The 72,089-nt window shown below is 36.6% G+C and overlaps 1 long non-coding RNA gene across 3 annotated transcripts; it reads right to left on the reverse strand.

The window, feature by feature from the left end:
- Positions 1 to 8,781: 8,781 nt before the first annotated feature.
- On the reverse strand, positions 8,782 to 54,432 carry LOC114144081 (uncharacterized). 3 transcript variants are annotated; one of them, XR_003595402.1, is made up of 5 exons: positions 54,337 to 54,432; positions 53,935 to 54,048; positions 47,191 to 47,336; positions 13,234 to 13,267; positions 8,782 to 9,167 (listed from the first exon to the last, which is right to left on the reverse strand). It is a non-coding gene; the product is annotated as an uncharacterized LOC114144081 (long non-coding RNA). The 3 variants fall into 3 exon arrangements; XR_003595401.1 differs by lacking the exon at positions 13,234 to 13,267; XR_003595403.1 differs by lacking the exons at positions 13,234 to 13,267; positions 47,191 to 47,336.
- Between the last annotated feature and the right edge of the window lie 17,657 nt (positions 54,433 to 72,089).

A 72,089-nucleotide genomic window follows, 5' to 3' on the forward strand; every position in this document is an offset into this window, starting at 1 on the left:
TTTAATAGGTAAAGACATGAGGAATTTTTTTTTATAAATGGTAAAGAAAAACATCATCCAAGTAGCTTGGACACCTCACAGACATCCTCACTTGGATGACCCAGGCAAGGATTATCAGAACACTGGTTGTGTGCAAACAGCATATTATACTTTTTTATTCCCCTTGGGATTCACAACTGCCTTTATTGCTCTGATATCAATGAGCCTCAGTGTGCTGTGCAGAGACTACCCTAGAAAAACCCCCGGAGGCACCCCAGTGAGTTCACAGTGAGCCCTTGTCCCATTCCTTCAGTAAACCTCAATAGGCTGTAGGTATTGCACCTTTCTTCACTTATCAGCCTCCACCTCATTTCAGTCTTTCCAGAGGACTGAATTCCAAAAGCAATGCTTGCTTTGACAAATTTGATGTTAAAACCAAGTCCAGAATGTTGTGACAATGTGCTCAGGCAACATCGGCCGTCTGCCCAGATTCACATTCTGCTCACAGGCTGCCTCAACAGTCCTACTGTGGCTACTGTGATGGAGTTCAGTTTGTCTTGGGGCTTCTCTCCTTTCTGGACCTCTATGGAGCTGGTATTTGCTAATGTTTTCAAGACTAGTATCATGCATACTTGCCCTCTCACAGGACTTTGGTGCAGTATCTTAACATATTATCCAGAGAACCTCTTGTCTAAGATTTCCTAAAAAGGCAGGGATGCTCGAGTTTCTGTAAGCCCCTGGTTGAGTAAGTTGGAAAGGCATAGCAAGACATCATACGCAGACAGGCATCTAATTCATCTAGATTATCTTCAATGGCAGTGACTAGCATTGAAGTTTGTCCAAACTCCCTGCTGATGCATGACCACAAACCTTCTGAAGCACTTATTCACCACCTCTAAACCCTTTCTTCTTGAATTAGATGCATTGTCTTTCTGCCAAAGTGTGACACTCTAATTTTCCCTAAATCTCTGTAAGGTAGCAACACACTGGCTCTGATGGCCTTAAACTACTTTATTAACAGAGTTGGACAGATTTCCTAAAATTTTTACCAGTTACAGCTATAAGTTAATCCATTTAAATTTATTTGTAATGTAATTACTTAAAGGAACGCAAGTAATCACAATTGGCTGTATTTGAATTATCTTTTAACACATTTGTATCTATAATAGGTGGCTGATACTGTAAAGTTCAAGTTGCTATGTGATGAAACACTCATTGAAGGGAGTTACTGTATATCTACTGAATATGGTCCCTTCAAAAAGTCACTCAAAAGAGAAACCCATTTTCAGCATTTTGTCCTTTTGACTGTAAGGCCTTGTCCACACATGACCGGATATCTGATAAAGCGTTTTTTATGCAATTTAGCCTTTCATCCACACGTAACCTATGTTTAAAAGTACTAAAAATGATTAACAATGAAAACTCCGGCCAAAGTGAAGATTTGCGCATTCTCCTTCTTTTGTATTTGTGTGTGGATAACGGAAACCAGAGATATAGAGATAAATGCATGACAGACTGCAACAAATAATGTGGTGCTGACGTCACTGCCCACAGTTGGGGCGTGCTGTGGTGGCGCAGGGGGTTAGCCCCACATTTGGAGGCCTTAGACCCACGGATGTCGCGGGTTCGACTCCCGGTCCTGACGACCTTTGCCGCATGTCCTCCTTCAAAAAATGGCGCTGGCTGCCTGCAGACGCAGCTCCTGTCGTGTGTGTGTTAATCTGTGTATAAAAAATTCTTGCTGTAACTGCGAAATAATTTCCCTGCTGGGATGAATAAAGTGATTCTTCTTCGTCTTACTGTTTGTAACTGTTTGTACAAATAAGCACCTCTCTGATTTGTACTGATTCACAGAGGTGCTGGATTTGTATGTTTGTTCAGGCACTTTTTTACTTGTTTTTTATAGGACAAACTTTCTCCAATATGTTAAGATTCAAAGGAGAAGGAGCGCTTGGAGGTCAGCTGTTTTACAATCGAGGCACAATGCAGTTCAACTCCCACATGCATCCACATACTTGCTTTAACATAATTCCGAGTCAACATTGTCTTGTGTTTCATTAACTTTATATTATAACATGGAATTTAAACGCAGTTCGACCTCTCTGTCTGCTCACACAAATGAATCTCATGGTACCATGTTTAATTCCTAACAGGAAGTCGTGGTTACTTTGAGGGATTGCAAAACCTTGTAAGGCAAAGGTTTTAGCTTTGCCCCCTATGGGTTTGGCTTGTTTAAAACAGCATTCTGTGGTATAAATCAATGAGTTTGTGTGGACGAACACTTTTCTTAAACCATTCACTTGTGGGCGAGATTACGTTATAGAAATTAATATCTCGTATAAAACACACGGCTAACTGTGGACTAGGCCTAAATTAATAACTTTGTATGTCATACTCTCCATTTTACTAAAAGTGTTTCTGCCATGTGGTTCTATAGGTGTTACCCATCTCTTCTGTCTTAAATAGGATTTTTTTCAGGCTCTAGTTGCCTTTATTGTAAAATAAATGACCAGGAAATAGGGACAAGAAAGAGGGTGAATCTTGTAGAAAATGGTTCAAGACTGGCAATCAAACCAAGGATGCTGAGGACTACAGCCTCCCCACATGGTGTTCATGCTCCACCAACTGAGCCACCCAGCAATCTGTTAACCATCATTTAATATGGATCTTACATTTTTATTGTTACTAATATTCTCACACATACATGCAGAAATGGATGATGTCCTTTCTTCTTCTACATTACATGAGTTGGTTTTGCATCTTCTCAAAGACGAAATCCTTCTTTGAAGAAGCGCTGTTAAATTAATGTTTTCAGTTGTTCGCTAAATACAATGTAGTTATTTCTAATATGCATCCTTATGGAGAAAGATACAACTGAAAAGGATGAAAACAAGAAAAAAGAGTAGATCATAAAACCTTAAAAGAATTGAGAGCAATAGATGCAGCGGTTAACCAATAGGGGAAAAGATATAAAGGAACAAGTAATAAATGTCTTCAAATGAAGTAAAAATGTGACAAGATCTATAATTAATCTCGCAAGCCATACCAGTTCTTCCTGAATAGCTTTTCAAGCTTGCAAATATGTTTTTCTTTTAACTGTTATTAAGTGGAAGAGATGAAGCTGAGGAAACCGATCAGGTGGCGGAGCTACAATAATAACTTGGAAGGCAGAAAGGGACAACATATTAGAGCTGCATATTAGAGAATATAGGACCCTCTTCCCGCCGCCCTGGCATCTCCACCACCACTCCCAAGTGGTTAAATCTCAACAATATGAAGCATGTAAAGGGAGAATTCCCCATTCAATTTTAAGAAGTGAATTTCAGGCTCCGATGTACAATTCCAAGAGTAACTATAATTTAACCATATACTTTTCTCAGTTACAAGTGTTTTGACTTCAGTTTTTATAAAGACATTTCTTACTTGAGGGAGTAAGAAATATTTCTGTGAATCTGAATAGCTTCATAAGTGAGATATTTTTAGACACCACAAAAAAAAAAAAAAAACAGTATTTTTTTTTTCTCTATAACAAAGCTTCCCTAACTACATGTTATTACAAATACTTAAATTCACTCAGGTATCAATGAGTAAGGTTGAGTAAACCTTCTGAATACTTTATCTGCCACTACTTCTGAGGCAGACTCTGGGTCAATTGGTTTAGTCTACGATGAAGTCAATTTAGATGTTTCAGGCCTTTCAATAAACCAGCTGAGAATTAAGCCCTCTAACTCTGAGTCCCACAGCAGACAATCAAATACAAGGTCAGCAGGGTGTATTCATACTTGACACTATAAGTACTTGTCAATAGCCCTTCATTTGTACATAAAAACATAGATTTGCTATTAAATGCTACTTTCAGGTCACACATTTCACTTGACAGGTTAAGATAGCACGTCTTCCACCTCCCTTGCTTCATTATTGCATCATGTTTCTCTGTGTTAAGTGTCTGTTTTATGTTTGAAACATTGTTCTTTCTTTCCTCTGGCCCTCCTGTTCTCATCTCTGGTTTGCACAAAGGGACAGTTTTGCTCTCACAGTAGCGGGTAGACTTTGATGTGGGCTGACAATGTGACTTATGCCTCTGCTAAATTTAATCATATTAGCTAGTTAACCATGCTGCCACCATGTGACCCACTGACAAAAACCAAGCTCCCTTTGCACTCTCTTCAGTGCATGTACCCCCACCCCTTTCTGTTTCTAAGATAATCTAGCCTTGGGATTGAGGGGGAGCAGCAAACAGAATGCTCCTGGGAGATACAGTTCATGCTAATATGTGTAAATATGAGAGTTTTTTTATGACACAGAGGACCAGAGTTATTAAAGACTGGTTGTATCTGCAGGTTTTTAAAAATACATAGCTTGTCTACATCACCTAATATTCTTTCAAAATATTTCTTCTAATAGTGCTTTAAACTGTTTTTTATGTTCTAAACAACAGTGTTTTACTACTATAGTTCTTGTTTTTCTTCCATTAATCAATGCAAAAATGGGAAAAAAGCTTATTGTTAGCATTTATCTGTGAATTTGACAAAATTGGAAATGCACTGGAAACATGTAAATACCACTTCTTTCAGCATGGTCCCAGATCCTTCAATTACCATGGTTAATTGTTCCTGTATCAAGTAATCCCAACCTTTTAAAAAGTTATGTTTTCAAAATCCTCTTCTCCCCCCAAATTTATCTCACATGGATCCTATTTCATGTAGGAGCGACCAAAGCTTTTTCTTGGACTATTTTGACAATAATGTAACACAGGGCTGCTTTTCCCCTTTATGTCTCTGCGCACACTAGCTAAAAGAAAGCTAATATATATTTCCCCCTGCAGACAATTGTGTCAGGATGTCTATAAAGCAATGGACAGCAGGCTGGCTATTTAAGTTTAAGGCCAACTAGCATCATCTGATAACACAGTGTTAATCAGAATGGTAAAAGTTACAATTGTATGTGCAATAAGCACTTAAAAGAAGTATTGAATTGAAGTTGTTGTTGATAATATTGCTTAAGTCTATAATTTCATCCATAATTTTGTTTAAGATCAAAATAACAGTCAATAAATGATGCATATTACATTATTACAGCTGAAATACACTGTATGGTACATTATTATAGCAACACTTAGAATAATCATTGCTTTTCCTTTAAGCAAAAATGCAATATATTTATTGTTTTAATCTTTTTTTTCCAAACATCTTCAAATTATGACATCTTTCCTCAGGGTTAGCATGCTGCGAGAATCTCATTCTGACAGTCTCTAGTAGAAACAGAACATATGCCAAAAGAACTTCTCCTAGAGGGGACTAGAGGGACTGTAAAGAGGACTATTGACTAAGACTTATAAATGTGATGTCAAGTAAAGAAGAATTAAACATTCTTTTTACTAAATTATGTCACTAAAGCTTAATGTTTTTGAGATAAGGCTTTTTCTAAAGAGCTTTTTTCTTTTCTAATTATTTTCTTGTCATTGCTGGATTGACCCTCTATACATAATTAATGCATCTGAGTGCTTGATCCTCCACTGCTTCTGAGGAACATCATGTGTCAGTGGGTCCACTCTTCTACAAAGGAAATTTAGAATTTAATCTGCCACAATAACTTTAAGACTTTTTGGGATTTTGCAAAGGCAGCTGCTCGGTATTTTTAAATAAGCAATAAATATTTTGCTAGCTATCGCTTTCCTACCCGTATGTCGGCATGCTTGTTAAGCTAATTATTACTCACCATAACACCTTGACAGAGAATTCACTGAACTCTGACTTCAATGATAAAATGTAATTGATAAAATGCCTACTCATGTAAATGAGTATAAATCACTATATAAATTAATAGAAACTGATTATAGACCAGACTGAAGACAGAATATAGATGCTTTGGCATAAGGAATTAAATGTGCAGCTAAGTTTATTTCCATTTTCATCGTTTTTAGTTTTAGTTTTTAATTGTGTTGAGCTTTTGCTGGCCCCAATAATGGACGGGACAAAAATGACTGAACTATAAGCAGAGTATAAAAGAAGCTAGCAAAAATTAAAAATCCCAGAATACACAGCATTAACCCATTTTTATGCACAGCCAGGAGTCACACCGAGAATCTCAGTGATGTCATAGAGCAGGGGGCCTCAAATCTAGGCCTCGAGTGCCGGTGTCCTGCCATTTTTAGTTGTGTCCCTGGATCAACATGTCTCAATCAAATGGCTGAGTTACCTTCTCAGTGCAGTCAAGTTCTTTATAGTCTTGGTAATGATCTGATTATTTTGACCCAGGTGTGTTAAAGCAGAGACATCTACAGTACATCGTGTTCCAAATTATTATGCAAGTGATATTTACTCTGATTTTCTTAAATGGTCAATGCAAATGATGGTCAGTATAATTTTATATTATACTTTCTTCAGTATAAGATTTACTGAACAAAGCTCCCCATGAGAACAGTATTTTTTTCAAAAATAAAAAATTCAAAATGCACTGTTCCAAATTATTATGCACAGCAGATTTTCTAAGCATTTTTTGGATTATAAAGAACTGCAAACGGTCATTCTTTGAATGTGTAGCGTTAAGTGGTCACATGTACTAAAATCAAAAGCAATTTCAATCAAAAACATCTTAACAGACCGAGTTACATGTTAACATAGGACCTTCTTTGATATCACAGCACAATTCTTGCATCCATTTTACTTGTGAGTTTGTGGAAAGTTTCTGCTTGAATTTCTTTGCAGGATGTCAGAAAACCTTCCCAGAGCTGCTGTTTTGATATGAACTGCATTCCACCCTCAAATTTTCTGCTTGACAAAACTCCAAAGGTTCTCAATACGGTTGAGGTCAGAGGAGGATGGTGACCACACCATGAGTTTCTCCCCTTTTATGCCCATAGCAGCCAATGACACAGTGGTATTCCTTGCAGCATGAGATGGTGCATTGTCATGCATGAAGATGATTTTGCTACTGAAGGTACGGCTCTTCTTTTTGAACCATGAAAGAAAGTGATCTATCCAGAAAGTCCACAGCAGTTGTCAGGGAACAGGTTTGAAAATTAATCTTCATGTACGGCTGGGCCCACTGCAACCGTTTCTGCTCGTGAGCACTAGTTACAGTGCTCACAAGCACTGTGAGTGTGCTTGTGAGCACACGCACACTCACACTGAGCCCAATAGTAGGTTCATGCACCGCCATGCACCGCAAGCCTCTGGATCCTCCACCTTGAGGTTCCAGAGGCACCAGCAGCTTCAAATAACTGTTTGCTGTTTTTTAAGGGCATTTTAACAGCTGTTCTCTTAATCCGATGAATTTGTCTAACAGAAACCTTCCTCATTATGCCTTTATCTCTACAAACCCATCTTTGCTCTGAATCAGCCATAAATCTTGTCACACTACGATAACGTTTCAGTTTTCGTTAAATATCTAATGCTTTCATATCTTGTCATACGGCACTACACTATCTGATGATTTTTGTCAGCAGAGAGATCCTTTCTCTTTCCCATATTGCTTGAAACCTGTGGCCTGCTTAATAATGTGGAACATCCTTCTTAAGTAGATTTCCTTTAATTGAGCTCATCAGACAAACTAATTAGCCCAGCTCTCTGAAATTAATTATAGCGATTCAAAGAGCCCTGACACACAATGCTATCTATAAATTTAATAGCACAACAAACATGTAATCTTTATGACACTTAAGTCCAATTTGCATAATAATTTGGAACACGGTGTAAAACCTGCAGGATACCGGCCCTCGAGGCCTGGATATGAGGATCGTTGTCATAGAGCAGCAAAACTTGGCGAGCAACAGACTTGTTTCTCCTTGCTTGCAACTCTCCACAGGTTGCATTGGGGAGGACATGCACGTGAATGTCTTCAAGGCTAAGTAAAGACTGCATTTTGGAAGAAACCTTGGATTCATACTATTGTACAATCTTCTATGTGTGTACCCAATGTACTGTACTCAGTCGAAAATAAGACTAGCCATCTGAGCTTTAGCATAAAATAATCTTATTAAAAGCTTTTCCAGGAACAGATGGGTTGTGACTAATTATGTTGATGAACTTTTTTTTTTGCCACTACCTGAAGAAGACTGCATTGAAACTACAGCTCCACACAACTGATGCTGGCAGCAGTCCAAGCAGACACTTTATCCTTAGTTTGAATATTTCCCTCTTTTAAATCTAAGATTCCACTTTGTCTCACCATCAATAATAACAGTGAGCCTGGTTTAGATGGGTTAGAAGAGATCCAGCCTCTTCACTTGTGGTTAATCCCACTGAACTCGCCCACATTTCTTGCATAGGTTGTCTTTGTTACAAAAGTAATCACCTTATTCATTTTTGTACTGCAAATGAGTGGCCACTTGTTTATTCCATATACTCTGATTGAAATGATCTTTTTCCCTTAAAAATAATTTGTTTGTTCTGTTGTTAGAGCCACAGGGACAGGCTTCAAGGAAGGGTGGTAAGATTTGCCGAGTCTTTGTCCATATGGAAGTTTTGAGTGTCATTACAAAGGCTTTATTATGTTAGAAAAATCTAAAACTTACTTGTCCTTTAAACTGATAAGGATGGTTTATTAGGTTGTCCATTGAGAACATTTGATCACCATGCAGTTATCAGTATAAGCAGGTATGATCTTTGGAAGAGACAAACAAGTCCTAGGGAGTTGCAACTGATAGCACAGAGTAATTTGGCACAGAGTGTCCCTGCCTAAAAGTCCATGAGGGAGAGAAAAGACCTGCATGAAAGGTTGACACCGCTGTTATGAGCGTGTGTGCCTTGTACTTTGTGTGTATATGTCAGAGTAAATGTAGGAGAAAGGATGAGATTGGTCTTGATTACAGCTGATAGGTTTATTTGAGGAAGGTCAGGAAGATTTGGGAGAAGACCAAGACACCAATAGCTGATGGGGATGATAGAAGTTAATAAAACGCACATTTCTGTGTGACCAAAGCAAATGGTACTGAGCACTAAAAAAATCTGTTTTATCCGAATCCACAATGCAAATTATGAAACAGTAACTAAAAAAAAGTGAAGACAGTGTTTCAGCATCAATTCTCTTCTGCACTGGTGTTCTCCTTTCACGGGTCTTTGAGACTGAACATACCCACAAGTGTCGAGTTGTCACAAAGAGTCTGTTTGACAGCAGCGTAAGCCCCCCACGGCTCATCAGAAGTGTCAATCCAGAGATGCTGTATGCCATGGCAGTGAATGATAGATCTGAAGGTCAAAAAATAGACAAATGAATGACAGTTTAGTGGAGAGATATGCAGATTTAAGAATTATAACTGGGCGTCAGCCATGGTTGGTTACAAATAAAGATCCTTTCAGGATGTAATTGGCAGATATCTTATTATTCGCTTCTTTTTGTTGCCGTTTCTTGTCAGAAAGTTATACTGCATCTTAAGTCTTTGCAGTCAAAAAGCACCCTGAGCAGGGGTGTGCCGTGGTGGCGTAGGGGATAGCGCGACCCATGTTTGGAGGCCTTGAGTCCTCGACCTGGCCGTCGCGACTCCCGGACCCGACGATATTTGCCGCATGTCTTCCCCCTTTCCTGTCAGCCTACTTTCATATAAGGGACACTAGAGCCCACAAAAAGTCCCCCTGGAGGGGTAAAAAACAAAAAGCACCCTGAGCATCTCCCAACATGTGGTTCTCTTGTGTCCCTGCTTCTCTCCACCAGCTCCTGAGTGGAAGAATCTCTTCATCCTCATCATATTATTATCCCTCCATAGCCTGATGAACAAGCACCAATGACAGTGTGTATTTGATTATTGCTGCTGTTGCCCTCCAGGCACTCTGTGTTTGATTACACCTGCCTTGGAGGTTGCTCTTTTTCTGATTACACTTGCTGTTATTTCCCCCTTGTAATCACACCCATGAATAAAGCTCTTGTGTTTTTTTTGGCTGGGATTTGAAATGAGGGCTTTATCTACGTGCAAACATCTCTGGTTTTGGTGTTGTTTTGTTCAGTGAGTAAAAGGTGATTACTGATAGCTCTGAGGCTTGTTTGGGTATGATTGCTTTTGCCTGGCAGGCTAGCATTTAGAATAATTTGTGCCCTCAACAACCAGTGTTTATTTTTGTCAACATTCCAATTACATCAGACCAATCAGTGTGGTCACAGCCCAGTCGTCTCATCCCCACATATCAGCTGTGTCAACATCCTCTGTCATCTCGGGTTGTCACAGCGATTGTAACTCTATCACTCAATCTTTTTATTTGCTAATTGCATTTGCACTTCAGGAAACAACAAACACGGCCCTTGTCCCCGCTTCATTTTTTGCAACAGATATATTCAGTGAATATTGTCTAAATCCCATAATCCGTATGACAAATTGGGTAAAAAGTCCATGAACCATGTATTTTGAGGGAGTCTGTCACCATGGTGAGATAATCAACAACTTTAGAACAGCACCTCAAAGCCAATTCATTTTTGTCATTCTTTCTAGTAAGTAATAAAGTGCTTTCTTCTTTGATTGGAAGAGACAAATCTTATTTGATGTATTTTTTTAACTTGGGAATAAACGAGGAAATTTCTTAAGTTTAGTCTAACTTAAGAAAGCTAAAATTATACTTAGGCATGTTACATCAAGTGCATGTGAAAGCATCATATCTCCTCTTTTTGAAAGGATATTTGCCGTCATTATACCTAAACATTTAGTTTGGTGTACCCCTCATTATTAAAGCTTTTGATTGTTGCAGTGTTATTGCTTGAGAAGGATTTAGAGCTGTAAACAATTTTTGCATGAAATATTGTGTTGACTTTGATTTAAGATTTAAGTTGACTTACAGACCTTTAGAGATCCTATGGCTAAGGCTCACCAGTGGAAAAATAACACCGCCTTTTTGAATTCTTATTGAAAAATTGATCCAAGATTAGAGTTTGATATAAAGTGAAATTTAATGTCAGGGGAATTGATGCAGTGTAGCTTCCATCCTCCACATCACAATTTGTTTCGCCAGCTTCCCATCTCCAAATGAGCACATGAATGGGATAGAGTTTGCAAAAAAGAATGTGTATTCTCCCGTTAAGTTTGGTTTTTTATAGATTACAACCTCTGAGTAGAAAGGGCCAATTTCAAGCCCTGTTTGTGCGGATGCCATGTTTATAAATGAGAACCCAGGTTTAGCCGCCCAACCAAGTTTACCTATAAGATGCTAAAGTCTCCAAAGGTCATAAAAGATGGTCCCATAAATGTCATTATGGGACCATCATTCCATTACATCATGACTTGCTGCTAGGCTTTTAAAACTCTAGATGACCTATCAAATGAAAATATTGGATTCATTAAAAGTACTCCCACTTTCCAATCTGAACTTATCGATTTTCAAATTATAGCACTTTTCAGAGAAAGAAGCAAAAGGTTGAATTTCGGGATTAAAAAGGCTTGACATAATCCTGCCAAAGCAGGGATAAGGCCAAAACACAGGTTAACCATTAAAAAGCAGGGATGAGAAGGCTAGGAAAAAATGCTGCAAACATAGAGAGAAAGCAAATAAAATATAGCATCTCTTAACATAAGAAGCAATAGATTAGTGTAGAACAACAGAGAAAATGCTAGGTATTGTTTTAATCCTGTCTGTGGGAGTCCTCTAATCCCTTGTTGTGAGCATCACAGAAACACGTTGGTGTTTTTGTCGTTTGTTCCATGAGGGTAATCCCTGGCCTGCCTGCCCTCCAGTCTGGGGTGGTATGTCTATGCAACAGTAATGCAGCCTAAAGATATAACACAGTCAATAGGACACATACCACCTTCCAAGCAAGCCACTCTTTATAAAACTAAGTATTACTAATGGCACCATATACATTTTATTTTTATCTGAGTTTTGGTGCCCATCTCCAGCAGTCATTGGGCAAGAAATGGGGTACAACACACACACTGGACAAACAATCATGCACACATACACTCATACCTAAGAACAATTTAGAGAGACCATTTAACCTAACAGTCATATTTTTGGACTGTTGGAGGTAATGGAAGAACTCACGTATGCAGAATATGGAACATGGAAACGCCAAGAAAGTACCCTGACTGGAAATTGAATCCAGCACCTTCCTGCTGCAAGTTAACGGTGCTGCCAACCGTTTCACTGTGCAGCCTGTAAAACCACTTAGCAAAAAAAAAAAAAGTAACTGTGAATTTTGATTTGTTTTGTCTTTTATTCTATTGGTTGGGTTCAAAGTTTCCAGGACAATGCTTACTTTAGAAATGCAGTTCTGACAGAAAAGCATGTAGTGGGAAGAGCTTTTCACAGATCAATTTCATTGGATATGAGGTTTTGAGTGAAAGTCCAGTCACCCAGATGCCATTAACATATTTCCTCAAGGTAGATGACGCAGGTAGAAATGGGGTCAAAGCGCTGAAGAGCAGATTTTCCTCTTTACTCCTAGACAAAACACCCACATATCAGTATTTGTGAATGTTGGTCAATTTATCCCTTCGTCATTTCACACATTGGCAGTTTTAGTTGCTTTGTGTCACCTTTTTTGACCATGCATCAGTTTTAATGATCTTCCCGCAGCCTGCTATAAGGAAATCTAGTGACGTGAGGTCAATAAATAATAGATATTAGCAGTTCGTTCACACCTATTTTGATCTGATATCTGTCATATTTTATAAAAGTCACCTGACTCAGTGATTGGTATCACCAATAATGGAAATGGGTAATATTTCAAAAATTGTATGCAGTTAATGTGTGTGTTGTGCGCTTGCAGCCGTAAAGGACTAAATAGAGATACATATCTAAAATATTACTTTGTTATCTTTTGAAAAATCAATCTTTTCAAGTCTAATGTGGACATGGACATTTGGGCTCAAACTGGTCTTTGCTTTTGGAATGAGTTATTTTCTTTGTCTCAGATTTTCTAATTCACACAAAGAGCTCAGGAGGATTGCATTGATCTTTGACAGAAAACTCATCCCAAAATGCATTTGAACTAAAATAAAGGCACATTATATGCTACTTTTTACTCCAGGAAAGGGTATGTGCTACAAATGTTTTAAGGTGTAGCTCTGGCTTTTGTCTCGACTGAAAAAAACAAAAAACAAAAACAAAACGGACAGAAAAGGATATCAAACAATCAAAGTAAGATCTCATATGTAAAGGTTTTTGGGGTTTTTTGCCTTTTGCAAATGTTCTTTTTTTCCTATCCAACTAATTTACCATATTAAAACCAAGTCTGAAAGTGTTAAATTAATTTGTCACAAAGTTCTATTTCAAAAGAAAGCGATGGATGCAAGTCTTCTTTTGCTAAAAAGCCTCTCAGCCAGGATTTTCAAACCTGAAAAGATGAACTGCTCCAAGCCCGGTACGACCTTGAAAAAGCAGAAGAAATTGAATGGATGAGCAGTTTGTTGTGATTTCAAAATATTTTTTTTATTTCTACAAAATAACAGCTTGGTTTTATCTGTAACAATAATCAGCACTTTCAGTACATTCTGTAGGTTTTATCCTTAGAGTATTTTACAAATTACACCACAATATGCCAAATTTGTTTCCTATTGGGGGAAGGGAAAACACTAAGAAAATACCAATATGCCACCTCAGTGTCAGATGTTTGTGTCACAGCACAACTGAGTAGAAAGTGCATCTATTTTACCTCGCCTGAAATGCAGTGTGTTGCCTGGTGGCTTAAAGTGATGATGTCAGTGGGCCATAGTGGTTTATGAGATTAAGTCCCAAGAGGAAGTCATAGGCTTTTTAAACCTAGGACAAACAGCCTCTTAATTTAATTGAGGGTGCAATTGGGCACAAAAGTAATGATTGCCTTGATCATAAAAGGCAAAAAGGCATTGTGTACCTCAGTGTTGTTAATAGCAACAGGAAGAGCCAGAGTAGTTATGAGTAGATCCAATCAAACTGTGAGATAAGAGTGGGCAATGACACTCACTAAAGATAGCTCCATTTTTGCATTTTTCAAATCATGAATGGTTATGTTTAAAAGTTAGACAAATCAATATTTAAGACACTTGTCACTGGAAAACTTCAAAAAACCTCTCCTGACAGCTATTTGTGGCTTCTTCTCTGTGCCTCAGCATGAAAGAACAGTGGTTCTAGCATAAAGTGCAACCTTCCAACATGGAATCAGTCTATAGTGACATGGACACCCACACACTTTACAGATCTGTCTATAAACTCCCCAAGCAGCTCAAATCAATTGAAGCCTTAAAGGGGAATGGTACTGTGAATATTTCTGCCTTGACAGAGCAGAGCTTCAAAGACTTTCCAAAAGAACTTTGGGGCTTGACTGAAGAACATTCCATCACAAAAATCCATAATCATCAATTGGTACATTCACTTTCTGAAATCAAAGTTCTTTTTTTTTTTTTCCGATGCCATATCGGATGTTTCAGGAAAAAAAAAAATCCTCTATGGATAAAACAGTTTAATAAAAACTAATATAAAAATGCATTTTTGGATAAAGCTTCTGACTGTTCTTAGGGTGAGATTAACATAATTTCACAGCAGGATTTCCACAGGCTAAGACTTCAAATCTGTTCTAAAATCCCAGATCCCAGAAGAGAAGCATTATGCATTATGTTTGTCTCTTGCTCTCTTATTTTCTTCAGTATTTTGTTTTTTAAATTTATCAAATTGCTGTTTTGACAATATAAAACGTACAAGAGAACATTCATAATATTCATGTGTGGTGAAAGAGGGATCAATATGTTGTCGATCTGGGTTTTGACATCTTTGTTTTCCTCTTAGAAACCGGAAGAACTGGAGTCTGTGAAATGGCATTCGACAATGACATTTTTAATTTCAAGGTTATATGTGCAATGGTACCAGGGAGTACAGGATAGTGTCATGACTAAGTCATGACATTAATTAAATAGTTTGTCTCACAATACTGATTCAATACCAAATTTAAGGGATGTTGGCACTATGGTTTGACAACACTAAGGTTTAGCTGTTTTCATACGTGGCACACTAATTTGAAGTCTCTTTCAGAGGAGCTACCTGAACAATAGATAGAAAAAGCTGTCTTCAGATAGAAACCCACTTTATTTTTTTTTTTTTGCAGAGTTCTTCTAAAAAAAGTCACTACCAAGTTAATAACTGAACAGAAACATTTTGAGCTTTTAACTGTACAGATGTATGGATGACATTATTCAATAAAAAGAGGTAAATTGGCAAATGTAGTAAGCTACTAATGGTTGCCTGTCCTACAGTGCCCTACAGCCATTTACTGATACCAATGAAAGGTATGAAAAAATGTATGTACTACCAAAGAAACATTTACAACTCTGTGCTCTGCTCAGTAAGGATGCAAATGTCATGACTCATCCATTTCCTGTCTCCTGCCATGTCTCATGCTGCTCTCCTCCTAACAACCCCTCCCATTCCTGTTAATTACTCATTGCTCTCACCTGTGCTTCTGCCTATTTAAACACCTGCTCACTCAGTATGAGATTATCTGTTGCAGTTATGTTTTTACAAATAAAAGCTGAAAAAGTGTGGCATGCATTTTTGTTCAGCCCTTTGTGTGGATCCACGGTTTTCAGAATGATTAAAATCAACTATTTTGAGCTTTATATAATGTCATAATGTTCATGCATGTTTGAGAAATCCTTTAGTGTCCCATAGCAGCCATTCGGGGGTGCCTAAGTGCCTGTCCTCATCAAGCTCTGCCTCCTCAGAGGTGCAGTCTCCAAGCTGAGCCGAATGTGGTACTGAGTGACGTAAAGCGTGACAAAAAGCCATACCGTTATGAGGATTCAACTGCTTAGGAACCATTAGGCATAAGGATACCAGCACTAAAACTATTTTAGGCAAAAGAATGCAGAACTAAAAAACTGAGAATGTCAAAATTCACACAGAGAAAATTATAGAACCCTTAGTAACCTATTTAAACAATTTATTGGCAAAACAATAATAATAATTTGGGGCTAGTATGGGCCTCTTATCTGTATCTCTGATTACTTAGGCTATTCTAAATTTTATTGTGTCAAATTGTATTTATTTGTATTAGAGTGAAGGGGGCTGAACAAAAATGCACACCACACTTTTCCAGATTTTATTTGCAAAAGCATTTTGAAAACCATGTCTTTTCTTCTTCCCACTTCACAATTATGCACTGCTTTGTGTTATATTATCACATATCTCATTAGACAGCTGAGTGTTTCAATTTTAAATGTTGTTCTCACCAATCAATGTGACAAAACAACTGTGATTTCAGTGATCTATTGCCATACTCATTTCCCCTTCCTCCGCCTCACTCCGACCCCCTCTTTTGTCCCTCACACACACTTAAAATAAACTACTTTACTGCACCACTACCTCTGAATTTCCTCCAATACTTTATGAAACACCATTGTTTGCATAGTCTACAGAAGCTGTTTGACCACAACACAATTTAAACCTTGGGGATTTTGACCACGCTTCTTAATGCGCATGATTTATTTAACCATCTGATCATACACAGTATAACTAGCTCCTGGTCCAATAATAAGTTGAACCCTTGTACACTCACCATCTGCCTTTGTATCTGTAACAATATAGCACTGCATGCTGTTTTGTTTCTTATCAAGGCTAAGGCTGATGTACTGTACAGCTACTGTATACATGTCTATCCAGTGGTAAATGATATACATCAGTGGTCCCCAACCTCTGGGCAGCGGACCGGTACCGGTCCGTGGACCAATTGGTACCGGGCCGCGCAAGAAATAGTTAAATATTTCCGTGTTATGTATTGAGTCTGGAGGACTCTGTCGGTTGCGCAACATTGAGCCCACAAACAGCATAGGTTTCGGTTTCCTCCCTATGCGCGCACCCCCCCCCATCCTCCCTGTCCTCCCGACGCGCGCACCCCCACAACCCCTGGTTTTCTTTTCCAGATGCACCAGAGGAACCTCAAAAATCTCAAACAACTATTAAATATATAGTATAACTTTTTTCTTAAATAAATGAAATCGTCTTTTCAAATCTGTTTTGTGTATTTTTTTGTATTTATTCAAGTTATGTTTGTATAGTAAGTAACAATCTTAAACACTGGGGTGTGACAAAAACACCAGAAGAAATCTAACAGTCGGACAGAACAATTTTTCATTGCTCTGTATAAATTGTCATGGTTGATTCAGAGTCCCAGAAAATAAATAAATAAATATATAAATAAAACAATAGACTTATAGGACATTTTGGTACATCTTCACAAAGAAATATTGCTGTGGCTTCTTGATATTTACTGGGATTTTTAAATAGATTCCTAAGAGAGACCAGTAAACTATACATTTGATTGTTGTTGTAACATTTATGAAATGTATAATTTGAACTTTAGATAATTTTTAATTGCACATAGACACAAAAGGAAAATTCCTTAAGATTTAATTTACCACATGTAAAAGAGAGCTACCTTTCTAATGTCTTCATAATTTCCATTTCTTAAACATATTCTTGCTAGCCCATGACATCCACACTGCTTCTTTTTCTTGAAATTATACACAAAAGGTATATCAACTGAATCTATGCTCATCAAAATGTTATCTCACTTAAAAGTTTCTTTGTGCTCTGTGTAATGCAAATTTGCAGATTTCAAATAGGAAAATGAGGGCATTGCGTGTGCACAACACTCCATGAGTCACATTTTGGACTGTCATCTGTTTGATCAGAGACGCCCTCAGATTTCCTACATTTTTAAATGTGATCTTCAGTAGATGAATTTATCTGCAAAGGTCGGGGTTATACGTGTGTGGCTGTCTGAAGCCCACTCAGGTTTCCCAATGTGGACTGCGAAGGTCTTTCTTGTTTTCCCCGGTGATGTTGATTGGGAAACAGCTCCAGGCAACCTTCAGGCTGTGACTCTAACTCTAGGCTCCGACTCTGGCTCTTTTATCTTGTTTTAATATTTGAAAGTAAAAGCACATGGAGCATCCAAATGTTTATGCATGCATCTTTGTTTATACATGTGACTGCGTATGTTCTGGTCACTGACTGCACTACAAAGGTGGACATATAGACCCCAGATATGAAAACCAAAGCCAGTGCAGACATACCTTATGCCTCACAGCAGGGCACAGCTTCATTGTTTACAAAACAGAATTCAGAATATAAAGCAGTCTGGGAGAGCACTCTCCTTCATAGCAGAAATGTTACCATATAAAACATTTCCCTCATTAGTTTATAGTCTAGGTCTGTAGTTTAAGAGCTTTGGTTTTACTTTGTGTTTAACAGTCATGTAAAAACACCAATTGCCAAATATGTGATAACTTTATTTAATTAGATGCATGCAGTCATATTCAATAAATTAGAAAATTGCATAGTTAATGTATTTCAGGGACTTAATTTATTTTGTGAAATACATCAAGATTAATAACACACAGGCTGATGTTTAACATTTTGGTTTTTGCTGATTATGATTTTCCACTTAAACCTAGTGGAAACAAAATATTTAAGATTAGAATATTGCATAAGACCAATAAAAAATGATTATGTTCAACACCTTCTCAAAAGGTACAATCAATGTGACAAATAAGCCACATTGAAATGCATATTCTAGTTTATTTAAAGGGGCAGTATTATGTAAAATTGACTTTTGAGCTTTACATCATGTCATAATGTCATTTCCTCATCAAAAGCATACCTGGAGTGTTGCAGTGAGTCTTTCATGCATGTTTGAACAATTCTTTAAAAGGGGCAGGCCTCCATTTCAGCTAGTAACCTGGTGCTGAAAGATGTGAATTACTGTCGCTTTATTACATAAACTTAAATGTTTACTTTTGGCCGCAACTGAGCCTATACAAGAACAAAACGGCTCAAACTCAGGCTGCACACACACTTCAGTAGCTGCACCAACCTCTCCAACAACCAGCTTAGCTATCACTCCTCTCACAAGTGGCTCTAGTTAACTTTGTAAGAGCTGCAGGAATCCACATTTATACCAGAACAATCAGTTGACAGAACAAATATTTATCATCCGGTTTATAAAAGTTTATAAAAATTGTTTATTGAAAACCACAAGAAATCCTGTTTGAGGTTTTCCACAAGGCATGTAGGGAACACAACAGACACATTGAAGAGGATGCTCTGCTCATATGAAACCAAAATCAAACTTTTTTGCTTGAATACTGCATACAGAAGATTGCACGCTGCCCTGTTAGTATAACATCCATCTTCTTTCTGATGCAATTTTTATGCTATGGGGATAATTTTCTTCATCACGGATATGGAAGCTGATAAGCTTTGACAGAAAGATTGATAGACCTAAATATAAGGCAATACTGTAAGAAAATTTGTTAGATGGTGCAGAAAACTTGATACTAGGGCAGAGATTTGCCTTCCAGCACTAAACAAAGAACCAGAGCTACGACTGAAAGTTTTAGATCAAAGCATGTAGCTTTCTATATAACACAAATTAACATTTACCTCCAGCCTTTTAGCTGAAAGTTTGCTAAACCCAGTACGGTGCTTTTAAACACAACTGTCCTTCATAGTCATCTTCTCTTTTTTTTATTCTATACATGCTCAAAAAAGTAGGCTTGTACTATACAGGTGTTTATAATTGTTATATCGGCACATCAAAGTTTAGGACCTAGGTCTAGCCTGTCATTTTATTTTTGGGAGCTCAAAATGTACAGAGTCTTGTTAAAGTTGCAGTAGGTAACTTTTGAAAAAAATATGTTTTTGTTAAAACTGTTAATGTGCCCTGACAGTATAATATGAAACAGATAATTGGTAAAAAAAAAATAAAATAAAATAAAAATCTAGCTTGTCTGCCTCTTCCCTGTAGTCCTACTTCCATATGCAGAAATACATCACTCTTTGGTCAGAAAAACCAATCATAGCGAGGAGGAGAGTCTCAGTAGCACTCAGTAGCAAAAGATGAACTACTGTGTTTTCATTCTGTGTACACAAAAGCTTTTTTAAAGCAGAGTGTCTATATTTTGGTCTGTAGTAACTGGGTCAAACACCAGTGCCATTTTGTGACGTAATCAGGGCAAGTCAACCCCCCAAAAAACTAAGGCTGAGTACACAGAAGCGGAGAAAGTTGTGAGTGATTTCACTGAAGATTTGAGTGATTTATCTGCAGTTTTGGAGGAAGAAGTTATGAAGTGATGAGGAAGAGGAAGGTGGTCCTACTGAAAGAATGCAACCCTATTTATTGAGTCATATTGTTCAGGAAGCAATGATGATTCCTAACATTTCTGGGAAGGAAAGGTCCAATGGTGAAGGGTTAAAGCTGGACATCTGTTGCCTGCAAATCACTGAGTGGTAAGATACACATCTATGAACATAAAAGTCATTCTTTTTTTAATTCCAATTATTTAAATAATTGTAATTTTTTAAAGCCAATGCTTGGCTTTTTCAGAAAAACATTGGCTCCACAAGACTACAAAGCCAACCTGAAAGGAGATAATATGCCAAAAAGAGCTCCAGTTTCTAATTCAAGCTCTTTCTGGTAAGTATTGCGATGAAAACATTTTCGCAAATAAATTAGAGTTGTGTCTTACAAACATCCATTCATAATTTTCTAATTAGTTTGGATTTCACATTAGCTCCAGTTAATGGTATTAGCGTTTGCTAACATACTAAACAATAGATCACAAGCCAATCATCTTTTTGTTTTAACAGATATCTTGAGTTTCATGGTAAAAGAAAACATTTAGGCAATTTAGACATTTTGAGGCCTACATAGAGGCCTTCGTGGGCCTCTATGTAGGCCTCTAGGCTCCAGATCCTCCACAAGACTAAACAAAATAGAAAGAAAAAATGTCGGAATGAATGAATCTTTGAACAGACAAACGCTAAAAGACAAACAATAATGAATCTACCAGGTTGGTGGAGATGGAAAGGAAATGTGGTCAGATAGTAAAAATAAAGGGAGGAAGAAGGAGGATATAGCCCTTGGGTTAGTGTGGAGGAGGACTAAATCAGAACGCAAGAGTCACTGCCAGGTGTTTGAACTTTAAAAAAGGTAGCATTTGAAGATGAAGCATAAAGGATAAAGGTTTGTTGGAGCCAATGGGGATTTTACGTCTCTGTCTCTCTATCTCACTCAGCTTGATTGAGCTTCTACCTGCAACTATAGTCACACACAAGGTGCAAAGCAGGATGAGATACCTTTACTTGGAGGTGTACAGATTGATTTTGAAGTATACTAAGCCTGTTAAGATTTTTACTCAAATAATGTCTGCTGAAATAATGATACAGCAATTGAGTCACTACCATCAAAACAAATTAGTTTCAAATTTGTTTCTTGTTAAATAAATTCTGAGCAAAGTGGTTTTAAGTGTACTGCTGGGTGTTGTAAATCATTGTATAATAGGTTAATCTGAGGAATATTAAAAAAAAATCCCTATTGGAGTCATTTAGTTATTTATAGCTATAATCAGTTTTAAAGTGCATTGTGTGTTCTTTGCTGAACGTACAATAGTCAGTATATCAGTACATTTATTTATTGGTTCATTCTGTTCTCTATACATTTATGGAGGACTTTCAGACCTTCCCTGACACTGATGAAATTGTAAAAATGAGAAAAAATGTAATACTGAATCAATTTTAAAATTCTATACTTTTTTTCCCCACTCTGTGTTTACCTTTGATGAGACGTCACAGCATCTTAGTGTGCAGGCTTCAATTAGGTAGGAAGAGCTGTGGGAGTTTCGGGAAGTGCAAGAACGGTGTGAATACAGAGCGTGGCATAACAAGAGCACGTCTCAAACAATATTATTTATCTTTCAGAGAGCTTTCCATACACTCTGCGTGCACACACACACACACATATGCACGCATACTCGCACAGAAATCTCAGGAGGGATGTAGCAAAAGCATTAGTGAGCTGTCTCTATTCACTTTCATCTCTTATCTCTTTTTAATACATCCTCCTTTCTGGAGTTTTTTTTTTCTTTTCATGATACTCTCACTTTCTCAGCTGTTATGTTACTAGTTCCAAGTGTTTTTGAAGAGGACTCGCAATCAATCAGTGAATGGCCGTGTGTAAAGCTATAAAGACCTTACAACCTCGGGTTACCATCAAGATGTGAAAGGACAGTGTATGCAGCTTTACCATGTGAATGTACACACTAGTTCATGTCAAACCTTTGCTCTTGCATTATCTTTCCACCGCTCTTGTCCTGACTAACACAGCCAGCTGCCTCATATCCATTAAGAGGTTCTCTGCAGCTTCATTCCGTCACAAGTTGTCAGAGTGCACTGAGTATGTGTGTGTGCTTACTTCTGACCATGTGGGTCTCTTTCCTCAGCTTGAGAATGAATGTGTGTTTAACTGTGTTTAAGTGTGGGTGTGTGTCCTTCACACTGCTTATGCTTCATTTGTCTGCTGAATGAGACCAGAATCTTTCGCTATTCACTTGAGGATCCTGACGAATTCTCTCTCTGCCAGTGCACTGCTTCAGTAAGCACTTTTAATGGTAAGCCGATATTGTGTGTGGCATGTGTGCACTGAATTTGCGCAGGCATATGGGTATGTTAAAGTAAATTTGTTCTGAAACTTTGGTGCTGCTTTTCTTTCTGCTTGTGTGTGTGTGTGGGGGGGTGGGCGCGCGTGTGGGCGTGTGTTAACATGCAAGGACTTTTTGACTTACTTTGGTTGGTAGAAGTACATCAAAGAGTTTAAGGTCAAAAGGGCCCGAGAGAGAAAGATGAGAAGGCCAAGCTAGAAATATTGAGAGAAAGTAAACTAATTCACCTTTTGCTCCCTTTATTTTTTTTTCTTTCACTACTCTCCCTGCATGTTTCACACACTCTAATTTTCCTCCTTCATCTTGCCCTTCTCATTACCCCTGAAACTCATTTTCCCACTTTCTTTTTGACATACATGCACACATAGCCTACTCACATTCCCTTATATAAGTTGTAAAGATCACACCTATAAATGAATAGGATCTTCTCTGGGGAAAAGCAAAGAGAGAGAGTCGGCTCCTCTTATCCTCGCCTTGATTTTCTAAACATCCACTTTTATGGCTCTTCCTTTCTTGTATTGCCGCTGCTGTCGCTGACTCTGGCTATGATGCTGTTGTAGTTGTGTTATTATGCCTAAATAGGATCCTTGCTGGGAAAATTGGCCCGAGTTCACCACCAGGATAAATGACCAAAAAGGCCTTATAATAGGCAGACATAATGGCCCGTGAATGTGTGTTTCCTTGACTGTTTGTATTTGAGAATATGTGTTCACCCTGTGCTTTGTATGTGTTCACTCATCTGTGTGTCTGTGTGCACTTGATAATGATATCCATGAATTATGCATGCAGTGTGATGCTTTTCATTCAATTTCAGATCTTATTTTCCCCCCAAACAACATTACAAAGGCGGGTCTCTGGGCATTTGGCTGTAAATAAACTTGAACTAATAGACTTCAACTGTGGGCAGCACCCGTCTACAACACACTCACCAGGGAGCAAGCTTAGCAAACTGGCTACAGGCGCTGTGCGCAGGTCAGCTCTTATGCATTGCTCTCGACTTTTAGGGTACTAGTGAGGTGAAGGAAAGCAGATCCAACATAAGCCCTAGTGAGGCACTGTTGCTCCATAATATATAGAAAATAAATAAATGAGGGGAAAAAGTCAGAGCATAACCAGAAAGTTTATTTGCATAAATTAGCATGTTATATCAACACAGGTCTGCATGCCTTCAGCAGGAATTGATAATTAAATAAAAATAATTCATTTAATATAGGTTGATTGTGTCTTCCGGGTATCTCTGTGAACTTTCCATGCATGCAGGGTTGCAATTGGGTGCACAGGTGTGTGTCATAGTGTTCAAGTGGCATGAACTATCTTTTATGAATTGCAAGGGGAGTTGGAATGAGGAGATATGTTGCCATACATGACTGCCCATATTTCCCTTGTCTATGGTCTGTGACCTTGTCCTCTCTCATCACTTTACGCTTGTGACTGCACAGTGGCTCAGAGCACTACCCCTCCTCCTACCATGTCTTTCCTTCTCTCTCTTGTTTTCCCTTTTCTTTCCTTCTGTTTGTTGTGGTGCATTGCTTAGTAATGCCTTAAAGCTCCCCCTTTTAGTACCCAGGGCACTCTATTCATTAATTATAACATTTTAGGTGTGTAAGTTTTGACCTGCCATGCATGAATGTATATGCATGTTTATCACTGTGTTTGCAGAGTTGAGAAAAGTCAATAAATGATTTTTCAGCAAATGTTCACCTAGGGCTTTGTTTGAAGCAGCATGAATCATGTTGTCATTACCATTCTCCTTTAGGACATTGTTTTGTTGGCTATATGGGACTGTTTATAATAATGGTGAGCAATGGAATCCCTTTGTCATTTCATATGTGAAAAAGTAGTTGAACTCTGTTTTTTCAAATGACAGGTTGCTTATAGGGGGATTTAAACTGGGCAGGGGTACAACTAAGATTGCTTATGTGGATAAGGGATAGAATAGTGTGCCTTTGTTTCAACTCAATACTGCTGTGGGAGTACCGAGTATTGGGTTGCTTTTGAGGACTAACTGGTTGTTATATAGGCATGACAAGAAATCTTTCTGCATTCTAAAAAACTGTAAAACTCTCAAAAACTGTACATTACTCCCTCCAGGACAGAGGTCATACACTGCCCTAAACAGAGAAGCTAAATCATCTGGGTGTTCTGTTGCTAACTGAGTTTCATTGAATAGTAGGGGGTGGGATAGACAGATTTGCACCTTATCTGCAGTAAAACAGGTGCTTAGCCAATATTTTTTGAGTTACCCAATAGTGAAGTTCTCATTTTATTGGTTTATCCACATTCTAACCCACACCTCATATGATCATGACCAATAGATCGCACATAGTAGTAGAAATGATCTTCCTCTGTAGGTTAGCCACCTTAGAGATAGGTGAGACAGAAAGGCAGGGTGAAGTAAGACTAGGGCTGGTTTCTGCATTAAAATAAGTCAGGTGTGTTTAGTGATGGATTGTCGAGAATGTCCCGGCTCTAAAAGTCGAATATAACTGATACCTGTGAGCAAAGCAGTCTTTGGGAGTTGTGCCACAAGAACCGGCTCTCTGAAAAAAGCGGAATTTCCCTTCACTAGTTGTGTTATTTGAGCCATCTGGTCAGAAGGCCTAAAACTGTTGTCCCTGAAGCCAATGTAGGGTAAGCAGAAGATAATCAGTGAATGACCAAAATTTCAAGATGCATCTCACACAAAAGACTTTGGGGAACATCTCTGCCTTTTACAGATGTTGCTCTCATTTTGGTTCCATCAGTTAAACTTTAATGAGTATTTAAAGCTTTATGAACTTAGTGGCACGTAGGTAAAATTTTGTCACATTAGAGGGAATATTTTTTAAAGGGGGGAGTGTGATGCATTTTCCAGGAGCACTGTGCTATGAAATTCAAGGATTTCTCAATTTTTTTCCTAAAGGATCACCAAAATGCAATGCAAAGTACATAACGTTTTTTTTTGTTTTTTTTTTTCCTCAAAACTGACTATCCTTTTACATTGTGTTATTAACTTGTAAGACTTGTCTGTTTCTTATTCTGTCCAAAAAAGTGTCTTAGTTCAGCAGAAATTATATCAAGTCTTCGAGATATTCTCATGTTTTTCAAAATCAACATGCGTTATGGTTTAATTTAAAACCTTCCGCTGTTTTGAAGACTTGATTTTCTTAGAGTCTTGATGTTTCAATTGTCCAGTATGGGGATTGAACCCATGACCTTGGCATTATTAGCAACACGGTCTAACCAGCTGCGCTAACAGGCCATACATAGTGTTGAGTTTTCATTGATTTAAGAACTTACATGATCTTACCACAATGAAGATATAAGAAAAGTGCTCATATTTTAATGTTTTTCAAAAATATACCATTCGTAAAGGTATATTTTCCAGCCTTTTGTTTATTTTGAAGTGTTGATTGTCTGAAAGACTTTAGATTTTATTTGACCGGTATGGGGATTGAACCCATGACCTTACCTTTATAACCACAATGCTCTTACCACGCCACCTGAGGTAACGCATCATTACCTTACATAATGATAGGTTTTCATCAATTTAAGTAAAACTTACGTGATCTTGACAAAAGTGTTCATATTCTAATGTTTTTCAAAATCATCATGTGTAGTGGTTTAATTTAAAGCCTTCCGCTGTTTTGAAGAGTTGATTTTCTGAAAGACAATACGTTTCACTTGGCCCGTATGGGGATTGAAGCCATGACCTTGGTGTGTGCATGACAATGTTGAGTTTTCATCAATTTAAGTAAGAAATACATGATATTCACAAAAGTGCTTATATTCTAATGTTTTTCAAAATCAACATGCTTAATGGTTTAATTTAAATGCTTTTGCTGTTTTGAAGAATTGATTTTCTTGAAGACTTAATGTTTTAATTGGCCAGTATGGGGATTGAACCTATGACCTTGGCGTTATCAGCACCACACTGAATTACCCTTTTTTCCATTCTTGTCTCAATTACAGTGTGTGGTGTTGACCAATTGTGGGCCTATTGTGCAAAGGCGATAATTTATTTAATAAAACCAGGCAGCACACAGACACATTGAATATTTCATGAATCATTCATCAGAGGTTACTGCTGTGAAAATGTTAAAGCAGAGATAACAATTGTAAGTATTGCTGTGTACTTGGCTTGCTTTGTGTAGAGCAGCGTTTCCCAACCCTGGTCCTCAAGGCACACTGTCCTACATGTTTTAGAGGTTTCCTTGCTTTAATGTGCCTGATTCAACTGATTGCAGTTCAACAAACGCCTGTTAATCAGTCATCAATTGAAATCAGCTGGACTGAACCAAGGAAATACCTAAAACATGCAGGGCAGTGTGCCTTGAGTACCAGTTTGGGAAACACTTGTGTAGAGGACCTTACTTTGCCACTGGCAGCGTATAGCCAGAAACAAAAAAAAAAGTTTCTCTATTTTTGTCCTCATGCCTGGAGTGATGTACACACATTGCCTGTATGTTGTATGGGTTTTGATCTTCTAAGTTTCTAATATCTCTTTAATTGTTCCAGTCGTATTTCTTTGCTATTTGTTTTCCAGCACCTAACTTGGTTTATCATGCTGCATATGTATTTATTTATTTTTGAATGTTTTGCCCAGTCCTTTTTGTTCGTATTATTGAGTGGAATTTACCAGATATGTCTCCCAGGTTTTCTAGGGCCCTATAATTAAATTGTCTACATAATTCTGTGATAGACTGTTTTTAAAGTCTTAAGCATTTAACAGAGCTACAAATACGTATACATGTGCACACATTGTATAGTTTATGTTTATCATATTCCTGACTGTAGGCAGAATGACTGTGGTGATGTCCTTGGTGACCACCTAGTGACTCATTTATAGCACAGGAACTTAGGACTGGGGTCTTGGCAGGCCACTAGTGTACACACTTACTACACATTACGCTGAGATTTCAATTAAAAAAAATAAGTCTTTCAACAGTGTTTAGCTCCAAGTAATGCATATCTTTTAGGTCTTTGTACACATACTTGAGAAAAATTACTTGTTGAAATATCTTGGTTAATTCTACACCACATAAAATAGATTTGGTCAAACTTCAATCCAATGTAATGGATGAGTCCTTCCTTTTTAATCTTGGGGAGAAAAAATGCACTATGCTGTTCCAAGTAAATTTTACTTTATGTGGTTCTAATCAGACTCTGTGCTCCTTTGTGATTAATTTGCATGAGCATATTGAAGAACTCGGCGAACGTGAAATACAAGAGACAGTGTGTTTTCCATAAGATCCTTTATATTTTTGGGTGTTTGCAATGTTATGCATTACATGGAAAGTATTAGAACTCAGTGTAAAACCTAGGGGTTATGCTATTATAGTTTCCAAGTAAAAAAGAAAGAAAGACTTAATACACTTATTCTGCCCCTGAACAATATGCATAATAATCACAGTAAGCAATTTAATTAATTAAACTTTTATATATATATATATTCTCATTTTTGTGCTGCTTGCCAAATCAAAATAGGTATTTTTCTTTTCAGTTAAATTGTATGCATAAAAACCATTACCATTGGTGGAATAGTTAAAATCTATGAAAGTAATTCCTGGAAGAAAACCAACTCAGAAATGTAATCTTTTTTTCTTTTTTTTTAAATGCTTTAGCCACTTTGCTTCTGTGTCAGCTGGATTACAACGTATATATTTACACGAGCACAGACTGCTCTTTTTAATCTCTCAATTTTCCTTGACTCTGTTTACATAAGGCTGTTATTCCAGTCACACTTCACCATCTGGGAGATTAAAGACTCAAATATAGCCCTGTTGCAATATTGACAATATTGATCATAGCTTTAAAAACAACACAGCCAATAAAACAAGATAGAGAGCATTCCAGAAAGGCTTACCACAAACTTTATTTGCAGGGAATCCTATTCCAGTCCATTTTTCAGGATTCAGGTTGAAAGAAAAGAGAAAACAGCAGTGAGGTCTAAAGGGACTAAATGTTTTGTCTGATGTTTTTAGAAACCATAAAGAACATCACTGAATGTACTTATTTATACATGTGCCCTCCTTTTCTTGTTGTCTTTCTTTGCTATTCCATGATGTTCTTACATAGGACTCTACATTTCAGCCACTAAAGACACACTTCAGATGTGAGTATTAGTGGCAGTTAAAAGTCTCTCCAGCTCGCAAAATATATTATTAATATTAAGGGTATAAATTCTTCAAACTAAAAGTATAATATCCCACCAAATATTGCACGCAAGAAGTCATTTGCAATTGCAGCATTGGTCACACTGATACTGCGAAGACAGTGATTTGATATATTGTGCAACTCAACGTATAAACAAAACAAACATTTTATGCTTCGTCTTTAGCTGCAGTAGAATGACCTTATTGTTCAAATTTGTGGACAGCGCTCCTCAAACAAATAAAGAGGAACACATGCACTTTACCAGTGTGAAGTGCAAAAAACAAGCAGCAGAAGACAATTGTTCTTCCCTAGGAACTGCTTACTAAAGCATTGTTACATTTAGCACTGCAAGCAGGAAAAGATCTTCAGGCATGTGGGCATCTGGACTGGACCCAGTTTTTGGTGCCCTATACTTTGTAGAAAATCTTATACTAATGCAAATAACTTGTTTTTTTGTTCAGAAATTTCCTACATAACATAAAACAGTGTGAAAATAAATATCCTCTGAAGAAAATAAATGTACACAAATTTTAATGTTCACATTTAGAGCATGAAATAATTCTGCCTAATCAATGCCAATTCTTTTTAACCAAGCTAAATTTTACCTTCAATATTGAAGGCACAATCTTTGTCATGGACAACTGAGGCTTGTACTTATTTCCTGAGAATGATCTTACCCCTTGGTGTTAGGCAATTAGAAAGCAACAGGCAATTTTAGCTTCTTTTTTCTTTGTACCAGGTAATGTTTACGCTCTGTAGACACCATTTCAGCTAAGTAAGTTTGATATGAAGCAAGCAATATACCTGTGTTGAACATTGCTGACAACGATTTCATTTGATTCATTCTTCAACAACCGAGCAATTTACAAACAGCATGATTATGGGGTGTCTTCTGGTTCTGGATTCTGTTTTGCTCTCCACTTTGGGTTTTTTGTTTCGCTCCATGTATTTAAATGGTGCATGGCAGAACAAAGTTGTGCACTTTAGGTTCTCACATAGCAGTTCTGCATATTTAAAGGTTTAAAGCATTGCTGCATTAAACCTTGGTACACTTGCAGGGCAAACTGAAACACCCACATTGTAAACTTGTATGGCCACTGTAAAGGAAAATGATTATTTAAGTGCTAAAATACTTACAACATGTGTAAAGGTATAGCCAACACTTTTATTTGGAACAGTTTTCTGTTGAGCATGGGGGAGCTGACAATAGCAGACATTTAAACGGGCAGGCCTTTTCCTCCCCCGCTGAAGACAGAGTAATAAATTTACATTCCGATAGGGGGCAAGAGACTTCTTGGCGCCTCTCCCCGTGCCAGACAGAGATGAGCACGAAGTGGCCCTCTTACTGAGATAAAAACCAGACCTCTGAGCGGCAATGAGGGAGTTTCCGGGGTTTCTCTGGGGCCGAAAACAGGTCTCTGATTGGTTGAACAACGGAACGCCTTCGTTGCATAGATTAAAATACGGAAACACCCCTTTTGTTTAAAACGAAGTGTAAAAAGAAAGAGAGAGAGTTTTTTCTCCACGTGGGCGCCTTTGTCTGTGTGTTTCGTGTTTGTTTTTTGTCTCTCCTTGTGTGTTGTTATTTTGTGAGAAAATGCATATCTCTGTATCTCTGCAGCTTGGTTGTTCATTGCTTTGTATGGAATTAAACTCTGTGATCTGTGACGTCAACACGCTTTGTTTAGTTTCGTTTTACAGCTGGCCGCCGCTCGCTGAGAAGAACCCGGCTGTGTTAAGGAAGAGACGAGCCAAACGTTTTGTTCAAAGTTTTAATAAATTCTTCCTCAATACCACCTAATAAGTACTCTGGTAGATATGTATCAGTTTTTAACTATGAGATCTGCAGAAATATGTGCAAGTACTTTTTTGCTAATCCTTTGCTTTCTTGTGACAATTGATCATTTTTTAATCCACATGCACGATTTGTAGATCAGATCTAAATGACTTAAAACCAATACTGAAACATCGAGCTGCAGGTAGTGAAAGGCTGAAGACTCCTGGAAGAAAAGGTCAGCAGATATTTTTAGCAAAATATAAAGGGTTAATGTAATAAAATATGCTTTCAGAAATATCTTATACAAACATGTGTCTCACACAAAGGGGCTTTTAGTTGCTGTAATATAATCTTTCACTTTAATGTTTTGATTTTCTGTCCATCTTTACGTTTCACTTCGATATATCACACCTAGGTTCATCTTCTCACCTCTCTTTCAATCCTTTCTCACCCCTCAACGTTTGTACTCCACGTCATTGCCTTAACCACCCCCATCCAGCCTTAACAGACTGATGCTCTTTCTCACCTTTCGCTTCCTGCATGGCACTGCAGGGCTTCTTCTTTCTAAAGCACATTATTTTAACCTTGTGGATTTGTATCTTGTATTTCAACACTGGCAGTTCTAACCGCTGTGTCAAAATTGTGTGAATCATCTTCTGCACCACCCCATCATTTTATGTTACTTGCAGAAATGTTTCCTTGTAATTACAGACAAGTGTGAAAGAAAGCCTAACTTGGAACTCTCCATTTGATGGGTAAAATTATTCCATATGTAAAAGGTCATATTCTACAAGAGACTTGGAGGTTGTACTGCTTTAGGTTGAAAAGAATACCAAAAAAAATGGATCCAAAGCAAAGTGATTTCTTAGATCGGTCTTACTGCCAGCTTTAATATTCTGTAAGGCTGGAAAAATGATGACAATCCTATTTTAATCTAAAGAACTCATTTTGTAACTGCAGATGGTCACAATCAAGCCTAATCATTGCACATTTTACAAGCACACAAACAAAACAGACAGCAGATGAGATAAAATTATTCTACTTTGGTGCAGATGGTGTTTAATGACAAAAAATAAATATATTTATAAAAATATATGTTAAGATTGTTAAAAAAAAAAGTATGACTTCAGATTTGTATTCTTGAAATATATTGTGTGCGTTTATCTCAACTAATTTAGTCAAAACATCCCAAATTTACACCTAATTGCCACAGATGCCTAAATACTTGATGTTGATTGGTATTAAACAACAATACAGACCTGTGACTAAACATTTATTGAACAAATTTTGTGGTTTTATTTTATTTTTTTCTAAGCTTGTGTCAAATGAGAGATTTAGAAAGAGATTGGACATAAAGCCATGATTAACACCAGAAGCTTCACTTAAATTTTAAATAAACATAGGGATAATATTGTCCATCTCTTTTACAAGGTAATAACCATCCATCCATTTTCTGTACACCCTTGTCCTTAGTGAGGTCAGGAGGGGTGCCGGTGCCTATCTCCAGCAAACGTTTCGGGCGAGAGCCGGAGTCACCCTGGCCAGGTCGCCAGTCTGCTGCAGACAAGGTAATATTTATGAACTGAAGAAGATCAAGCCTTTTAGGTCATGGCTCAAAAGCTGTGGAAGATCTGGCCTCCACATTTCCTTTCCTTTCCTTTATTTAGTTAACCAGGTAAACCCTGTTAAGATCTAGATCTCATTTTCAAGAGGGACCTGTGCAAAAAATTTGCAATACATAGCAACCTGGTTACAAGATAAAAACAATTAATACATATGCACAAGTATAAAACAATAAAAACAATGACACTGTTTCATAGAATCTTGTTGCCTATTTTTAAGAACTGCTCGAAATAAGTCCAGTGAAATAATTTCCGACATCTTAAGTTCAGACTGCAACTGATTCCACGCTGTGGGGGCCAACACACTGAATATCTGCTTCCCTTTTTCAGTTCGAAAGCATGGGACATGCAGAAGAATAATGTTATTGGAGCGTAGAGAACGAAAACTGACAGTTCTATGTAGGAGAGTGCATAAATATGCTGGCGTTAGACCGAGTAAAGATTTATACATCAGGATCATTAAATGATTGTTTCTCCGTACACTTAAAGGAGGCCATTCAGCTTTTGCGTACAAATCACAATGATGTGTTAGACGTCTACTACCGGTTATAAATCTTAAAGCGCAATGATACACAGTATTTAATGATTGAAGACATTTGGTCGAAGCATTCATATATAAAACATCTCCATAATCCAAAAGTGGCAGGAATGTCGCTGCTACCAATTTTCTTCTAGCTTTGAGTGTAAAACAAGATCCATTTCGATAATAAAACCCAATCTTCATTTTCAATGTCCGTAGTAGATTTGCTATGTGATTTTTAAAAGAGAGTTCATTATCTAGAATAAAACCAAGACATTTATAATTACTGACAAACTCGATTTGTGCTCCTACAGCAGTGGTAAGCAATAGGGAGGTTTCTGGTAGTTTTCTAGCATGTGAGAAAACCATTGCTTTCGTCTTATCCACATTCAAAACCAACTTCAGAGTTTGTAAGCGTGTTTGAACTACATTAAAAGCAGACTGCAAATACTGTATTGCCTGCGATAGTGATGCAGAATAGCAGTATATTATTAAATTGTCTGCATAAAAATGGTAAAAAGCATTTGACAGATTGTCACACAAGTTATTTATATAGAGAATAAAAGCGGACCCTGCATGGACTTTTGATAGCTTACAGACAACTTACTGCCTTAAAAATCACTTAAACATTTTGCTAAAACCTTTCATTATGTCACAGGAAGATAAAGTTGTCACATGCACAAGCACACAGTCTCTATATAGAAGTAGGTATAAGACACTATTTTTTTTAAACAAGGTACTACTGTGACCTTAAAATATTAACATGTTTTAACAGAGTTTTAAGAAAAGTTTTAAAAGGAGTATTCTAATAAAAGTAAAATAGAATATAAGACTGTAGCTTTATTTTATTGGTCATTCACAGTGTACCGAGGGTTCTGAACCAGAAAACAAAAATTATGTACAAGAAATTAATGATCTAGCCAACATTTCAAGCTTTGGCATGTTTTACACATCTTTTAAAGACAAAATTAAAATATTTCTAATGTGAAATTGTGTAATGGTATTGTAACTAATAGCTCCCTCAACTGTAGTCAAGACATTTCACATCAGAGTAAGTTTCTAGACAAGTGTAAATTCTCAGTGGTGGAAGGCAAACGGTCAGAGGGAAACCTTGTTTTCCTTATTTTAACGATTTGAAAGAGCGGGAACCGAAAACATTTATATCCATACAATGTAATATTTGCAGGTATCAAACATCAACACTTTCACAAGAGAGCGCTGGTAAGGCTGTCAGTATTTTCTCAGCCAAACAACTTCCATAGTACTGTGGTACAGCTACAGTGTATGTCATCAGCCAGCTGTATTAATCCAGTGCATGAGCTAAGTTTGCCAAGAGTTGGGCAACTTTTGGATTTTTCCACCTGCAACAGTGTTTAATATGGCAGATTTGTATGCAAAGTCTTTACGTTGTTTGTTTTGAGGTAGAAAAACCCTAATTCAGAGGGCAGGGGGCATGAATACTTTTCTAGGTGCCAGTTTAAGGGGATAGATATGTGAAAAATTAACTGTGACTCAGTGGTTTAGATAAATACGACCAGCTGGATCAGACCTGACAAGGCGAGGCAGTTAGCAGATAACACACAGGCCACCTTACCTGTACTTATTCACACAGGCATGTACATGCAGAATGTGCTTCTGTTCAGAACAGTGTCTGGATAATTTTAATTGATAATGAAATGCATCGATGGAATAACTATTCAGGACATAGATGAATTCTGTCATTATGGAATTATGTACAATGCATCAGTGATGTATCTATTTAGGACAGGAAATAACCTAGGACAAATGCAATGTTGTAATCTTTTTAATGTCAACTGTAATGTATAAAACTGAGGCTGACTGTTAATGCATTGCCTTTTCTTGCCTGGGACTAGTCCTTGTTTTTGAGAATGTACCACCTGCCCCTTGATTATACCAAGACACAGCTGCACTTCAGAAACTTACAATAAATTATCCCTTTGTATGTAAAAGGAAGAGTTAACATTTAATATCCATTAAAGAAGTCTTGCGTCATGGGGATATTATCATCCTCAGTTCATGTTGGTTTAAATAACTAAATCTGGTTTAAATTCTGTATCCATCTAACTCTCTTTTAGCTGTCAACTGCATTGACTTTCTGCAATGTAGGACATCTACATATTATCTTCAGGGGAATTATTACTCAATATAACTTCACACAATCTGTCAAATCAAAACAGTGACTTGCTGAACATAAAAACATAGCCTTGTAATCTCAGTGGCCAGTAAAAAAGTAAAAAGACCAACAAGATCTGATTTAGATAGTAAAACTGTTATACCCGCATTAAGCACAAATAAATTAAAGTTGTCTATCAAACATGTTCTAAATTTGGCTCATTGTCTTCTGTAGGTTTTACAATGAAGCCGAACAAAGGGATTCACAGTACTACTTGTTATTGCCAATATTTGTACCTGTAAAAGTGTTTACTTTTTGAAAAGATGTGAGTGCTAAAGCATTAATAGTACAAGGGTACAATTACTGAGTAGACTAGTTTTACTAAAACGTTGGATGTTGAAGCAGTTCTGACTCAAGACTTTGTTCAAACATATGGTCCATTTAAAGACTTGCAATAAAATATTTAAAATGAGGAAAGGAAGACAAAAAATGCTCCAGACAAGTGAGCGTGGCCACAACTTATTCTGTATGTGTTCTGATTAATAACAAAAGAAGTGTATACAAGGAATTTGACAATGATCAATGAGGTTAAAATAGGAAAAGAAAGTGGTTCTGAAAGAGCAAAGGCACTACATAGTTGTTAAGCACTGTGCACATAAACTGTTAATGTCAGGCGGAGACAGCAGTGATATATGAAAAAGAAAGTAATCGATATAATGGCATGTGCAGTATGTGGGAAAATCACGACAAGTAGTTGTGGGTTATTATTGCTCTTATAAATGCAGTGCACTCTACTACAATAAAAAGTGTTTTCTCAATTAAAACACCTTTAGTCTAGTAATTAGACTTCTGACTAGCATCTGAGAGAAACTACAGACTTTCACTAAAATGTCATTCATTTAAGAATGAAGTTCCAGTAAACTAACCAATGGGTGTTGGTGGAAAGTCAAAGCACTATAAAAAATTAAAGTCAAATTTAGGGTAACCAGTTTTGTTTTATCATCACACACAGACAATGCAGAACATGGGCTACAACTGTTCTTCTGATCAAGCATCTTACCTGGTCTAAAGGAAAAAGAATTGGAATATCAGAAAGAGTAGGATGTTCATAAAGAGATAGAGTCCAATTTCATGGCATCAGATACAACTATGTTGCAAAGTCAAATTTCTATTACGTTGTTTTTTGATGTATAAAGCATTTTCATAAGAACGGAAGGTAACAGTTACTTGACTGTGATAAAAAAAAATGTCACTATCTGCCTGGAAAACACATAATACCCCCTTTTTAAGTATTCCTTCATTTCAAAGACTAGAAACAAACTCAGTGGTTCAGACAAACAGACACATATTTGCTCTCTTCAGCCTCACATTCTCATCGTCAAAGATGAAATATATTGAGTTGGAGGTACAGACAGTCCCACTTGATAAGCGCCTCATCCATGCGGAAAAACATCTTCCACATTCTCATAATGTAGACAAAATGCCATTTACATGATCCATCGCCTCGAGATAATGTCTCCCTTTGTGGGCTTGGAGGTGTCTGTATGTGCATATGTCTGTGACAGTCAAATAGGAAAACGAGTCCTTCCCTTGCCTTTATTGTTCTTTCTGTTAACGTGTGTAAGACTTCTAGGGATAGTATAAAAAAAGTCATAAAAGGTGCATTATTGAAAATATTACACATAGAAAAATGTAAGACTATGCAACACAAAAAGTATATTTTTCCCATTACAAATAATATATTTCTATATATAATGTAAACATAGCGGGCTTTGGGAGAACCGATTTTATACTGTTTGTTTGAAACATGAAGATTTGAACTTTTTATAATGTTTCCAAAAATGTTTTATTTATTAATTTTTACTAACAAGTAATAAAATACAAAAAGAAAATTCTGCCAGTGCGTGGAGACCTCATGTAAATTCACTGGAGATTACATGTATTTATCAAAAACTGTTCTGGGTGGTGCAACATAGTTAGATTGTGACCACTACTCTTTTCTACAAAAGGGTTCAAACATGTCGCATTGCCTTTTGTTAAGGGGAAACAAGTTTCCAGGTGATTCTTTCATTGCATCATGTAGAAAAAAAATACTTTCTATAGAATTAAAAGTATTGAAAATAATTATATCGCTGTGACAGCTTATTTTATATATATATATATATATAATATGTGACCTCTGAACATTGTTGATTAAAACTACATTTCCAGCGGATAGCACACACTTAAGAGTTGTTTCAGAATTCTGAATGAAGCGAGTGCAAAAAAAATAATCATAACTGGAAAAGTTGGCAAAAAGCAACAAGGCTAGGTCTGTGTACCATTATGAACAGATTTGAACTCACATTGAGGAGAACTGAAATAATATCTAATGATTGTTTACACAAAAAGGCACTCATGAAATCCTTGAGTAAAAAATATAGTTTCAACTGTTTACCATCAACACAGATTTGAAACAAATATGTAGTGTGGGTTCATTTATTTTATTCAAAATAGAAGTACATAAATTATTCCAATTCCTATTTAAATGATAAATCCATATTTATTGTAATTATGAGTTATGAGTGGGACATCTTTATAATAACTCTGTGTCTGCTGGTCCTTTTCAAAACAGGAAATGTTTTCTTTCTAGTATCCTGGGGAAAGTTGAAACTTCGGTAGTGTATGGCTGTGTGTGAGGGAGGGACAGTGCTGTCTCATTCTTCACACAACCAGAACAATCTCTGATCACTCTGCCGTGTCATTCAGAAGACTTTACCATTGGAAAAATTGTGAAGGAACAGTTTCAAACCATTGAAACCATTGTAGTATTAACTTTAAATATATATATATTTTTTTAAAAAATCATTTATGACAAATTCAGGTTTAAAGCAGATTCAGAGTGAGACAACAGTTCCAAGAAGAACTTCAGGGTTATCAAGAAACAATCTGATGTGCAATAACAGACCTGACAAACAGGTGTAAAGTTATTTAGAGTTTTAACATGTTCGTATTGGACTTTTTCAGCAACAAAAACAAACATTACAACAACCATTTTATTACTGGTAGCATTCAACTGTGTATTGTCTTTCTGAATGAATTTGAAATGGTTAAACATTTCTGTAAAGACAGAAACTGACCTTCAATATACTTATTCAAAGATAGATTTGAACAGCTGAAACTTTTGACAGTAATGCTGAGAAAGGCTTCATGTTACACTGAAAGGATCTAAATCACCCTTTCATGTCACAGATTAGGCTCTTGAGATTGTCCAAAATACAATGACTATGAAGGGTTACGATTTACAATTTAAAGCTTATAAAAATGTGAAAAGAAATGTTTTTAAGTATTTTTTTTTCCAAGGCTAAGACTCAGTCAATAGAATGTAACCTAGTTGCTACTTTGCTGAACATGTCTCAGTGCACGTCTCTGATCTTGAGTTTGGAATACGTTGGCTCCAGACAGTGATGTTCTAATCTAGAATTTTATGAATTCCACATCTTCTGGAAAGGAAAGCAAGCAGTATTTTTCCTTAAAGCTATCTAATACAGAAAGACCACTGCCTTCAGTGTGTGCTTCTGAGAGCTGAGTCAGGGTGATGAGGTGTGCAAATAAGACAAGAAATACTGAGGAAAATTTGGTTGTGTTTTGGTCACCACAACATCCTTTCATCTTTCATCAACATAGTTTTTTAGATTGCTGACAATTCTCAACTAATCAAGAGGAACAGCAAACCATCCAACAACCTTTGAGAATAACCTCCCTGGGCAGACAGCATCTGTGTGAGCCACAGTTGACGATCTTCTTCGCCAAGACACAAGGCCCAGTGACGTGATGGAAGCTAGAGTAAAAACCTGAGATGTTGCAAAATGTAAACAGAGTCTGACATCCCTATCCTTTGCTATGATAAGGCTGTTCTTCTTCTAGTGAATTCCTATTTTATCTCTTAAACTTTCCCCAAAGTTCAGCCAAATGTTTAGACAATTTGATTTACTGGCACAAATTGGGAGTTTACTTTCTATAACCCATGCAAAGGTTAGACAAATCTGTTAAATGGGCCGATCTCGAGGTTACACTAAGAGAGGAGGATAACAAACATTTAGAAAATAACACGAGAGAAAGAGCCATCGGGTACTGTTAGCAGAAAATGTATTGAATTGCTTTAAAATAAATAAAAGTATTTATTTACATATCTGTGGTCTGTGTTAAAATACTAGAATTGATGGGGGACCTTGAAGGCCTGAGGGCCTTCTGGAGCTGCTGTTTTAATTTGAATTAAATTTGATATTCATTTTAATTGCATTTTTTTGATTTCTTGTTTTTAAGACTCTATAGTTGTGGGTTTAAATAGCCTTTCACGGGCGATCTCTTCCCGTAAAATATAATTACCCAGTAATATTTTTACATTCCCTGTTAACTTGATGTCTTTTAGTACAAAAACCTGGTGGACTGCCTTGGCACCCTGACCACCGGTTTTAGCAAGTTTCTGAGTCAGTGTCTGAATGTGTGCATAACTCTAGAGTCCTTGGACTTGATGAAACACTACACAAATACAGGCCATTTACCATTTATCTAGTTACTGAATCTTTTATGACCAGATGTGATGCAGTTTATCATTGACGTCTTAAAATTAAAATTCTGTAAATAAAGATATTTCAATAACATAAAATCCCCTCTCATTCCTTCCAGTGTGTCCAATTTAGGCTTCCTAAAGGGAGAATTTGCCCTTGAGAGTAATATTTTGGTTAAGACTTTAATTCTGCTTCTCATGCATCATGTTGTAAGCTTTAGTAGTGAAACATTTATCAATTGCTCTCCACTCAACTACCCTTACTTTTGTTGCATTTTGAACAATTATTGGGGGGGGGCTAGCTCAAACTGGAAGAACATTTTTTATTGTTTTTAATGTTAACATGGTTACCAGAAGAAAAATTATATCTAGGTGTAAACGGCATGTTTTGTGAGACCTGTTTTCCATTTAAATGAGTAAATGGACCACCACTTATTTATTTTCCCTGTTCTACTATATACCAAGTAGACCCCCAACCTAAAGAACATATGGACCCATCACATATATTTACCATTACACTGTTAAATTCCTGTAATGGGAGGGGATGGGTCAACTTTTTCCCCGTAATGCAAAAGGGAAATCCATACTGTACAGGCCTCTAAAATACTTAAGTATACTGAAGCTTTTGTTTTAAAATAATGACTCCCATCTAAAAAGATTACAATGAATCATAGCCAGCCCAGCACTTCATAAAGCATAAACTACATTGTAATCCTTTTAGTCAATTTATTTTGGAGCCAAACTACCAGAAAAATGGTCATTAATATTCACCAAGAGCCAATCTTAACATTGTATTATATCAAAAAATAAATAAATAAAATTTTAAAAATCAGTCAAGATACTCTTAATCAGCCTTGTTCCTCATTAGTAATAACTGCATGGTCCAATGTTGCAATCTTCTTGCCATTTCTTGAGAATATTTAAATATGAAACAAAACTTAATTTTTTCAACAGCAAGAAAGTGATAAATACATTAACTGTTTATTGTATTAAAGTATTTGTAAAAAAAAATAATAATAAACTGCATTAAAGAACATATTTTTGTTTGGAAATAAAGACTGACTCAATTTATATGCAGCAAGCAGATGAACTGAAATACATTTCAGTTATTCTGGCTTAAAATGCAAATAATGATAGGTCTCATTTTGAGCAAATGTTCAATTAGAAGCTTTTCACACTTATTTTTAGCCTGGCAGGTGTTGTTCTTGGCTCTGTTGCTTGGAAATATGTTCAACAACCCTTCATAGGGAAGGTTCTTGGAGGGCTGACCTAAAATGAGCACACATCCCATTCAGGTTGGAAATATTAAACTGAAATAAAGATTTTATTCAAAGGAATTCAGTGAAGTGGCTTGGCCTGTGAAATTAGAAGCTGAATTAATAAATCATTTACTAACTAAACTTTGTAAAGACAAAAGAACCCATTTAGTTGTGTTATTAGATAAAATAAATTAAACTGTTGGAAATTTTAGCTTTTAGCCTGAGCTTGAACAATGTAGTTCAGAAACTCAAAAGATTTTATGTGAATACATCTAAAAAAATTGTATAATTATATTGTCTTATTATGAATACAGCAATTGTGCCACTCAAGTAGCACAGTTAATTTCACTGACCATGTTGGAGGCCAAATTAATGACTTGGTATAATATACTTTGAGAGGGCTTAAAAACAAGATTAGATTTTTAATGCTATCAATGTAAATATATTAATACTGAAAATATTGAAAAGGTTTTTCTACCTCCCAATCTGGTGTTTTAACTATGTAGAGGGGTCTTGTGTTTGCTGTGGACAAAACTCCCCTTTCCAACTATCCACTACTGTTATAATTGCCATCAGTTTGTTTTTTTACTAGTTCAACAATTTTTCTACACCACAGCATCCCTAATATTTATTTGTTTCATTTTTGAAATTTTAGCCTATTTTTATCTTTATACACTATAATTACTAGCATTTAACATTTCAGGGTTTTTCAGTTGATCAGCAAGCCAAGTGTGCCTGACCCATGCAAACCAAATAAACTGCTGTTTATTATAAATGAATGAAGTCTTCTCTTTAACGTATTGCTCAGCAGCTTTACACAATTCTCTGTAAACCATGTCCTTCACTCTTGTTAAAGGGTTAGCCTTTTTCTCCACTCTGCCCGAGAGAAACGCTTTTGCACATGTCGGTTGGGTTAAATTTGGTGCCAGACCAAGGGGAAAAGTCTTTGGTCCTGGCCTTTGCTTCTATACCAGGCAGGTGTGAAAAGGTGTCTCAGGCTGATCGCACATGTTTGCCTGTGCTGTTCTACTGTGAGAAATACCTGACAGATGACTGCTGCACATGCACCTGCCATGTGCAACGCAGATCTGGAAAAGCAAAGTAAAAAGAATGCATTGTAATTTGATAGGCAGGTGTGATGCTATCTATAATTAGACTGGTTTCTGGTTTCTGGTTGACTTATTTCCCTTTAATATTATGTATTGCATTCTTTAGGTTGCCAAAAACATGGAGGTTTTGGCCCCCTGTCACCAAAGACCTTATTCTGGATATTCACCTTTTTGATTTTTATTTCATCTATTTCATCTCTCCTCCCGTCTTTCCCATTTTCCGCCGCACAAAAGAAAGTGTACGGCTTATGTAACTACCATTTTGAGAGGGCACATTGGGAACAAAAGAAATGACAATCATCAGACAGTGATTATCTTCACAGCTACTCTTCCACAGGATAAAGCTAATACATAATGCAAGCCTCTCATTTAACCAGCCATCAGTGGTCCTCTCATCCATTATAACCACAGCCCGATATGTATTTCTCAACTAAAAGGTGATCGAAAGCATGATGGGATTGAGACAGTCTGAAATGAATGCAACTTTGACCCACATCTCCAACCATTCTCCTAAATTAGAAATCCATACTTCATTTCTTGGGCAAGAACCTCAGTTTCTGAGAGGCTGATGGCTGATACTCCTTGATAGGCACTCAGTCTGTGTTCAGGCCAACTGGTGCTCTTTATGCCACCAGACTAACTGGTGAAAAAAAGTCAGAATAATAGAAGAAAGGATGAGAGAAGGGTGGGCTGACCTTTAGATAATCATCTCTGAGCTGGGTTAAGGATGCACATCTTTTTCTTTTCTATTTTTGCAGAAGAATTGTGTTTGACTTCCATATCTGAAGGGATTAGACCTTAAACCTAAATGCCCTAAGGTAAAAATCCCCAAAGTTTAGTTTATGAAAGGGAATATGTCTTAGTTCGATTTGGTTGTTGAAGATTGATAGTGGCTGATTTGAAACTTGAAAAAGAAAGTGATGCGAGTATACAATGAAATCCCATGCATATTTAAGACCTCACAATGCGGTAGTAAAAATAACTATTAGGTGCAACATGTTTATCAAAAAACATAGAACATCTTAATTGGGTGTATACATGCAAAAGATGAGTTATGTCTGGGAAATAGAATGGCAGGATAAGCTTTGAACACATGATGAAAAGCACCTGCAAGAACCAGCAGCAAAAGAGCAGGAAAATCCATGAGAATGGCTGAAATCTTTCATGTTTTGGAAAGCAACGCTGCTCCTTTAGTCTTAATTGATAGTTAATAAATTAATTTCTCTTTGCTCAGGTACTGCATAAGAATAATCAAATAATGAGCAAAAGCAAAAACCCCTGCAAACTTGTTATAAAACATACTGATGGCAGAACTTATGGGTGTATTTCTAAATTTTAGAATTTTCCAGTAAGAACCTTTAGTCAGATCACAACAAATCTGACTAATGAGTCAAAGGAATAATCAGAAGTGTTTTCCTCGATCCAAGGACAACTTGTGTAGAGCTTGGGAAAGCTCTTGAATTAGCAAATTAAGTTTTTTTCATGACAACAATGAGTAACAGATTTAAACACATTTGTTCACCACTCAAGTATCCACAGCTGAAAAAACAAAACAAAAGAAAAACATCAAGAATAAGCAACATATTTGAGTTTCTCCATAAATAAGAAAAATAAAAAGAGGACATCTAGAAGTTGTCATTGTGAAGCTTTTCTGCTAAATAAAAAAAATCATTTCATTATGTGTGTTCAATTTCTATTACTCTTGCCTCCACACTTTGTTTCATATAACTGACTGAGTCTTTATTTATTTATCTATGACTGAGAATACCACTCCAATTGTTTTTATGTTCTAGAAACATGATGTGAAATAAAAAAAATGCTACTTAGAAGCCTCATTTCTAAGTAGCATATTGAATTAACTACTTAGAAGCCTCACTTCAGTATCATTAATACTACAGTGAACCCTCGCTATAACGCGATTCACCTTTCACGGCCTCACAGCTTCGCAGAGTTTTTCGTGCAGTTTTCTTTTTCACAGTGCATTGTGTTCTGCGTCCTGATTGGCTGAACAGTCTCCGCGCTTCTTCTCTACCTGTGTGTCAATAACGTTACGGTATTTAAATATACGGCTTGGAAAATGCTGGCAAATATTTTTGCAAAGAAGAAAAAATAGCGACAACAACTACCGATAACTATGTTCTTCTCTCGAAAAAACACACCTGCACCACAGGCTTCAGAAGAAAAAGACACCAGAGAGGAGTCAGGCCGCAGCATCACAGTCAGAGGAACAGTGAAATACGCGAGTCACAATTTGTCCTATTGTATTTCATATTGATGATTACAATGATTATTTTACTGTAGTTATTTGTAAGAAAGCGTTCTACTTGTTAAAAAAAATGCTTAGGCCTGAAAACAGGCTTTGTTCTTTGGTTTCAATGTAGAGTATTTAAAATTATGCTTTATAATAATTGTAATAAAAATAAAGGTAACTACTTCACAGATTTCACCTATCATGGGTTCTTTTCGGAACGCAGCCCCCGCGAAAAACGAGGTTCACTGTATATGCACTGAGAAACATGTTGTGCCTCTTTATTTACTCTGCTGTATAGTTTTGTAAATATAGTTGCTTTCACTCAGCAAAATCAATTTATGTTTGGCTCAATGGTTACATTCAAATGTTAACATGTAAATGACGATTCATCATGTGTCTGCAACTACCTTAAAAATTGTCCATAACTGTAATTAGCTCAAAATTTTAAATTATAATTTCTTTTTCCCTTTTCTCTGAGAAAAAACAGATTCCTTTAAATAAGACCATTTGGTTCTTAAAAACTGAAGACTTGGAAATAATTATTTTCAATTAAAAACGGGACTGTGGCTTAAAGCTGAAAGACCTTTTTTATTTTAGAGAAAAACAAACTATTTGGCTGTCAGCTTTAGTTTTCTAATTAGTTTTCAAACCAAGATTTTGACATAAAAATATTTAGAAACCTAATTAAATACTGTATTTTTCTCTGCTTTGCTAAAGAAAGAATTTTAACCAATAGAACAAATTAAACATGTGGTTTTAAATTAACTCATTAAAAACGTTTTGTTAATTTATTTAATCTTTCCATTTAAAAATAGAGAATAACCTTGTTTATGGATGATAACACATTCTTTACTTGATTTTTATTATTATTATTATTATTATTATTATTATTGTTTAAAGGCTTTGACATCATTGAGCTTAATGATGGGAAGTTTTGTATTGTTTTAATAGATTATCACCATATTAAATGAAAGATGTGCAACCTGAAATGTGGTCATTAACCATTTAGTCCTTTAGTGATAGGCAGCATATGATTACAAAAAAATTAATTATATTTGTATGTTTTTGTGGAGTTTGTTTGTCGGTTTATTACTTCTGAGTCTCTAAATCCTCTGAAGGCGCCTTCCACCACTGAATTTTCAAGATTTAAAGAAAGCTTTAAATGTAATAAAAGATACAATATGTTTGAGGCACTAAAGCCAATATCAGCTCAAAGCCATGACCCTAGTACTTTCCTAGTCTGGGCTTTAAAAAGTATAATTTGTCTGATTTGAGGGGGATTTTTAGCAGACGTCCTAACTCAGTAAAACAAAAGCCTGCCCATCTTCATCTTCCCTCAACCTCAAATCTTGCTAGACTAATTTTACCTTGGGAAAAAAAAAATCTAAACTGTGTTGCTCTTGACCTGCTTTGCTACTAACAAAGAATTATTTTAAGCTGATATTCACACACACACAAAAAAATTGCATATTGTTCTCAGTGAAGTATTTCAGTCAGTGGTATATGTTAGTTTGACTGGCTTACTACACATGCTAATATAATTCTCACAATAAATTCATGCTGACTCTCGTTATTTCTTGTAAGAAAATCCATAACAACTGTGGAAAAATCCATTCCTGGATTGATGAGTCCATGCATTGTGATTCTCATGTGCCTCTATAAAGTGGTCCTAATGCCAAAAATTATAAAGTATTAAAAAAGCTATTTTTAGTTTCACAAAAAATAAATACATTTTAACGAATCACAAAATGTGTCATAAAGAATTTCTCTGCCCAGTGTAGAATTCTCCAGTTCAGATTTAATCAAAGTGTTTCAGATTTTAAACAGGATCAAATGCAGTGAAGACAAAAGGCAAAAAAAGAGCAAGATCTTTAGCATCAATAGGAGGCTCTGAAGCAGGTGCTAACTCCAGGAGATAACGAGTAGTCGGTTTCTTTACCTCTGTGGGTACCCAAAATGACGCCGAATAAAAGGCTTCAGGTGATGAAGACATCTATGCTTTAGTAACTGGGTTTTTGTCAGCAACAACAAGAACTCTTGCTTACTTTACAATAAAAAAAACATATGTATCCCAATTAAAGGTTGTTTCATTTAAGCTTCAAATCATACATCAAAATTTGTCACGTCAGGAAAGGGTCGAATACGCGTATAAAATTAAGAAATTGACCTGATTGGAAAGATGCTGAACTACAGTCAATAAGACACAAATATAGCCCCTATGTTTAATTTTCAAAGGACTTGTTATAATTTTGATATATGATGTAACTTGAGATCAATATTCTTTGACAAATGACACCAAATATTAAACAACTTTGGTTAAATATTCTTCTAATTTTACTTCACATTCAAAAGTGATAGTTAATAGTTAATTCAACCCTTTGAATCAACTATTTGATCTTATCATTGCCTCAATGATATCAACCTCGATATCCATCTGTAATCTACAAATTATATGAGGTTCAAGAGTTTTTGTCAGACTGTAGGCTAATAATGAAACATGTGTCATATGTCAGCTCATATGCATTCTTCACTTCACCGGTTTGACTAGGATTTAATTAGCCATCTCTTAAGTAGGTATGTTGACTAATATGAATTTGGTTTGTATTCAAAACAGAAGGCCATGGCTACATCCTGCAGGGAGAAGGTAGCAAGCACTGATATGTGAAAAACCTGATATGCACTTCAAACAGAAGAAGTGTTCTAAAAGAATACATTTTTGAGAAATTAGAGTTTTATATTCTAAGCCTTACACACAGCCGGCTAGCCTTCATTTAGTGAGTTGCTGACAATAAGGTCATAGTATTGCAATGTATAATCATCATAATTTAGTCATAGTCACAATTTAATTGATTTTAACATTTATGGACTTGTATTTTGTAACTCTAGTATGTAGCATTTAGTAAGTATGTTTTAACACAATAAAACAAGTTTGACTTGTCTTAAGAAAAAGAAAATGAGAACTACCAACCATTTAATAGTTCATTCAGAAACAATTTATATCCAACACTGCTTGATGTTTAATAAACACATTTTTGATATTGATTTTTTAAGCATAGAGAGTAAATGTGTCAGACCCTTGTGAACGAAAGCAGAAAACATGAGTCAAAAGGCCAGAGGATCTGTTGAAGCTGAACACAGAGAAGCTTTCAAAATTGATTTACTTTAATATCCCTAATGAAGTGTTATGAAAACAAAACGGCTTACGGTGCCTCCGTTTTGTTAACCTGACATGCCATATGGTTCATTCAAACAAACCATCTGGATTTTTATTTTTATTTTGTACAAAAAAAACAACACTTGGAAAAGAAAATAGACTGGCAATCTTAAGCCATAAACAATATTCTCAGATAATCTAAACTATACTCTTGACAAATTTTAAACTTGTCAAGAGAATAGAATTCTGAATAAATCAAACAACTGAATCAGTTTATGACAAAATTGAAAACAAGATATAGAACTACTTACTGGCTTGAATTGTCCATCCAGCCATCAATTTTCTGTACACCCTAGTCCCTAGTGGGGTCGGGAGGGGTGCTGGTGCCTATCTCCAGCGAACGTTTCGGGCAAGAGGCGGGGTACACCCTGGACAGGTCGCCAGTCTGTCACAGTGGCTTGAATTGTGAGAAAGATTTATTAAATGTTATTTAATTCCTTCTTGATATAAAACAAAACATCTACTTTTCATTTGAAACTTCTGCTACACAGACAGAGTATCTCTGTAGTAGCCACAGGTCCACCGGCATTTGAAGTTCCTCACACTCTGCAATTACCAGACAATAACTCGGGTAAGAAAAATCTAAGAAAATCTTTGTTTATGAATAGGTTTGTCTCACAGCCAGTCTGGCAGATTGACACCTAAGTTTTTAACTTTTATTATTAAAGATGGCTTATTAGAAAAACTGAGCAATTTATAAAAAGCCCAGTAAATTTTCTACAAGTGTGACTGCAGCTTCAACCTACGACTGATCAGTGCTTCCACTGATGTCTTTTTTTCAATAACCTTCCTCTCCCTCTTTTTAAAGTTCAGTTCTAATAATAGGACCTCTAACACAACACTGTATTCAATATTGGAGTATCTCTGTCAGACCCCTCTGATCCAGTTCTGCTGCAGCAATAAACCATACAGTGTGGCACATTTCATCGTACTGTGTAATACAAGTTATGAAAATTTTATACTGCGTTTACACAGTAACACCTGTTAAAGTCCTGTAAAAAATTTAAGATAGCACTTTGTGCGCTAGGCTTTATATACACCCTCCCAGCCTCCCCAGATTGAAACTCTATGTTTGCTATGTCCTGTAGAGTGTGAGGCAGCTCACATGTGCAGTGGTACAGCTTGAGAAACTTTATCTTTGGTGTCAAAACCCGAGACTTCTTTTCCAACTCTAGTTGAGTGAAAGAGAACTATTCAAATGTCTAACAATAATAATTATGACGACAGGAATAACTAAGATCTCAAAAAGAACCATGATAAACCAATTTTATCTTCCAAAATTGAAGACATGCCAGACTCCAGTAATTCTCATTGCATTGGTCATTTCAACATTCTTGCCCAACTTACCTAGACCTGATAACATGCTAGACCTTTATCTTGTTGATTGTTGTTATACACTAGGTATGTGACCATTATATTTAACAGGCAGAATGGACTGATATAGTTAAAATATACTCTATTGCTCAAATACAAAAAAAAAGAACTCAGATGAGAACTAAAGTGCATAGATTGCAATATATAGCTGTACTTATCTGGCTAACAACGAACAATGAACTGTCTCTGAGACCTGTTAGTTTGTCTTAAAGGAGCCCTCCTATCTGACCCTTATTATTTTTATTAATTGCATGCACGTATAAACTTACACAAAGCCTGATGTATATTTAACAATTTCACTTATTGATAAATGGGACGTTGCTCTATCAGCACATAATTTAGCTTAAAGAGTAAAACTGGCACAAATACTTTATTACCTAAAATACAAATAAACAACTTATTCAACGCAAAATACTCTATAAAACACACTATACGCCATAAATGAAGTGCCAAATGGATTTTTCACAAAGTAACACGTCCAAAGTGTGTGGGAAATTTACCCATTAACTACAAGTTCTCTGGCACTTCTCACCTTTTGGTGACTTTTATCTGAGACTAAATGAAGACCTTTCAGCAGAGTTATTAGAAAATATTTCCATGAATAGAATGCCTATTATTAAGAAAAAAGAAGAAAAGAAATTTGAGTTAATCTGGTCTGTAGAGGATATGGGCTCTGATACCTTGGCAATGGGAGGCAAGGCTTATGGGGGTCTCCCTCTGTCCTTTGGTGGATTGGGCATGTAGGTGCATCCTGGGATGGTGGGAGGTCTGACATGGAGGGACTGGTGGTGAAACAGTATTTTGGGTTGTGGGGTGAGAAGCTGGGGGCACCTGCTGGGAACCTATTGGTTGCTGGAAAGGGCTGAGCTGGGGGGTTCCTGGTTACTGGAGTTGGGTGGTGGGCGACCGTTCCTGGCCGCCATGGTCACAATGTTCTGGGCTTGGCCTGCCCTACACAAGAGGTCAGTGAAACTGGACTAATGTTGAACACCCAAAGGGATGCATTTGATACTGTCAGGTACAATTTGGTGCTAGTACAGGGTGTGCCAGGAGCATGTCATCCTGTCTCTCCCTGTACCCCTTTGGCCTTGGGACTACTGCTCCTATACCATCCAAGTGTATGGCCACTCTATGGGGCTCTCTACTGTCCATCTGCCTGGGGCTGCTGGAGCCTTTAGGAGTCAAGGCTACCTGCCATATCTCAAGAAGTAGTGTAAAGATATCAGGTCACTGCAATATCTTGACAATATCTATGTTTTTCTATTTTGGAGATTCTACTACAAAGTTACAACAGTGATTGTTCTTTCACGTAATCCAATTTCGGTGAAGATTCAGTTGTCGGACAGATGGTCTGATATTAGGCACCGGCACAGAGACCAGACATTTGGATTCTTTGCTTATACAGAGGAGCTCATGGCTAACCTAATGACTCCAACATGCCAAGAAATAGTAAAAATCAATACCAATCAACTACAGTTGGTAACAGAGGTCTTCTGATAGGCTATATTTGATTTCTTTTTTTTTTTTTAAATCAAATGGAGTAATGTATCTTACTAAAGTCCACTGTTCCAGAAGCCCTACTGTTACTTTTAAGGTAATTTTAGAAACCTGAACCACACTGACATCTCATTAAAACCAAAATATTTACTTCTGTCAACCATTCCAAACATGCTGCACATGCTCACTAAGGACTTTAGAGTGTGATGTTTTTCAAATTGCTTAAAATTAAACTTATAATATTCCATTACTTGATATGGCTGCTTTTAGTAACTTCACAGAAATCATTGCAAAGCTGGTTATTTATTCAGCATAACACGTGGTCCAGAGCCCACAAGATGAATACCACATAAACTATGCAGAGTTGAATCTGAGAGCAGTGAACATAATTTGCATGTAAATCTCTGCCTCACTATCTCCTCCTTGCGATCTATCCACTTAAATAAGTCATATACAGGTACATCTAATCCCCTATCTTTTGATTGTTTTTTTATCCATTGTTCATTTTTTTGTTGTTGTTCAGAATGTTATAGACCGTCAGATTTAAGACACATAAATCTCTTCTTGGTATTATCGATAATGATTTATAATTGTGAAATTCCTTTATTGTTCTCAGTATAAATGCACTATGTCCAACAAGGAACCCAGTAAAAGTGATGCACATACTCCGAAGACATCACAAGACTTAGTGTTATACAAATTCCCCCAATTTCTTAAGTTTAACCACACACAACATGTATTTTTCAAAATGTTAGTATACACAGCAAGAAAGGAAACAGATTTAAGTATTTCAATGAATACTCAGTATAGTCGGGAAGGATCTATTAATTGTCATTCTTTCATTCGTCAATTATCTTTTGCGTATCTGGTAGCAAATCTAGGATAGAAACCCAAACATCTCTCTCCCTCTCTCTTGTTCTTGGGGATCCCAAGGCATCCCTTCTCCTGGCCAGAAGGGACGCATAGTTCCTTCAGCTGGCCCTGAGGTGTCCTCATAGTCGGCCGCGAATGGAAAACCACCAAAGGGATGTTTTCGGGAGTCATCCTGACATGCTTGATTTACCTCAGTTGATCACTTTTGATGTGGAGGACCAGAATCCTAAGATGTTAGACCTCTTTACCCAATCTCTAAGGCTGAGTCCAACCATTCTACAGAGGAAACTAACTTATGCCACTTGGATAACTAATAAGCTGCTGCATTGTCCGTAGAATCAAACTCCAACACAGAAACGTGCAATGGAAATGAATAAACAAGAAACATTAAATTATTACTCCTCTGTATTATTAGATTTGAAATTCTGAATATTTTTTTCCTCCAATAAACATGAAATGTTCAATGGATCTTAGATGCTCCTAGAATTCACTTACTTTCACATCTTTTTTTAATTGTTTCATTTGGAATTATTTGAGTCACATTTTCTGCTCTCATTTTTGAGAGACAAGAAAAATAAATTTCATCATAATATTCAGTCTTTGAGTGTTCCCAATTCAAAAATAATTCATTCCTGTAATATCATTCATCTCAATTTGCCCTACACAAGAGGTCAGTGAAACTGGACTAATGTTGAACACCCAATGGGATGCATTTGATACTGTCAGGGACAATTTGGGCTAGTACAGGGTGTGCCAGGAACATGTCATCCTGATTTAGGTGTCCTGTAATGGGGTACCAGCATCAGTATTGGCTGTGACTGAATCTGGCTGTACAATGCTGAGATTACCATCATGCACACACACACATGCACAATTGCAGAGACACAAACAGTTGATATGGGCATGCATCTACATAAAAAAAACCTCTAATTGTGAGCATGAGAAACAGAAATATAATCTGATAAATATGCACATGAACAAAGTCCATGACTTCACACACATGTGCACGCATGCAAGCACATGTGTGTGGACACCCTGTCTAATTCGATCAAGCTATTGACTTACAGGGACTTTGTGAGATAAAAAAAGAAAAGAACAGTGGGAGAGGTGCCCTAACATTTTACAACATTACAGTGAAACCTTTGTTCTCCAAAGGAATCAGTGGAACGTGAAAAAATTTAGTACATCACACAAAAATATAGCTAAGAGATGGCTCATCTGTTTTTAAGGCGAGCGAGTGCCACTGTGAACTGCCACAGTTTCATTTTATGGCATTCCTATAATAATTGTAAATTAACATAGATTCTACCTGACTAGAGCTAAGTGCTCACACATTGTGATGCTAACACAAACATGCAAAGATTAGTGCCAGCTTCTTTTGTCAATGTAATTTTTCCTAGTTAACCATATTCTTTGAATGGGCTCCCTTTTCAATTTACAGAATCTTGTGTATTCAGGGTTTCCCTCAGTGTAGTATTACCCTGGCGGGCCACCAGGCTTTATTTATGCCTCCACCAGGCTTAGCATTGTTAATTTATTTTATGTATTTATTTATTTTTTTAATGATTGCCTTTTTTTAAAGACATTATAGTTGGTGTTTAGGTATTAATCTTCCAGTCTTCTAATTGATATTTTCAAATTTCCTGTCAACTTTAAACATTTTTTAACTCAAATACATGGCGGGCAACTGGATGAGCACCGGGATTAGCAAGTTTTCTGGGGGGAACCCTGTGTATTCATATCCCTACATATTTTTCACATGTGTAACTTTCAAAAACAATTGGCAAATAGAAATATTTCCAATATTTATAAAACCATATTTTGCTGCAATCACATCCGAAGGTCTTTCGTGGTATCTTGACCAGCTTTGTACCTACAGTAGATTACCTGATTATTCCCCCTCCCCATTCATCTTTCCAAACTAGCTGAAGCTTAGCCAAAGCCAAAGATGATGGAGTGCATCTTTGGCTAAAAATTCTTAGTTATATATTTAGGCTATTATTTAGTAGTTGGGTCTGAACTTTGACTATCTCATTTTAAAATATCGACATGATTTGATCTGAACTATTCAATTGTATCTTTGACATTATGGGTTAGGTCAATGTCCTGCACGAGTGTCAAGTCTTTTGCAGCCTCTAAAGGGTTTTCTTCTGTTAATCTTGTATTCAGCTCTGTCTATTTTAGCTTCTTGGATTTTCCAATGAATTCTGACCAGTTTCCCTGTTCCGTTAGAAGAAAAGCATCTTCATGCTGCCAGTAAGTTTTGTGGTGGGGATGGTTCAAGGTGGTATGGAGTCTTAGTTTCTCTCTATACACAGCATTTGTATGTCAATCAAAACAAAGATTGTATCTTGTGAGAGAACATTCTTCCATGTTTTGTGTTTTCCATTTGTGGCAAACCTCTTACACTTCCTTCCAACAACAACTTTCTTCTTTTGTTGTCATTATCATAATATCACCACAAACCATTATGATTTAATTAGAAGTCTGTATTGTCCACCCCTCTAAAAAACTATTTATCCATGTCTCACTTTTTGAAAAAAGTGACTTTTACCTCAAGGTGTCTTTAGATACATTCTTAGAATTTCTGGTTGCACATATTTTTGTATGTGTCGTTTCTGCTTTGATTGATAGAAATGCACTATTTTTCTTTTTTAATCAGAGTCTTCAGGTAAAAGACATAGCACATGTCTGGTTTCACACTGGGCTGTAGACATGGCAGTACCTCCATTATTAGTTCCTAATGAACTCCTTTGGGTTTGTATGTGCATACAAAGTGTTTGTGTGTGAATGTGACAGAAAGTGAGGTGGGAATCACTACAGACATTATTTCATGAATTTCATTAGTTAGGCGAAAATAATTTCCCTGCCAGCTAGGATTGTAATTCATCTATTATTGTTAATCCAAATTTAATATGTTGAAAATTACTACAGGGACAATATACTGGGGAATTGTGCTTCTGCAGTGAGTAAAAGTATCTTCCTGCTCTTGAAGTTTTGTGATTTTTTTTTTTTAAATGAAAAAAGCTTGTTTCCATTTCTTTCCTACTGAAATATATCATGTCTTCCCTGTTCATATTGCACATTATCACAATTATTTTCTGCAGGCTTAGGAAATTGTGATCATCACAGATTATTCAGTAATGTATATTCTTGCTTTGAAGAATGGGAATATTGTACACCGTTTGATTTCACTGTTTAGTTTAATGGCCATTTCACCCTATGAGCAAATAAGCAAAGCAAAGCGGTACCTGGTTTAGCAGTTCAGTATCCAGTCTCAGGTTCCAGTTCAGGTGAAGAGGAAAAACCAAACGGTGTCCTAAGATGGCGATGCGATCATTCCTCTCCTGGCTCAAGGTTACATTCTAATGAGAAATATCCAGGTGCAGGAAAAGGGAAACACCAAATAATCCAAAGTCACTCTTCAGACTATTACCGCTTAATTTAGAACTAGTCTCCATATCCAGGCCGGAATGCTGAAGATGCAGCCCCTTTAAAAGCTGAACCAGTTAAACTAGGCTTCCTGTGCAACATCCACTTAGCTAGCGAATGCTAACAGTTCAGTGCTAAAGCGCCTCAAAATGCAAAACAATATATAAAACTACAGGACAAACTTGGAATTGAAACTGTCCAAAATAGTCCAGGAAACTTACTGTATTTAATCACTCACAGCTGTGCCATTGTCTCCTGCGTAAGTCTTTCTCGGTCGCTTTATTCAAACTTCGCCGCCATTTCTTCTTCTTTTCTATTATGGGGGATCTCAAGCAACTTCAAGGTGCATACCGCCACCTACTGTAAATGAGTGTATAGAACATTAACCCACTATATATATATTTTTTTTCATTTTGTAATATAAATAAAAAATGCTTTCCTTAATGTATAAATATCTTCTGTGTTTTCTTAATTTCTCAATAAGCATTTAGACTCAATTTCTGCCTGTCCTTCTTACTATTTTCCTCAATCTTTCCCTTTCATGCTTATATATTTTACAATTTATCATGTTCTAAATTTTCTTTCCCTCCACGACCTTCACATTTATCATTATTTTTCCTCCCAATTAAACATAAAAATCAAAGTGCAATGTATGTGATTGAATCCGAATGTGAGTCTATAGAGCCTACTCTGATTCTGCTCTGCTTTAATATTTTCTTGGTATAAATTTCATCTTTTTATCCTGAGATGCGCCGAATAACATTTGTTATGAATTTTAAATAGGCTGAATTGTTTTAATTTCATAACAGTGAAATGTGGTAGATGGAAATAACTGTTTAAAGTTTCTGTTTTATATATTTAATAAGTTAATTTTAGTGAGCCCTGTAGCCATAGATCAGTTAGACAAGTAGGTTCCAAAAGTCCATGTTTATTAATTAGGAAATACAAGTATGACTGCCACTTCTGTCTGTCTAAACACTGGCTTACAAGCACTTAAGGACTGTCAAGCAAGTTCCGTTTAATCAGAGGTCTTGTGAAAAATGTGGCCCAGCACATAATTAGAAAACACCATCTCTCTGAATCAATCCAGTTAGGCATCAGAAAATGATAATCCCTGTGACAGTGATGTACAGCTAGTTGTCAAATACCTGGGTGAGTTTGTGCCTTAGGCTTGGTAAGTGCTAAATACGACAAGCTACGTGTGCGTGTGTGTGTGTGAGCAGACTTATGTGCTTGCTTTACTTTGTTAAATTCAAGATCCCGCTGAGCACATCTATTACTAATAAACAACGCTGCATATTTTCCTACTTTATTAATCATCAGCATGCAAGTTTAGGGTTTTATGTCCTGATGTTTTAAAAAAGGGATTAATCCGCTTTTATGCCCTTCATCACAGCAAGACGCGCCACCTTATTAAGTCACCATAGGGACCCAAACTTTTCAAGCAGGTTTAAATTAGTGCTTTCTTTATGTGTTTGATTTACATCCAGTGATTTAATAGGGAGTGAGTGTGAGGAAAAAATAGCTTACATCAGCAGCTAGGAAGATCTTTGAATGCAGGACTGTTTTTTTTACTACTGATTAAATCATACCCTTCCTGTGCTCTCTCCACCAAGCTATTTGTATTATGCCAAATTAGCCACATCTTCTTATTGGAGATTAATCAAAAAAGGAGAAGTCAGTACAGCACAGATACTTTTGATATTATGCCAGTGTTGGTCCAGCTGTAAAAATGTGCATTGCAACACTGAGCACAATAAAATCTGAGATCTTTATTAGGTCCTCAGTGCTTGGTACATGACAAAAAATCTTTGAGAATTTATAATTTCTTTTTCTTGACTTAAGGTTACACAACCAATTTTGTAGATTTATTTTCTTTACGCAGGCAACAAGGCCCTGTAGGAAAGAAGACCTTGACACAAGGATGACCAAAAACATGAGAAAATTGACAAAGTGATTTTTTATAAGAAAAAATGATCATAAAATGCTTTTAATTCAGCGTCTTTCGTATATGTATATATTATTTTTAAGATTTTCTAATTTGTTTGATTTTTTCTTTTTTATAAATATATTTTTCAAAGCGTGCCAAAGACTATCATTCTGATTTGTTCTACTGCTCCAACAGTACTTTGATAAGAAGAAATAAAAAATACACCTCCATTTCAAGTAAATTCATATTTCATCACAATTATTGTTTACACGCCTCAGTCATAATTAGATATGCACTGAGAAATCAGCTGGTGATCCTGATAAACACAACATACAATCCTATTTCGGTGGGAATTGATAGCACCACACTCTAGAGGACTCAGCTAGCTATCATCAACATTAGCGAGGACATGCTCTGTTTTTCCCCCCCTCTTTAAGAGTCAAATAATGTTTGTCACTGAATATGCTTGATTAACAAATGGCAGTCTTTGGGAAATCTCACAGATAAGGTAAGGGTCTGCTTTCTCTGTAGAAAATACACAATGACTGTCGTTAGTAACCATGGCAAGTGTTGCAATTGTTAATACAAGGTGCTAAAGACAGTTTCGTATATGAACTATGCAATAATGTCTTCATTTTAAAATATTAGGAAAATTCTGCTTACCTGCAGAACAGCTCACTGCTCCCTCAAAAACATAGAAAAACATCTCTGGTCCTGTTGTACAGTTCTGAGCAAAATCATGGCACCCAATTCCATTATTTACTTTTTTAACATATCAATGTCTTATTGAAGTGGTTATATCTGGTAAAGAACAAAGGACATCAGCAAAAATATGTGTTCTAATTGAGGAAAAGGTCAGGAAATCCTGGTCCATCAAAGCTAGGTTAGGTATATTCTTTGTTATGCAGAGACGTAGCTACTTATATAACTTCAGGAAAGATATCCCATCTTCCTTGTACAGTCTATTATGAAGCAGATTAGGTTATTTGGTGACTCAAAACTGACCTTTAGAATGAGTGTAATTTGGCATTTATCTCTCTGCTAGGCTATTGATCAAAATGTATGTTATTAAAATTATGAGGAACGCTGATTTGCACTAACCGCAGTAAACCACTCAAACCCCCTTTCTATCCACTAAGAGGGTGAACACAACTACCCTTTGAAAAAGAAAAGTGGCTAGAATTTGAATCATTCATTCAATCTTGCACACTAATGACAGATTTATGCAGCTACCTAAGTCACATATTTCTCCCATACGGGGCTGAGAGTATGGGTAATACCTACAAGGTCCCCATCTGGATGTAAATGTGCCTGTTCTTTTAAATGAGCAGCATTACCAGCACAAAAAAGCCATCAGAATCCTCACACCTCTCCCTCCCTCTGGCAATGTAATCACTTTGTGCATTGGATATTGCATTTATTTTTTAATATTTCACTTTCCCCAGTCTGTACATCTCTCTTTCTTACTCAGCTTGCTCCCCTGCATGCATTCCATTTTCATTCTCACTCTAAATGGCATTTCTTCCCCAGAAATTAGATATCAGCCTGGCTGTCCCTTATTATTTCAACCCAGAAGTGAGGACTCTTGTTACAGGGCAGAAACCGCACTCTCTCCTGTCGATCTTATGCTCTCTCTCCACCCTATTCCTCTCCAACACTGCCTTTATCTGCATTCTAACTTCTCTCTTTCTCACACTCACCCCTCTGAAGCCTATCTTGCTCCCCTACATTAACTATCACTTGCATTAAATCAGATGGAACACATTAAAAGTGGCATGCATAGCAGACAATGGTTTTTATGATTGCCTTTTGTGTTCGGCCTGGTTTTGTGGCATAGCCCCATAAAATGCCATTTGTATCACCTCATTTCATAAGACCTTATTGCGCAGAGGAAACAAAGAAGAGCGTGAGAAGACAGAGACAAAGCACAGTATGGTATGTTATGTGTAGAAGGGAGATGGAAGGCAAAAGGAAAAATTTGAGTGAGAGTGCAGCAAAGTGGAAATGAGGGTTTGAAAGAAAGAGAATGAGAAAACAATGAGCAGAAAGTGAGAGAAGTTGAGGAAGAAATCACATGAAACAGTTTCAAAGTCCAACACAGCTAAAACAAGGTAGGTGGAAAATTCAAGTTTAAGAAAAATTGAGCCTCAGTAAAGACCTGGCACAAAGTGAGATGACTTGATGACACAATGAAGAGGAGCAAAATGAGTTGAGGGGAGTGGAATGAAAGTGGAGGTAAGAGTTAAAAAGGGAAGGAAGAGGTTAGAAAAAAATCATAATGATGTGGAGAAAAATGAGCTGGACTTTTAGCTGACTCAGCATTGACGGGTGATTCCCAGTCCAACCCTTGAGCTTCAATTTTGTTTTGTTTTGTCTTCTCTTAGCAAGAAATCCTCCATATCTAATTGCGACTACATAGCGTTGAAAACAATTAAGTGTGAACAATGTTACTGAGCAAAAAAGACTCAAATATAACTATTCTCTATATCAGTGAAGAGTTTAAAAAGAAATTCTTCACTGGAGCACAGTGATGTAAAAAACCATTCAAATAACAATACACTTTGTTAGATGGTGCCCAAATAATTAATTTTACACTCCTCTGTTCAACAAATATTATTCCAGAAGTGCTTGTCTTTATTTATGCTCTTTTTGGCTGAATCTTAGCTGGCCGTCAAGTGTTTTTTTAGAGGAGAGGTTTCTATTTGTACAGTTTTATTCTTTTAGCACAGCTATTCACTTCATATCAGCCGTTACAAGAGCCTGTGCAGGTTGAACTTAATGATCTTCAGTATCGGTGAGGTGTTTAAAACTAAGTCAGATGGAGCACATAAATGTAAGAAACCGTTTAAAAGGAAACTGTATAGTGCACAGCATTTAAAGACATGTCTACAGTTTGTTCAGGCTACAAACAAACTGTAGACATGTTTATAGCCCAATTCACTGTCACATTGAGCTAATGTGACAGTGAATTTGCACAATTCTTTCCTTTTGATTTATAAACATCTCCTTGTCATGGAGCAAATTATAAGAAATGTTGGCAGCTTTTGGAAATCTCATAGTTTTAAAAAAAGGTGTGCAGTCTCTAGAAATATACATGAAAATTGTTGCTATGGTAATGTTAGGTGAGATAATTGTTAATATAAAATAATTTAGTCTTTTTAAATATTTTTTTAAATCCTGGTAATACAAATGTCAACGGCCACTCGTGATGGAAAGGCCAGAAAAAATAGCTTTGATTGCTGTTCTTATACCTTCTGGTCAATTACAGGTAATTATAGTTCTTAAAGTAAAATTGGGATCCAAAGGTCAAAAGCTTTCAAAAACCGGCTACAAAATTCTGGTGCTTGGGCTTCTGAAATAAAAGTGAGAAAACAGTTGACAAGACCTTAAAAGAAAGAGAGAAAAGTCAAAGATTCATCAATCAAATGCTATTCATTTTAAAACAAGCTCAAAGGGCAACTAGTAAGTTATAAAGCAAAGGAAAATATATATCAAAGAGACAGAGTGCAAAGATAAGGACACCTCTTCCCTCCACTGCCTCCCTTCCTCCCCCTCCATTAGTACAGTGAGCATATTGGGCTTATTAAATTCTAATTGTCTGTAATGGCCGCCCAGGATCTCTGAGGCACTATGTGACAGGGCGAGTGTGAGCGGAGGTATTTGTTTTGCTAATTGGAAACCGTTCAGCTCCCTTAAGTGCTCTGCTGTTTGCCGCTGCTCAGGGAGCGCCTGATAAAAACCAGCGGATAGATGGATGGATAGCACAGGTACCGTGGAGAGAGGGAGAGAGAAAGAGATGCAGGGAGAGACAATGGGCGGGAGGGCAGAGTGTATGAGGAGCACCTTGGGGGTATTTACCGGTGAGAAGGAATATGAAAAATCAATGAGGACATAATGAGCTTCATTTAGAAAGTTGTCAGACAATAGCAGAGAGCTGTTTAGCATGCTGGATACACTGTGTGAAACAAAAGATGTTTACACAACAGACCCCATACAGTACGCTACTGAGGTTCGCTAGAAAAAAACAAAAAACATCTGCATTGGCTTGAGCTTACTTTTAAACAGGCCCTTGTAGAAATGGTATAATACTATGCATTTGTGATTTATTGTTTATATATGACTGTGTGCTTGTGTGAGCTTTTATACTGATCTTCATCTGTATAGCAAGGTTTGTTTATTTCCCTTAGTGCTCGGGACCTCTCTCACACCCCCACCACTCTCAATATCTTGCACGTCCTTGCAGCGTCCTTACACGCAGCATGCCTCAGAAAGCCATTTAGAGTTTTTTCCTTGGTCTGTGGAGTAGCTCTCCATCCACGTCCCTTCCCCATGCCCCCATGGCAAAATAAGAAGTGCAAAGAGGTGCAAAAAGCTTCCACCACGTTTCCATTTGGCTTTAGTTCTGGAGAGGTTCGCACTTGCATGTGGGCATACACACACAGGATTTCAGGTCATGGCATCTCCTTCTCACAGGTACACAGAACCTCAAAAACATCTGTTTTCTCTGATAAAGATTAATATAACTTATCTTGCTCTAAGAGATTCATTCTGTTTTATTATAGAAGTATACTTAATTTCAGACAAGTGTTACACCGAGGCAGATGTCACAGCTGGACAATGGGAAAGCAGTGGTGGTGTCCTTTAACCACAAAAAAACCACAAAAAAACAAACAAAAAAAACTTGTTAAAGTCATTCTGACCCTTCAGTGCACATGAAACGAAGTGAGGGTGGTCTACTCGACCTCCTCCAGGACCACGCGCAGGGCAAAAAGATTACACAGGATCCACTCGACCCCTCCTGGGACTGCAAGAAAGTTAGATGATTTGTATCAGAGTTCCTGAATAAGCTCAACTGTGAAGTAGGCAGATGTTGCGAGACAATTGCAAACAGGTCTTCCTGTGACCACTATCCACCACTACCCACACACCCTCATAAAACACTTGTGATTGAACATTTTGAATATTCACCCTGACTTCTTCCTTAAGAACTGTTGTTTTAGTAGAAGGAGCCCAGGTAAATTACCGATTTATTAATTTTTTTATGGATGGTTTTTATAGCACTTAATATTTTAATTATTACTTTTACTGCATGATGACAATAAAAAAAGATATATTCTATTCTATTTATATAATCATGGCAATTTTGTTTTTTTGAGGAAGATTAATTAGGAGGAGCTTATTTTAACTAGAAAATACTCAAAGTCAAAATGTTTCATATTAAGATAAATAATTATTTTTAACATACTTTAACATTGCACTGATGTTCAAAGTACTGGAGAAGATTTGATACTTTTGTATTATTTACCTATTATGACATGATTCAGATATTCTTACTTCAATATCTTCTGCTTAATTATAAAAAATTTTCACAAGCCTGTTTTTTTATGCCTCCCATGACCACTTGATTTTTTTATGGAGGTCTTTTTTGCACATCAGAACTGAAGTTTGCAACATACCTTTTAAATGTAATCAGGCAATTAACATTCTATCATTTTCACTTAAATCAAAATCCAAAGGCTTTTATTTCTTGATATTCTTGTTTGCACACATTGGACTGCACACCAACAAGATTAGGAATCTCAGGTCCCAGACCGTCTCACATTACTTTTCTCTTCAGTAACACAGTGCATGCTTTCTGGAAGGTAACATCTCTTAATTAACAAAAAAAAAAATAGATCAGCACAGTCTTCATCCATCAACCCTATCCCTGCTAGAACAAAAGATAAACAATAAAACAGCTTTGATCATAACAACAAAGCACAACAAAAACAAAGTAAACGAGCAGAACTCTATAAATTTCAAAGTCCTTCCACAGGCACTAATCTGTGACTTGCGGAGTCTTACTCTTTTGTGTGGAGGGTAATTTATCTTCTGCACTATACGTTTTCTCCCTATAGATTTGTGGCAAAACCACAATGCTGGCTAATGTTGTTGTCCCATTAGAAACAAACAGAAGTGGGTCTGATTGCTATTCCTCCTGTCCCCCAGAGCCTTTTTAAGTGCAGCCATGTTATTTTTGCTTCACTGTGTGTCAAGGCTTAAAACAGGATTGGTACTGTATGACAGGCTGTTTGGCAACACCCAGGCAGGTCCCATGGAGGTTTGTCTGAGCTATTGCTGGGCAAATGCATATGGAGGCAGCAGGCGTGAAGATCAAGAAGTGTGTAGAGAGAGCATGTGTGCATGTTGGAGTTTGATTTCATCCTTCTTTTTTATCTTCTACATGTATTTTGCATCTGATACTGCATTCATTTTTTTTACTTTTTTGCAAGAAACCAGCAGATGTTTAGAGACAACCAAACAAATAAAATAAACAATCAAAATGCAAGGAATATATTTTTTGTAGAGGCTATGGGGAATGTAGTCCTTTTAATTGAAGAAACTGGAATAACATCACAACATATGGACTGAGGTGCTGTGAAATAATCAGCTGGAGTTGAAGGAGGATTCAAACCATACTTCCACTATGCCTACACCATTATTTTCTTTACGAGAGTGCCATAAAAAACTCAAAGAAATTCACAAAATCCAAAACATTAGGTGAACAAAAGTTAATTTTTAATTCTGAACTGCAGTAAAATATGGTATGTGCACCTGACCTCCTGAAACAACTGACACATGGGGAAAAAAAAGGAAAACAGCCCAGTCAATCACCCCTAATTCAACTAAAGATGAGAGTGCATAAGTTGGCCAAAATGAGTCAGATTTAAATTAAGGCTTTAAGTAGACGCCTTGACCTTATTCTAAAAAAAGAAGAAAAAAAGAAAGCATGTCAACAATGTATTAAAGAAATGTCAGTATATATTTATCAAATACAAATGTGTCATACCACTTTATTAGACCAATCTTAATTTTGTGGACTAATTTGTTTTGATTTTTGCATGGGTTGCAAAATTGGATTCCTTGGGTTGCCATTGACCTTTGGTTTTAATTTTATGCCTAGATCCCCTTTAGAAGTACGTTTATAGAAAAAATACTTATATGTCCTATACTTTTTTCCTTCACTCTGTTACTGTAATTCAGGTCTCTGCCTGTTAAACTGTTTCTGATGTTCTGTTTTGCTTTCGATTTCACCTTTTGATAGTGACTTTATAAATGGCTGGACTGAATCATTTAGGTAATATATCAACAAGTTTCTGTGCAGAGCTATCAGAGAAGTATGTGCAACTAGGCAACAGAAAGCGGAGTTCATCCCAGTTTGTTTGGCATAGACAAGCTCCTGAATAGAGATAACAAGGGTGTTAGCTGTAGTTGCTGCCAAAATAGGTAGATGAAAATTCTTTAGTATTCCTGTGAGATCACAGCCCTTTGCCAAGATCAAAAAAATTGTGGATCCAGACAGGTTAAAGGGCAGATTAGGGTCCCAAATGTCCCAAAGGCAGTGAAGTATCTGTTGTACCAATTTGGGACTCTAAATGCAAAACTTTGATCCTCTGTTGTACTACTTTAGCAATCATAGTTACAGTATACGCATCAAAAATTCATACTCCACTTTGTAGAAGTATGAATCCTTGTCTCTTATGTCTCCTCACAAGAGACAAGGATTTTACTAAGAATTATTTCAACAATTTTGGTGCCAGGATTTGAAATATAAGCGACCCACCACACAAAAAATAAGAAGAAGTCGCCAGGGCACAAAACAGAGAAAATGAAGAAAAACAAAATTTTACTCATAATGTACTGTGGATAAAGAAAATCAAATAAAAACCTGGAACACAATACATTAGGTAACACAAATATGATAATAAGCACTGTACAGTACAAGAAAGGGTTTTGTTACCCATATGTGACAGGCCATAAGAAAAGTAGGAACGTGTTGTCAAAATACACTAATTTCAATATGGTCAAAAAATCTCTTCATCCTGGCATCAAAACTACTTATCAAAATTTTGTATCTTTTTTGAAATTTATATGTTTCCATTAAGCAAATTTATTTTAGAAATGTCAACTTGCACACATAGAGTAAAAGTGTTGGAGTGGCTCCCTAAGTGGTGGGACACGTTGAACCTTGTATCTTATCATCTCTCTGTCTGTAATGTGTGACACTTTACTAAAGCGTTTTAAGAACCTTTATTGAGTTTGGGGCAGGGGTAGTTATTATCAGCTACTGCAAGGACAGCTAGGAAGATAAATAATTGAAACAGCATTTTAGCAGAGGCGTGATGATTTCAGGTTGTTTTGCACCTAAGGCACCTCCCAGCTATTGAGTTGATCAAAAACTTCTTTGCATACTGAAATATCCTAGAGTCAAATGTCAGGTCACCTGTCCAAGGGCATTGTCTAAAATAGTTTCAAGGGACAATAAGTACAAACACAGCAGAAAATCTACAATAGAATGGCCGGACGCTAAAAGAGTCAAGATGGGGTTATGGTCCAGTAGTAGTTTATATCTCATCCTGTCGCCATGACAACTTAGAAACTGAAACTTATCAAGACTTACCTTGCTACTTTGCTTGTGATGATGGTTCTAAACATACTGTATCATAGTTTTTGAATGCTTGATTAATTTTTTTGTTTAATAATGACATTAAACTGATGTGTGTTTTTACATTGTCTTTAGTAAGGAGTAATTAATTTTATTATCCAATATGTGAAACCCTAAAATTGAAACGTGATATACATTCAAGAATCCCACAAACAACAAATATGTAGCACACACATGGATAGCTTACCGTCGCTCTTGCACATATGGCCCTGGCCAGCATGTTCTGCTAGATCGCGCTAACTGCTTCACCAGATGCCTGTTGGATAATCTAGGTGCCATCTCATAAAGTTCTGCCAAAGAGTGTGTGATTACTTTTTCCCTGCCAAAATAAAAACCTAAACCACAGTGATCATGCTTTAAATTTCTGCACTACTTTAATTTCCTGCCGTTTGAGTATTTTCCCACACCATCCTGCTCCACCATATCTTATTTATTTAGTTATTTTGCAGAGACAATGTGTAAACACATTAATCTTTACAAAAGGAAGAGATGCTTTACATCAGATTTAGCTACAGCTACTTTCCCCATCTGTAGCCCTTACTCAACATAATTTTCATTTTTACTTATCACACATCTGACTTCCATTCTTCCTCATGCTTCCTCTGTCTGGAAATCCCTCCAACATATGTGCCTTGCTTCCCCTGCCTACATTTAATGCCTCCAAGAAGCATGTGTGCTGCCTAATGTTGAATCCAGATTATTCTCAGTGCTTATTGTTTGCCATTTTTTATGTTCAATCCAGTGTAGAATTTGATTGCCACCAATTGTGCGGATGACAGACAGATAGATTTAACTAGAGAAGAAAGAAACTGCATAATAATGTTTGGCACAAATTAAACCATCACCCAATTTGGAACTAAATAATCTCCTTTCCTGTCAGTAAGTAAAAAGTTTGTGTTAAATGTAGCTTTGAGTAATTTCCATTAATGCTACTTTATATGCGGCACACATAGACACACACTCATACACCTTCAGTCACCCACGCCTCTCCATAAATAAACAAGTAGCCACTTATTTACAGCATTTGCTACTTAACTTGGCAGTCCACCACAGTGACAGCCACACTGTACATCTAAGTGTCCCTTAATCCACCCTCTCAATTTTTCCCACCTCTCCTTCTATATTGAATAGTAGCTCTCTCTTTCTCATTATGTCAAAGCTCCAATTTTTCTTGCGTTCTGTGTTCTTGGTGTGTGTAATTGCGCAGTCACAAATTCATGCCCAAATGGGATCAGATGGCTCTCATACAGTCTTAGTCCTGGATGGGTGACAAATTGTTCTTCAGGGAATGGATTGCTAAAGATCCTTATGTATATATAACCAGGGGATATCAAGAAATCCCTGTGAGAATGTATGGAGATGTGTGTGAGTACCTTGTATTTTACAGTCAGAGCTATGTGAAAAATAGAAATAAACTTCCTTGAATGAGTTAGGTCTTTAAAACAAAGTGAGATAAACTACAGAGAGACTTAAAGTCATAGCCATTGTGTTTATCTCTAGATGTGTAGCATCTATGGCTCTGGAAGTTCAGTGGTTCAAATATGATTTCTGAATAGGTATCAGAAATTTTATGATGAACAAAATCTTTTCATTTCATATTTATAACTTACAAGCAAAAGAAGTGGCACTTCATGGCTACATGTTTTTTATAAGCAGGTAATATGTTTGACAACATAAATTCTTTGAAAGGAATTATCCAAATTCACTATTTTACACATTTTAAATTTCCATTCTGGGCCCCACTGCATCTAGAAACAGCCAAAGCCCTACAAAAAATACTCAGGCATTTTCGGGAAAGAAGTTTTTATTTTTTCCATGTCTGAAAAATTAGCCATTTCAATAACTGCCATACCTCTACTAGCAACTCAAGCAAGTGTTATTAACTCAACAGATTTGTTCCAACCTCCTTAAAAAATAAAAATAAATTATGATTAAAAATACCTCCCATGCTCTATCCCTTACTGGCTGGATCTGAAATAATAGCACATATATCTGACATGATTGGATTACTATTTTTAATGCAATTTTGCATCCATGAACTAGCATTACCTCTCTTAATTTGGGTCAGAAAATTAGTAAATTATGTCCATTTGTTTATATCGTTTTCAAAGCATTTCAAGTGTTTTACAATTATAAAGCCGAGAGAGCAGACAAATGATGTTGACAGGGAGGCAGGCCAAGTGGAAGACAGAAAGGAATTGTACTCAGTGTAGTTCAAATGAAAAATATCAAGCGGTATTCAGCCGATGACTGTAATTTAGCCAAAGCTCTTCAGGGGTACTTGACAAGGCATATTAAACAAGGCAACAGCTTTTTTGGAAAGCAAAAAAGTGACAACATTCGTTTGGCAGCAGTACTTGGACAGAATTGCCTGCCCCACTTCAGTAATGGGCAGAATTTTAATAATTAAGAATATTATCTCAGTGTTTCTGTTGCTATCTTTAATTACAACTTACAATGCACAAAGGCCAACACATGAAAGACAAAAGAGGATGCAATAAATTATGACCAATTGAAAGTTGTAAATTCAGTTTGTATAATCTGCTACTTAGGACTATAATCACCAAAAATGTAGATTCATCTCACTGAATTTGAATGTTATTAAAAAGCTTATTTATCTGACTGATATATTGATTGACTGATTGATTAATTAACAAAGAGCTTAATAGCAACAAACTAAGGTGACCAAAGCAATTCAACATAAAAATTACAGTACAAAAAAACCTCCAAAATCACATAAGAAAATAAAGCAATAAGATAAGTCCTGAGCTTAGACTTTAAAATGCCCGCGTCTGAGGTAGAGCAAAGGTATAAAGGGAGATTTTTTCTAGAGCTGGGGTGCTGCCACTGAAAAGTCCAGAGACCAGAGTGCTTTAGTCTAGTCCTTGGAACATCTAATGACATTGACTTGATTACCTCAAGGGATACCATGTACAAAATGACTTAAAGGTTCAGATAAATAAGGTAGAGAAAGGCTATTATGAGGAGAAAGTAGACACACATGGTGGACACAATGGTGGATTTGACAAAAGTCGATTTGTTTATTAAATTTAATCACCTGATCAAATATTACCCCTAGGTTTCTGACAGTAGTATTTACCTTGAAAGACAGAAAATAATGATGTCTGTGGTGGTAATGTCACCAAATACATTCATGTGAAGTTATATCTTTCCCTTTGTGGTAAAATATAAGGGGAAAAGAAAAGGCAATTCATTTCAAAAGTAAAACTTAAATGATATAGCTTCATTATTTAAATTTAGATGTAAATTCAAATGTTTATTTCTATAGATTTAATATCCAATTAAATTTATTTTTTTTAAAAAGAATACTGTATAAAACCACAAAAATAAAATATTTTCCTTACAAAAACATATTTTTGGGAAAAGATTCTGAACAATTTTCTAACAGTTATTGACTGACAACACACAACGAGGGTAAACCACAAAGCAATTTAATGGAAAATTGAGTAGAAGAAAAAACTTTAAGGAAACATACATATTCACAATGATGACATCAGTAGCATTTTGAAGCCTCGCCCATATAAGATTTTGTGGGATATTTATAAAATATGGACAGACAATCAACTAGAAGTGAGTTTTAATTTTTGTTTAGAGTACTGAAATGTATTCATGTTTTAATGATATTCTAATTCATTGAGATGCACCGGTATGTCAAAGCAACGCTCACCATTTGTACTCATGTTCCTGCAGCTTTCTTCAGAACAAAACAAAAAGTTACTTTGTCAACCAACTTCTGCATAAAAAGATAGAAGAAAATATACACACTCGTTTGACATGCAGAGAGCAAGTCTAAAAGACAAGGTTGGACAGAATAGATGTGGGCAGGTTCACTGATTCTGATGTCAGAGGTAGTCTGAACGTTCTCCGTGTCTATCCTTTCTCCACTAGACCTTACATGGCAGTTCTCCTCTCCGGGGTGTTCTATGAAGACAGGAGGGAAAGCAGGAAGAGAAAAGAGGAGGAATGGGGAGGCGGTGGGTACAATGGCAGGTACTAAGGGATTGTTCCAATGCCCTTGACATGAGGGAAATACCAGAAAAGAAAAGGAAAAAAAAAATCAGCTGAGAAGAAGGTCTTAGGGAGGAAACATTGGAGAGCTTAACCTGCTTCTGAAAAGGGCACTTATATTCTTGAAATATATGTTTGGGGGCATAAATATGTATAAGTATTTGAAGATAAGATAGGGGTTCAAAAGCACAGAGATTTGCTGGAAGTGTAGCAAAACTCGAGGTATTCATTTCTAAGGTATCAGTTGTTTGAGTCAACTAGATATTTTTAATGTTATTTTTCTGTTCAATTTCAGTAAGCGAGTGCATGTTTTCACTGCCACAACCCAGAATGAGTCCCAGACCAGCATTTTTTTTTTTTTTTTTTTTTTGGAGAGCAGATGTTTTGCTCTCACCTTGCCATACCTCATAAAGCGTGATGGCTCAGGACCCTGGGGCCAGTCTGGCACACGCAGGTTTGCAAGCACAAACGTGCACCAACACAGAAACACAGAGATATGCATGTATTACATAAACACACATGCACAACTGCCACCACCTCAGACCAAGGCACATATAAACACTCTATACATTTGCAAACACAAAACCTGAGAAAGAGACAAAGACTTGGTCTGAGTTAACACTGTGACACAAGTGTGAAGGGTAGACCAATATGGAAGTGTGAATGCCACGAAATATAAAATTACAGGAAGGGAAGGCGCTCACACAACATGAAAGCTAAAAATCATAAATTATTCAGTTGCATGAAAACGACCCTGGAATAAATAAAACATGATAAAAGTACCAGAACCGAGTTATTTGACGGACATGAAAACATTCTTTCATCATCACTTAATCCTGGAATTGCACCACTCAAGGCAGCAGCATGTTGAAGTTGGTATTTTTTGAGTTCCTCTGTTTCTGGCAGAAATGTGCATTTTTTGGTCAGTTCTCTCTAATTTAGGATGCTGTGCAGTTAGAAGGATTTTTTCCTGAAGCTTCTTTTTTCCGCTTTTGGTCATTTGTTATGATACATAGCCATAAAAACAGGGTGGTTTACAACCGGGAGCAGCTGATTAACATTGCAAAAGATGAAATAATAGCTCAACTGAAGTCGCAAATCCCAGATTACTTGCAGAGCTGGAGCAAAGATAAAAGAGAGAAGAAGGAAGTTCAAACCATCTCTCCCATCAGTCATCTCACATTTCCCATAAATTATGATGGGCAATGTGAGATCTTTGGCTAACAAGTTGGATGAGCTCCAACTTATTAGTTGGAGCTCATCCAACTAACATTGCATGGGATAATGTTCTGCATTATCCCATGCAATACACATGATTTTAAATTTGGTAGTGAAGAGACATCTCATGGTTCCTCTAAATTTCAAATAACTAAAATACTGTAGCTGGGATGAGGGGGTGTTCATGTTATGTGATAATTACTGGCCTGTTTGAATTTCTTCATTTGTAAAGCAATACACATTTTGCAATGTCTGAATTCAAGAGGCACCGAAATACACTCACCTCTACTTCCCAGATCCATATGACATAATGAAACCAATAAATCATAATTTGCCAATAACTTAATTTGTTTTTTCCAGTAACTTGTAGCCCATTTTATTTTCATAAAGCACCACACATGAAATATGTTCTTTGTTTACTTGACTATCACACAATTAATTTGGATCAGGCTGAGGATGAATTATTTATAGAAAATGAGAACTCTTATGAAACACATAATGAACCACAAAGACTTCCCCTTACCTATTCATAGGCATTTGTTTTACATTAGTGCTTTGAAAATAATCCCCTAAAAAGTTTAAAGTATGTTTTTTTTAGATCACTCATAACACCATTTATATGCAAATATTCACCTTCATTCATGATCTTAATTCCAGTTTATAACAGAAAGTGAATACAAGACAAAAGTAAATGGATACATACACACTTAAAATTGGACTGTCTTGATGGAAATGTGCTTGGTTTGACAGCGAAATGACAACAGTCAGGACTACACTGCTGTGATTTTCATTAAAACCACAGGAGGAAAATTCCTTGTAATCATGGGAGCATTTAGCCCAGTGATAATCCACAGTGAATTATGCTGAATTGTAATACTGATGTCAGCAGCAAGATGGCAGAAAGCTTGCAACACTAGCACTCAGAACAGCAGTTGCATGAGGTATTTATCTTAATCACTGTTAATTGACCAACCAGTCTCAGATCTGATAATAATTTTTAAAGAGTCTTCGCTTACCCACTCTATCACTTAATTGTCAGTAAATGGTAATAATTTTACTGAAATGCATTTTGATACATTTTGATGTTAGCTTGGTCACAGGGGGGAGAAAACACATCAATCAACAACTGATTTTGCTGTGTAGTCTATCACACAGGGGGAGTGTTGTTCACCCGGGAAACCAAGCACAGTAAGACCACTCCTGCATGAATGTGACAGCATATTTCAAAACATATACAGTACAGACCAAAAGTTTGGACACACCTTTTAATTCAATGAGTTTCCTTTATTCTCATGACTATTGACATTGTAGATTCACACTTAAGGCATCAAAACTATGAATAACACATGTGCAAATATGCACTAAACAAAAAAGTGTAAAACAACTGAAAATACCCCTTATATTCTAGTTTCTTCAAAGTAGCAACCTTTTGCTGTGATTACTGCTTTGCACACACTCTGCATTTTCTTGATGAGCTTCAAGAGGTCGTCACCTGAAATGGTTTTCACTTCATAGGTGCTCTGTCAGGTTAATAAGTGGGATTTCTTGCCTTATAAATAGTCATGAAAATAAAGAAAACCCATTGAATTAGAAAGGTGTGTCCAAACTTTTGGTCTGCACTGTATATTAACAAAAGAAATCGAGAAACACTAAGGTCTACTAAGGTCTTTTATGGAGGAATCTGTGTGCATGTGTAAGGACAATAGGTTTGAGGTAAAAGTCCTGGGTCACCCAGGAGAACAAAGGCATAGAGCACACATCACCATAAAACGATGGGAGACACAGTAAAGAGTTTTAAAATGGCTCCTGTCGAGTTTTGAACCAAACTGAGTTAGGGAAAAAAAAAACGTTGTCAAACTTAAACATGTGAAGCAACAAAAGAGCAATAAAAAAAGTTTGTTTCTTTTACCAGAAACAAAACTTTTCATCAATGGGTGTCTAATTTAGCATTATTATTCAGGTTGGTAAATAGGCTTAGCTTTGCAAGGCACCACAAATAGAAAGTAACTTTATTGACAATAAGGGAATGGTTAGAAGGCTATCATCATGTTCTGCCTACACTCACACCAGTGTAGGCAGCTCAATGAAAGCACCCACTATACCTTTCATCTCTATTTGTGTTTTTAGAAGAACATGTACACAGAGACAGCTCAACACAGTGACAAGCTCTATGTTTTTTCAGGCATTCTGCTTTCATCTTCAAATATATTAATCACCTTAGGTCTATGTTTCTTTTTTCTTTCTTCACTATTTAATTTCTTCTTTTTTGGTGGATGTTGCTGTCCAGCTACATTCCAGGTTACAATGGAAAC

The sequence above is a fragment of the Xiphophorus couchianus genome, chromosome 5 (genome assembly GCF_001444195.1).
Source record: "Xiphophorus couchianus chromosome 5, X_couchianus-1.0, whole genome shotgun sequence".
NCBI classification, from domain to species: domain Eukaryota; kingdom Metazoa; phylum Chordata; class Actinopteri; order Cyprinodontiformes; family Poeciliidae; genus Xiphophorus; species Xiphophorus couchianus.